The sequence below is a fragment of the Triticum aestivum genome, chromosome 1D, assembly GCF_018294505.1.
Source record: "Triticum aestivum cultivar Chinese Spring chromosome 1D, IWGSC CS RefSeq v2.1, whole genome shotgun sequence".
Lineage (NCBI taxonomy): Eukaryota > Viridiplantae > Streptophyta > Magnoliopsida > Poales > Poaceae > Triticum > Triticum aestivum.
The window spans coordinates 8,299,821-8,369,569 of NC_057796.1; the positions used below are offsets into that span (position 1 = coordinate 8,299,821).

Sequence of the window (69,749 nt, forward strand, 5' to 3'; positions counted from 1 at the left end):
ACATCAAACATCCACATCAATTGGAGCTTCACTTATTTGCAAGATAGGCAGATTACCTTATTCGATCTCCACTCGCATACTTCTCTGCATTGCAGTCCGTCCACATCTGACAATTAGTGGATCTCCTCTTTGCACTTTAAGCATAGATTAAAATCGCGGGAGAAACGATTTTGCGGCGGCCTCTCCCAGCAGCTATAGCGGCCGCCATAGCGGGCAATCGCAGCAAATAGCGGAAATTTTTCTGGTGGAAGAGATGATTTCTATGCTCATTGTTGAGCCATTTAGAGGGATTTGTGGGGGATTTTGCGGCAGCAGCCATAGCGTAGCGGCGAGGCTCCCGGCCAGCTATAGCGCAGTTATAGCGGCTATTTCGCGGGCTATTTGAATCTATGACTTTAAGTGATATCTGACGGAGCTTTTCCTGTCCAGCACAAGGTGAATGTGATCCAGGTTCACTTACTTCACTTGTGTCGTCTGCAACTCGATAAAATGGCATCGATGCATCAAACATCCACATCAATTCGAGCTTCACTTATTTCATCATCAGTATAATAACAAACTAATACGGAGTAGCTCCGAAACTGTGGGAGGGATCTAAAATCTGAGGAGTGATGTACCTCTTGTTCTTGAAATGTGTGTGTGAGAGAGAGGAACCGAATCGCGGCTGCTGCTGCTTGCTGCGGTTGCGGACTGCTGCTACCTGACCGCTGATTCAGTCACCGATGTGGAGGGCGACGGCCGGGGGTCACCTCTCTGCCGGTTGCTCTTGCTGGGTTGGGGAAACCGGCACATGCTTGCTGACGTTGGAAGCGGACGGGCGGCGGAAGTCGTGGGCGGCGGCCGGCGTCATCGTCGGCGACGGTGGGGGAAGAACCGTGGAGGCGGCTGGGACGGATGAGAATGGTGGATATAGGATCCCCGGCCAGAAAGGCAGTTTGTGACAAAGCAGTGGATAACAACAATAGTAGCTTCAGTCTCAGGACCATATATCAGCACTGCTGTTGTTCGAGAACATCAGCAGCATCCCATCTACTGTGTAACTGACAATGCTTTGAACTGTCAGCATTACTGAAATTTCCAAGCGGAACCCTCGTTGCACTGCGCACAGGTGGCATTTACAGGACGGGGTTGCACCAAGCCTATGCAGCCACCCTGCATAAGATCGAAGACTACATGCAAGAAGATCAGCCTTGGCTCTGGTTCTTGAAGGCAAATTATGTAGTTCCATGACCACCATGATTTCTTAGCTGCAAAGAAGAAGAAAAACTATATGTATCTTCGGGGTACTTGGTGGTGCGCAGTTCTGAAAGAGGGAGAATATTTGTTTAGTTTCTGCTGAGATGAGAGGCTCTGCAACAATGCAAATATTTGTTTAGTTTCTGCTGCCTAGCTAGTTTCTGTGGCATACTGAACTTTGTTCATGAGAGCATGCATGGCCATATGATGCTGGAAACTCGACCTGGATTGATGTTGTTGTAAGCCAAAACTGTAGCAAATCCACTGCAACTTACAGATTGGCGATCTGCTGCCGATTTGCTGGCTTCCAGGAGCTGAATTCCGCCGCCACCGAGACCTTGATGTCCTCCTTGAGTTCCTTGAGTAGCTACTTGAGACCAGCTTTGGTGAGGCTCCATCGCATCCCATTGTAGTCAATCTGCTCACAGCTCACTGTGGCCGTGTCTCGATGGTAGATGTCGCCATAGCGGTGCTGGTGGTGGGGGGAATTTCTGGCTCTGAATACCAAGTGTTAGCACGACAATAGTTCACTGGGTGGAATTCAGAGAACTAGAGTATTCGTTTCTGAATCACTCGATTACAAGCACACTGGTGCTGAATTGGAGAACAAGAAATAGAAGGAAAGGTTGAGAGCCAGGTAGTTGGTAGCTGCCGTTGTTGCCATGCCGTGATCGAACTTCGATGCCTGCACCTGATGCGACAGATTCTTCACTGATCCATCTTTCGAACTTTTTAGTCTGTGTATTGGCGTTGTCACTTGTAATCTGTATAAGATGCAACCATTGCTTTGCAATATTCTGCCGGCATGCATGCATGGTGGAACTTTGTTCATGAGAGGATGGCCATATGCTGCTTGAAACCCGATCTGGAATTATGTTGCTGTAAACTAAAACTGTGTTCATATTAATTTTTTGGTCTTATTTGTCGCACTGGAATCGGAATGTAAGTTAGCTTTCAGTGATTTTGATGGAATGTCCTCTGTTTTTCTAAGAAAAGGAACAAAGTTGTCCAAACAAAGATTTGTTTTTCCAGAAAGGAATATTTTCTCTTTCTCTCACCTTTCCCATCACGGTGGGAAATCCTTCCAAGGACTTGGCCTCAAGTGGTTCAAACATTTTTGTTTCTCGGTCGGAATTTGCACCTAATAGATAAGCAATTGTATAATTTACGCTTAACTGAAATTAATATATTTGTTTCCCTAATAGCTAGTTGATGGTCAGGAAGCCAGTTTCACTACTATGTTCCTCCTCCTCTACTTCTCGAGCATCTACATTAGCCAAAGGCTCTCTAGACTCGTTATTAAACAAAAACTGAATTTGTTGTGCAATATATTTACATGCATTTCCCATGCTTCTCAGTGACAATGTTCATCCATGAAATGTATGTAACTGCTAGCAGAATGAAATAAAAAAAATCTCTGAAAATGTTTCTCAACAAGAAAAAGGCGTTCTTTTGTCACCTCTCAGAAACTTATTTGTATAGAGAGTTTATTGTTCAAGCAATATTTTCCCTTATAATTTGTATCGAGAGCAATGAACAAACAAATAGATTGATGTAAGGTTTAAAACTTATTTAAAGTTGCCCTAAATAGCAAGCAAGGCAATTTGTACAAAGCATTTATACTGGGTTCGCACTGTTTTTTTTTCTTTTTTTTCGAAAAGGGGGGACTCCCCGGCCTCTGCATCAGAACGATGCATACGGCCAACTTTATTAAAAAGCAAATAGGTTCAACAAAGGTCTTAAAGTCGTAATGAAAGTAAAGAAAAGCTCACATAGAGCCTATAAAAAAAGTAACCAAAGCGCCACAACCGGCCGGCATAAACAAGATAAAGAAACTAATTGCCTATCCTATTACATGACCGCCATCCAAACCGGTTGAAAATATTCCGTGCTACCATCTCCCACCGGATAGATCCAGTAACCAAACGCTCCCTGGCCTCCGTCGGAGTGAGTAGCGACCACATATGGATCAATGCAGTGGCTCGGAAGATAACCTGCAAAAAATGAAAATTTGTTGTTCTATTAAAAACCAAGTCATTTCTGCAGTTCCAGACTGCCCACAATAAAGCACATACTCCTACGCGAATGTGTCTCGCTGTTTCGGCCTCTATCCCGTTAAGCCACGTTCCAAATAACGTGCTGACAGAATTCGGAGCAGTAATATTAAAGGCTATGTGCACCATTCGCCATAGCACTTTTGCCAGCGGGCAGTCAAGAAAAAGGTGTTTGATAGTTTCATCCCGATCACAAAAACTACACCTAGTAGGACCTGTCCAGTTGCGCTTTGCCAGATTGTCCTTGGTTAAGATGACTTGTTTATGGACAAACCACATAAACACTTTAATTTTCAAAGGAACTTTGACTCTCCAAACATGTTTGGAACTAGGAATGGAGCTAGAGTTGATAAAATCAAGACACATCGATTTAACTGTAAATTCCTCAGTCCTAGTAAGCTTCCAGCGCAACTGATCGGGTTGTTGAGATAGCTGGACCTCCATCAGTCTGCGCACTAAATGGAGCCAAACTTCCCAACGATTGCCGGCTAGCGTTCTCCTGAATTGAATATTGAGGGGGATGGACTGAAATACTGTTGCAACAGACGCGTCGCATCTTTGAACAATACTATAAAGAGTCAGGTATTGAAGCACGAGGGGTGTCTCTCCTAGCCAAGTATCCTCCCAGAAACGCGTGTTGGTGCCATTTTCGATTATAAACTTTGTCCTATTGAAAAAGGCTGATTTGACTCTCATCAACCCTTTTCAGAAAGGTGAATCCGTCGGCCTTGCTGTCATTTGGGACAAAGTTTTGGAGTGAAGATACCTATTACGGAGAATCTGCGCCCATGTGGCCTCTGTCTCTACAGATAACTTAGACAGCCACTTGCTGAGAAGACATTTGTTTTTAACTTCAAGATTTTCAATGCCAAGACCCCCCCTGATCTTTTGGTCTACAAATAATATCCCATTTGGCGAGTCTGTATCTTCTTTTTGGTTCATCACTTTGCCAGAAGAAACGGGATCGATAGAAGTCCAGCCTTTTCCTAACTACAACTGGAACCTCAAAAAAGACAAAAGAAACATAGGCATACTCGTGAGAACCGAATTGATGAGAATTAATCGGCCTCCGTATGACATGAGCTTGCCCTTCCAGCAACTCAGTTTCTTCTCAAATCGATCATCAATGCACTTCCATTCTCTGTTTGTTAGCTTACGACGGTGAATTGGTATACCTAGATACGTAAAAGGTAAAGTTCCCAATTCGCATCCAAACAATTGCCTATAAGCCTCTTGTTCCTCATTGGTTCTTCCAAAACAAAACAATTCGCTTTTATGAAAGTTAATCTTTAACCCGCTCAATTGTTCAAATAAGCATAACACCAGCTTCATATTTCTTGCTTTTGCCAAGTCATGCTCCATAAAGATGATAGTATCATCGGCGTACTATAGGATGGACACACCTCCATCCACTAGATGAGGCACCAAGCCATCCACCTGACCAGCTTCCTTAGCCCTTCCTATTAGAATTGCCAACATATCAACTACAATGTTGAACAAAATAGGAGACATCGGATCACCTTGTCTCAGGCCCTTATGTGTCTGGAAGTAATGACCTATGTCATCATTCACTTTAATTCCAACACTCCCTTTTTGCGTGAAAGATTCTACCTGTCGTCGCCAGGCTTCATCAAAACCTTTCATACGCAAGGCCTGTTGAAGGAAAGGCCATTTGACTTTGTCGTACGCTTTCTCAAAATCCACCTTGAAAACAACTCCATCTAGTTTTTGCGTGTGGATTTCATGGAGCGTTTCATGAAGAACCACAACCCCTTCTAGGATGTTTCTGTTGGCATGAAAGCAGTTTGGGAGTGCTGCACCACAGAATGTGCAATCTGTGTGAGCCTATTAGTCCCGACCTTGGTGAAAATTTTGAAACTAACGATGAGAAGACAGATCGGCCTGAACTTCTCAATTCTCACAGCCTCTGTTTTCTTAGGAAGCAAGGTTATTGTTCCAAAATTCAGGTGAAATAACTGAAGCTATCCAGAGAATAAATCATGGAACATCGGTAACAAATCCCCCTTAATAATATGCCAGCACTTTTTATAGAACTCTGCCGGAAATCCATCCGGCCCTGGAGCCTTATTATTTTTCATCTATGAAATGGCTTCAAACACCTCTTTCTCCGAAAATGGGGCAGTCAAAATATCATTCTCATCTGCAGCTAGTTGAGGAACATCCTCAATCCTAGACTCATGTAGGGATACACAATTATCCTCCGGAGGCACAAACAACTGCTTGTAGTATTCGGTTATGTATAATTTTAGGTTTTCCTGTCGTAAAATTGTTCCTTCGTCTTGTTCAAGCTGAAAGATTCTTTTCTTTCTGTGCTTGCCATTAGCGATCATGTGAAAGAATTGAGTGTTCGCGTCCCCCTGGACAACTTTGCGAACCTTAGCCCGCAGCGCCCACTTCAATTCCTCTTCACAGAGAAGCTCTTTTAATCTCATCTCCGCCTCAAGTTTAGCAGTAAGCTCCGAAGTGTGAAGGATTGTGGACTCGACTTTTAAATCTAGGGACTGAATAAGAGTAAGGAGCCTTTCCTTTTCAACCTTATAAATCCCACTAAGGTGCTTAGCCCACCCACGCAAAAACTCCTCAAGTGTCGTATCTTATTCTGCCAACGCTCAACCGAAGTTCTACCTCCTGCATCCTTAGCCCATTCCTTGGCTACCAGATCCAAGAATCCTTCTCTTTCAAACCACGCCAGTTCGAACGAAAAAGAGTTTTTGTTCCCCACGTGGGTTACCTCACCGGAGTCCACCAGTAATGGCGTGTGGTCAAAAATTCCGCGCAAAAGCGCCTGGACTGTTACCAAGGAAAAATTTTGTTCCCATTCGACGCTCGCAAGGACTCGATCCAACTTCTCAAACGTCGGGTTTGGCAAGGTATTAGCCCAGGTGAATTTTCTACCCGAAAGCTCTATCACTCTCAGATCCAAGCTTTCAATAATGGTGTTAAACATAAACGACCACCTGCCATCAAAATTAGCATTGTTCTTTTCCTCTCTCCTTCTAATAATGTTGAAATCACCCCAACCAATATTGGAAGCTGCTCAGAACCGCAAATTCGAACTAGATTAGCCAAAAACTCCGGTTTGAGTTCGGGCTGTGCAGCACCATATACCGCCACCAGTGCCCAATTGAACCCATCGGCCTTCGACCTAACCCGAAACTTAACTGTGAAATCTCCCATCACTACACTTCGCACTTCCAGCAATTCGCATCTAACTCCAAGTACGATTTCTCCTGATCTTCCTCTCGGAGGAAGGCAGTGCCAATCAAAATCAACACCTCCTAATAAGGTACTGAGAAACTGAGGTGAAAAATTATCTCGACCAGTTTCCGAGAGTGCAATAAAATCCAACTTATACTCGATGGAAGCATCTGCAAGAAACCTTCTTTTAGCCAAGTCTTTCAGACCTCTGCTATTCCAAAAGATTCCTCTCATATTTCGTCATGAAATTTTTTAGTAGTACGGATCCTAGCACTCCTGCGCACCGCCGAAGCCGGGTAAATCTTCCGCTTCCACTTGCGTTTAGGTTTGTTTTGATCCTCCACCCGTTCCTCACAACCGGGCTCCGTGGATCTAATTACTTCACCCTCAAAGTGTCATCCTCTTCCTCTGACTCGGGAAAGGATGGTGCAAGGTCTGCACAAAAATTATCAAGTACCCTAACTCCCAACGCATCTATATCGGAGTCATTCATGGGTTTGACTGCTGCTAAGTTTTGAATCATTTCTAACGCATGTTCCGCTTCCAAATCCAGTATATCATTTACAGAATTAGCGATTTCACTATCATTACTACCTAGTGAAACTCCTAATTGATTTGCATTATTAATAATCTCATTATTAGAAAAATGCAAAATGGAATAAGAGGTGTTGATCAACATACCAGTAGAGACATCAATGTCACGAAGCTTGGCCGCCCTCATGGCGCACCACTGCTACATGTCGTCAACCTCCGGAAGATCCTGGAGGCGGCAGCTCATCCGCCGCCCCACAGATACCGGATCTGAAATCCCTCCAAACGCGATGACCTCCTCCCGAGTGGCCCCGCACGAAGTAAGGCCTCCAGCCTCACCCCGAACACACTGCGGGGCTGCACCCCTCGAAGAAGCAGCAGGAGCTGTCGTAAGCAGCGGAGGGGATCTCCAAGGCCCCGTCAACGTCGGCCTCGAACTGACGCCCTGGGGCGCAGGCGCGCAAGGGGAGGGGAGTCCATGGGCCGCCTGCCCGTACTCCCCGCCCGCCCCGACCCTCTCGCTAGAAGGAGTCGCGGGCGCCACAGGTGGTTCGGCCACCCTAGCCGCTGGAGGAGAGGAAGGGGTCGAGGCCACCTGCCCAGGGCCCCCTCCCCTAGGCTGAACCACCGTCGTCGGCTCCGTCGCCCGGGCTGAGGAAACGGTCAGAGCGGGAGAAAGAGGGGCCTCCTGCCCAAGCTCCTCCTCCCCTCCATCGACCGAGGTCATCACAGAGACAATCACCTCCGAGCCCCCGAGCACGGGACCATCAGCAGCATCAAAGTCCAGCGGAGGTAGCGTACGCTCCAGTACGTCATCAGACTTCATCCGGTCACCCCATAGTCTGGGAGGAGCAGAAGCTGGCTCAAACGACCCAAATCTCAGAGCGTTCATCGGCACCGAAGGGGATGGTGTCGTCCCGTCCCCGGGCGTCTGAGAGACGGACCCCGAACCGTTGGACAACTCTCGTCCAACATCATCCACTGGCGCCTCCTTGGCACCAGAACTATCATCTCCCTCGTGCATGTCTATATCAGTCCCATTGATGGCCTCAGCAAAAAGATCGGTATCCTCAAACTCAATCTCGAGGGTGAAGATTTCGCCCCTATATGTCCACTTAACCACATCAGGCACAAACTCAATATCCAGAACACTCACCAACAATCGGGCCACCCCGTGAGCTCGGGTGAAGGCCATATCCACTCTCTCAGTTTTCCCAACCAAAATACCCAGGCTAGCAACAACCCGAGCATCCTGCATCGGCTTCGAGGAAGCCCCAGAGAAACGTAACCAAACCTGAGTAAGAGGCTTGCCATGTGGCTCAACCTTCTTCCACTCATGGAACTCCAGGATACATTCTGTGCCAGGCACTCTGCACTGCCCGAAACTCAGAAGTCTCTGCAAATCCTCAACAGAAGGGAAGTCAACCTTATACATGTTGCCCTCGAGACTGACAAGCTCCCACTGGTAGTCACCTGGAACTAACTCCATAAGCCTCTGCACAATCTGAGTCTCAAAGACATCACTTTTGGTAACTTTCACAATTTCAGTGGTCATGCTCTGGGTCTCCTCTGGGATCTCTCTCGCACTAGGAGACTCAAAGAACATCAACTCAGCACAATACACTCCATAAATAGTAATAGTCAGCATCTTATCACGCAAAATCGGGCACTCCCCCATATCATGTGCTCGCTTGAGGCAGGTATCACAAAGCTCAGTCACGCATTCCGCAATAAAGTGGCCCTTCTCGCCACAACGATAGCACATCATCTTCTCCTTCTTGCGTGCCCACTTGGACGCTCTATCAGTGTCTGCCATGTTTGCAACCTCGACCGAACCCGTCGCTGTGATCTCAGCCGTAGCCAGCGCGGTGAACACCTCCATAGCCTGACCGGACAGATCCGGCATCTGACCGGGATCGGCCGCCTCCGCGGAGTCCGTATGCTCAACGACAACAGGCGGAGGAGGTTGACGTTGCCGGTACCGGCCACCTCGGCAACCACGGCCACGATGACCACGGTAGCCACCTCGTTGCCGTTAAAAGGTCTCTCAGCTGTACCATCGCTCTGCCAAGCATAACCACGGCCGCCACCCGTCGACGACGAACCTCGGTGTTGGCCTTCACCATAAGCATTGTAACCATCGTCACCCCATTGTCCTCGGGGCGGTCCGTTAGCACCACTGTTGGCGGGGCCACGGGACAAACCCGCCCCTCCAGCACCAGACTGAGGCGGCGGTGTATGCGTCTGCGTCGGCCCAGGCCGCTTCTGCGTCGGCCTCGCGACGTGGTGCGGCGGCGGCGCAGCCCGAGGCTGATGGCCTGGCGCCTAAACAGGCACGACGGCAGGCCTAGGCTGCGGCGGCCGTGGCCCTTGCGCCGCGCCGCCCCGTCCCGCAGCCGCAACCGGACCCTGCGGCGGTGGCCGAGGCCCAAGAGCAGTCCCGCCCCGACCCGCGGCGCCCACCGCAGCCGGTCCCTGTGCCGGCGGTCTCTGCCCAAGCTGGCCTCCACCGCATCCCGCGGCGGCGAGCGCTGCACTGGCCACCACCGGAGGTCTAGGAGCAGACGGTGCCGCGGCACCACGCCCGACTCCGTCCGCCGGCAACGTCACACCAGCACAAACAATGTCGGCCGCGGCCGGCGGCTTCTTCCCCGGCGGCGCACCCGCACCTCGGCCAGCCATGGCCACGAGAGGAGGAATACGAGCAGCACGCCCCAAACCACACGACGGGAACCCCGGTTTCGCCCAGCGCCAAGGAACCCTAGCACTCCGCGATGGCGAACGGGACGAGCAGCGATCGTACTATCTCCTGCATGTGTCGGCGCCTCATACCCAGCTAACCCCAGCCCACCAAATCTCGGCGCATGCGCACTCAAAATCGGCCCATCTCGGCCAAGGTGGGAATTCAAACACAACGCACGGGCCGTCGTGATCTCGATCGCCGGTTTTCCGGGCGTGACCGCCGCGGTTGCCGCCGGCGCCGATCTAGCCACCGCTCGGCGAGCGTTCCTCCTTCTCTTAACTACGATCCACGACTCCGGCCGAATTGAATCGAAAAGGGTAAGGTTTGGAAGACTGACCTTCGGGAGAGGACCCTTCCATGGCCTGGTCGCCGTCGCCGCCGTTCTCCGATGAACCACACGACGAACCATCTCCTTCTTCTCTCCCGTGTGAAGCCCTATCCTGGCCGGATCATCAGGGGGCAAAACCTTATCGATAGTCGTCACCACTTCATCTTCGTCATAGCCGGCGTTGAAAAACTCGCAAATTTGGTCAGATGGCGTCGGCAACGGCGGAGATGCCGTAGTCGCATCCGCATCCCCGTCTGCATTGTCCTCTTCGGCGTCGGTGAGGGCCAGAACCGGCCCCCCACCCGCCGTCGATCGCCGGAGGATGGAGGCGGCGCACCCGCGGTCGCCCCGCTGATTACACCACTAACAAATAGTCCTTGAATCATATTGAACATGAGATCCTTCCATTGAAAGCTTGGCCGCCCTCATGGCGCACCACTGCTACATGTCGTCAACCTCCGGAAGATCCTGGAGGCGGCAGCTCATCCGCCGCCCCACAGATACCGGATCTGAAATCCCTCCAAACGCGATGACCTCCTCCCGAGTGGCCCCGCACGAAGTAAGGCCTCCAGCCTCACCCCGAACACACTGCGGGGTTGCACCCCTCGAAGAAGCAGCAGGAGCTGCCATAAGCAGCGGAGGGGATCTCCAAGGCCCCGTCAACGTCGGCCTCGAACTGACGCTCTGGGGCGCAGGCGCGCAAGGGGAGGGGAGTCCATGGGCCGCCTGCCCGTACTCCCCGCCCGCCCCGACCCTCTCGCTAGAAGGAGTCGCGGGCGCCACAGGTGGTTCGGCCACCCTAGCCGCTGGAGGAGAGGAAGGGGTCGAGGCCACCTGCCCAGGGCCCCCTCCCCTAGGCTGAACCACCGTCGTCGGCTCCGTCGCCCGGGCTGAGGAAACGGTCAGAGCGGGAGAAAGAGGGGCCTCCTGCCCAAGCTCCTCCTCCCCTCCATCGACCGAGGTCATCACAGAGACAATCACCTCCGAGCCCCCGAGCACGGGACCATCAGCAGCATCAAAGTCCAGCGGAGGTAGCGTACGCTCCAGTACGTCATCAGACTTCATCCGGTCACCCCATAGTCTGGGAGGAGCAGAAGCTGGCTCAAACGACCCAAATCTCAGAGCGTTCATCGGCACCGAAGGGGATGGTGTCGTCCCGTCCCCGGGCGTCTGAGAGACGGACCCCGAACCGTTGGACAACTCTCGTCCAACATCATCCACTGGCGCCTCCTTGGCACCAGAACTATCATCTCCCTCGTGCATGTCTATATCAGTCCCATTGATGGCCTCAGCAAAAAGATCGGTATCCTCAAACTCAATCTCGAGGGTGAAGATTTCGCCCCTATATGTCCACTTAACCACATCAGGCACAAACTGAATAGCCAGAACACTCACCAACAATCGGGCCACCCCGTGATCTCGGGTGAAGGCCATGTCCACTCTCTCAGTTTTCCCAACCAAAATACCCAGGCTAGCAACAACCCGAGCATCCTGCATCGGCTTCGAGGAAGCCCCAGAGAAAGGTAACCAGACCTGAGTAAGAGGCTTGCCATGTGGCTCAACCTTCTTCCACTCATGGAACTCCAGGATACATTCTGTGCCAGGCACTCTGCACTGCCCAAAACTCAGAAGTCTCTGCAAATCCTCAACAGAAGGGAAGTTAACCTTATACATGTTGCCCTCGAGACTGACAAGCTCCCACTGGTAGTCACCTGGAACTAACTCCATAAGCCTCTGCACAATCTGAGTCTCAGAGACATCACTTTTGGTAACTTTCACAATTTCAGTGGTCATGCTCTGGGGCTCCTCTGGGATCTCTCTCGCACTAGGAGACTCAAAGAACATCAACTCAGCACAATACACTCCATAAATAGTAATAGTCAGCATCTTATCACGCAAAATCGGGCACTCCCCCATATCATGTGCTAGCTTGAGGCAGGTATCACAAAGCTCAGTCACGCATTCTGCAATAAAGTGGCCCTTCTCGCCACAACGATAGCACATCATCTTCTCCTTCTTGCGTGCCCACTTGGACGCTCTATCAGTGTCTTCCATGTCTGCAACCTCGACCGAACCCGTAGCTGTGATCTCAGCCGTAGCCAGCGCGGTGACCACCTCCATAGCCTGACCGGACAGATCCGGCATCTGACCGGGATCGGCCGCCTCCGCGGAGTCCGTATGCTCAACGACAACAGACGGAGGAGGCTGACGTTGCCGGTACCGGCCACCTCGGCAACCACGGCCACGATGACCACGGTAGCCACCTCGCTGCCGTTAAAAGGTCTCTCAGCTGTACCATCGCTCTGCCAAGCATAACCACGGCCGCCACCCGTCGACGACGAACCTCGGTGTTGGCCTTCACCATAAGCATTGTAACCATCGTCACCCCATTGTCCTCGGGGCGGTCCGTTAGCACCACTATTGGCGGGGCCACGGGACAAACCCGCCCCTCCAGCACCAGACTGAGGCGGCGGTGTATGCGTCTGCGCCGGCCCAGGCCGCTTCTGCGTCGGCCTCGCGACGTGGTGCGGCGGCGGCGCAGCCCGAGGCTGATGGCCTGGCGCCTGAACAGGCACGACGGCAGGCCTAGGCTGCGGCGGCCGTGGCCCTTGCGCCGCGCCACCCCGTCCCGCAGCCGCAACCGGACCCTGCGGCGGTGGCCGAGGCCCAAGAGCAGTCCCGCCCCGACCCGCGGCGCCCACCGCAGCCGGTCCCTGTGCCGGCGGTCTCTGCCCAAGCTGGCCTCCACCGCATCCCGCGGCGGCGAGCGCTGCACTAGCCACCACCGGAGGTCTAGGAGCAGATGGTGCCGCGGCACCTCGCCCGACTCCGTCCGCCGGCAACGTCACACCAGCACGAACAATGCCGGCCGCAGTCGGCGGCTTCTTCCCCGGCGGCGCACCCGCACCTCGGCCAGCCATGGCCACGAGAGGAGGAATACGAGCAGCACGCCCCAAACCACACGACGGGAACCCCGGTTTCGCCCAGCGCCAAGGAACCCTAGCACTCCGCGATGGCGAACGGGACGAGCAGCGATCGTACTATCTCCTGCATGTGTCGGCGCCTCATACCCAGCTAACCCCAGCCCACCAAATCTCTGCGCATGCGCACTCAAAATCGGCCCATCTCGGCCAAGGTGGGAATTCAAACACAACGCACGGGCCGTCGTGATCCCGATCGCCGGTTTTCCGGGCGTGACCGCCGCGGTTGCCGCCGGCGCCGATCTAGCCATGGCCCGGCGAGCGTTCCTCCTTCTCTTAACTACGATCCACGACTCCGGCCGAATTAAATTGAAAAGGGTAAGGTTTGGAAGACTGACCTTCGGGAGAGGACCCTTCCATGGCCTGATCGCCGTCGCCGCCGTTCTCCGATGAACGACACGACGAACCATCTCCTTCTTCTCTCCCGCGTGAAGCCCTATCCTGGCCGGATCATCAGGGGGCAAAACCTTATCGATAGTCGTCACCACTTCATCTTCGTCGTAGCCGGTGTTGAAAAACTCGCAAATTTGGTCAGAAGGCGTCGGCAACGGCGGAGATGCCGGAGTCGCATCCGCATTCCCGTCCGCATCGTCCTCGTCGGCGTCGGCCTCGCGACGTGGTGCGGCGGCGGCGCAGCCCGAGGCTGATGGCCTGGCGCCTGAACAGGCACGACGGCAGGCCTAGGCTGCGGTGGCCGTGGCCCTTGCGCCGCGCCGCCCCGTCCCGCAGCCGCAACCGGACCCTGCGGTGGTGGCCGAGGCCCAAGAGCAGTCCCGCCCCGACCCGCGGCGCCCACCGCAGCCGGTCCCTGTGCCAGCGGTCTCTGCCCAAGCTAGCCTCCACCGCATCCCGCGGCGGCGAGCGCTGCACTGGCCACCACCGGAGGTCTAGGAGCAGACGGTGCCGCGGCACCACGCCCGACGCCGTCCGCCGGCAACGTCACACCAGCACGAACAATGCCGGCCGCGGCCGGCGGCTTCTTCCCCGGCGGCGCACCCGCACCTCGGCCAGCCATGGCCACGAGAGGAGGAATACGAGCAGCACGCCCCAAACCACACGACGGGAACCCCGGTTTCGCCCAGCGCCAAGGAACCCTAGCACTCCGCGATGGCGAACGGGACGAGCAGCGATCGTACTATCTCCTGCATGTGTCGGCGCCTCATACCCAGCTAACCCCAGCCCACCAAATCTCGGCGCATGCGCACTCAAAATCGGCCCATCTCGGCCAAGGAGGGAATTCAAACACAACGCATGGGCCGTCGTGATCTCGATCGCCGGTTTTCCGGGCATGACCGCCGCGGTTGCCACCGGCGCCGATCTAGCCACCGCCCGGCGAGCGTTCCTCCTTCTCTTAACTACGATCCACGACTCCGGCCGAATTAAATCGAAAAGGGTAAGGTTTGGAAGACTGGCCTTCGGGAGAGGACCCTTCCATGGCCTGATCGCCGTCGCCGCCGTTCTCCGATGAACCACACGACAAACCATTTCCTTCTTCTCTCCCGCGTGAAGCCCTATCCTGGCCGGATCATGAGGGGGCAAAACCTTATCGATAGTCGTCACCACTTCATCTTCGTCGTAGCCGGCGTTGAAAAACTCGCAAATTTGGTCAGATGGCGTCGGCAACGGCGGAGATGCCGGAGTCGCATCCGCATCCCCGTCCGCATCGTCCTCGTCGGCGTCGGCGAGGGCCCAGAACCGGCCCCCCACCCGCCGTCGATCGCCGGAGGATGGAGGCGGCGCACCCGCGGTCGCCCCGCTGGTCACCCCGTCCCCCCCACACACACACCAGTCGCCTTGACCATGCTCTCCTCACACAATTGGACAGTGTGCTGATGATAATGTGGATATTTTATTTCATGAACTTTAAAAAAAAGTCACGAAATTTTGTGGCCGCTGGTGAGGGGCGTTTGGTTGGAGCCCAACTTTTACCCCCTCTGTTCCAAAATATCAGAATTTGTGTGAACAGTGTCAAACTTAATGAGGTTTTACTAAATCAAACCTAGAGCTTCAAATATGTTGGAACAGAGTCTGTTTCAGTCCCGGCATATTATAGGACAATATGTCAGATCAGAACTTCAAACAAAAGACTTTTGCTTACTCTTCTGCCCCATCTGCTGGGTAACAACAGTGTCCACACATTCTCCAGGCATGGCCATGTCAGTGTTGCTGAAATTTCCACGCGACGCCCCAAGTTGCACGCACAAGTGACATTTGACAGGACAACACGGCACAGGTTTCCATCAAATCAACACGCACAAGCGACGCCCCAAGTTGCACGCACAAGTGACATTTGACTGCGACGATTTCTTAGCTGCAAAGAAGAAAAGCAACTACAGGTTTGCGTGATTGGCGGTGCACAGACCCAAAGAAGGGAATATGGCAGGCTATGCAAACAGTGCAAATATGTGTCTAGTTTCTGTTACCTAGCCAGTTTCTTTGGCATGCACAACTTTGTTCATGATAGATTGGTCAACCCGGAGAGATATGTTGCTTTAAACTAAAACTGTATTTCAATGAACAAGGTGATGAAATTGGGGGGCTGAGTTGTGCTTCTCTTATCCAGCCAAAAGGAAAACTTGTCTTATCCGTCGCACCGGAATCAGAATGTATGTCAATCTTTAATGTGGATGCAGGTAAGTAAATCAATGGTGTTATGGATCTATCATATGCAAAAGAAAAAATGTATGCAAGTTAGCTTCTCGGTGACAATGCTCATCCATAATGTATGGTACCGCCAGCAGAATTGAAATACAAATTTTCTCTAAAATTGTTTCCCGACAAGAAAAAAGAGGCCTTTGGTCACCTCTCACAAACTTATATGTATCAAGAATTTACTGTTTAAGCAATATTGTCCATCAGAATTTATCGAGAGTAATGAACAAACTAATAGATGGATGTAAGATTTCAAACTTATTGAAGTTGCTCTGCACTGCAAGCAAGGCAGTTTGTATAAAGCATTTATACTGTTGGTACGGCTACAAATAAATTGCATCACCCCATGATACACATATACATAATATACTAAATTATAGTACCACGCATTGTATATATACCTCACACATCGTCTTCCTCGGACACCACAGACAGTTCCTCCTCCGAGACCGCCGTCAGCTCGGAACTGAAAAGGTAAGAGTCCTCCACATGGTTGTGCCCTTCGTCGCAGAAAAACGGCCTCGAAGGCATCTGTAGGCCATCAAACCCAGCCTCCAGGATCTCAATGACCTCGCTCATCGTCGGCCGATCACGAGACCTCATCTGAATACACCATAATGCGACAACGCACAGCTTCTTCTCCAGCTCGTGCATGTTGGCAGCAACTGGAGATATCTCGCCCGCTTCTTCTTGAGTCAGCTGGTCATACACCCATGACGGGTAGTACGCCTGGCTTGAGGACCCCATGTTTGGATCAGCGTTCCTTCTCCCGCCGGCCATCTCCAGCAGCAGCATCCCGAAGCTATACACGTCGGACTTGCTGGATATGACGCCGAAGCTCCGGGATATCATCTCGGGGGCTATGTAGCCGATGGTTCCCCGCATGGCACTTAGTGGCACGAAACTGTCACCCCTCGGATACAGCTTGGCGAGCCCGAAATCGGCGACCTTTGGGATGAAATTGCTGTCGAGAAGGATGTTGTGCGGCTTGATGTCAAAGTGTAGAATCTGCATGTCGCACCCCTGATGTAAGTAGTTGATCCCCCTGGCAATGCCCCGAGCGATCTCGTTGAGCTTGTCCCATGAGAAGCTCTTCTCAGCAGAGAAGATGTACTTGTCTAGAGAGCCATTGGGCATGTACTCGTAGACTAAGGCCCTTCGCATTTCCTCCGAGCAGAACCCCACCAAACGCACCACGTTGACATGGTGGATCCTGCCGATGGTGGAGACCTCGCTGATGAAATCTTCTCCATTGCAGTTGGAGTTGCCCTCTAGCATCTTCACGGCGACATGGACATCGCCTGGGAGTAGCACGCCCTTGTACACGGTACCATAGCCCCCTTGGCCCAATTTATCTCTGAAATGGCTTGTGACTGCAACTATATCTGTGTAGGAGTACCTCGCCGGGCCAATCATTTGTTGAATCCTGAGGAACTTCTCAACTGCATCAATTATGATCCTTGTTTTCATGTACTTGTAGGCTAGGAATATCCATACAGCCAGGGGTGCCAACAAGAACCTGCACAGTACTGCACAACAAGTCGACAGATACGGACATAAGTTAAAAGAATGTAAATTATTTTTCGAAAGTAAAATGCGTATACAATTCTCACGTACCAAAAAAGAACTTGGGGATAGCAATAGCAGATACTATGGTTGCAACAATCAAAACCAACTTTGCTGTGTGGATGTGATCGTTACCATCCTGAGTCACGCATTCTAAGAAGTGCACCTCACTCCAGAAAATAGCATGAGTCCAATTAATAATGCTTGTGCCAGATATTTGCTCCTTGAAGTAGCTGCAAATCATGCAATTGTAAATAAATTATAATGCAGGCTGCCACCGTCAGGTTGGCTTAAGAGCCCCAAGTCAATCCTTCAAAAGAATAGGGAGGTGAGAAACTAAAGTCGGGAGGAAATGGAAGGGTGATCACCTGATTGAATTGTTGAGGCATAAGTTGATGTTCTTTCTTAACTGCTCAGATGCAGAAGGTTCCAAGTAAACCGGGACAGGAAACTGGACAGTAAACCCCTTAGAAATGTGCTGTGTGATTTCTGCATAACTTGCATTCTGTAGCTGTCGCCAATAAGAAGAGTACTCATCCCCAAATGGAATCTTGGCCAGGTATCCACAATAAGGTTCAAGATCTTCAACCACACATGAACCAGACACCCAGACATAAACATATGAATTGTTGGCACTCAGGCAAGCAACGGGCTTGTATCTACTATTATCTGTTACTGCTCGTGAACAATTACAAAAACATGCTTCGTAGGAACTTTGAGTGAGCAAATAACGAAAGCCAGGTGGTGAAACTGAATCAGTGTCGCCGTAATATCCAAAGTAAGGAATGTGATTCCACAATGGAAGAGGGCAGCTGCTACTGGTATTGAAGTTGGTATCCATGACCCAGAAGTAGGAACCAGTGTAGTTGATGGCAGTCACATAGTATGTTCCCGTGTTGATGTGAATTGTAGCCTTGCTACTGGTGCAACCCAGCTCGTATTCTTCAACACCACACTCATGAGGATCACCTCGCCGACGGAAAGGATATGATATGTCTCGGAGATGTCCACAGGAGAACAGTGAGCATCCATCATCTCCTCCCTGGACATGATAATCTGCTACAAAAACAGCAAGAAGGAAGAAGACAGTGAAGGATTGTAGGGTAATAGAATGATGAAATGCACCAGGGTTCCCCATGAAAGCTTCACAGATGCACTATGGACTTGATATCCTGGTTTGTTCTGTTAAGAGTACTAAGGAGGGGAAGGGATCGACAACAACTAGTTGATCATATCCAGCTGTATATACTAATATGACTTCATTGGTATATACACGACGTGTGAAAGAGGAAGATATTCTCTCGATTGTGTGGCTAGGAACAGAAGACGACCCAGTCGGAGTCTTCTGTTAAGTAGAGGAAGATATTTCTCTCCCATTGTGTAGCTAGGAACAAAAGACGACTCGAGGCTTGAAGTCTTCTGTCCCATGACAATGACAGTATCAAAGAATTTCCACGAAATGCAAAATGCCAATCAAAACATATTTATTGCTCATGCCACAAGGGACTGGACAGAAGCAAGTCTGCAATCACACTCAAACCACTAGAACATGACAGGTGTTAGCATTTGAAATCTACTCCTCAGGCATAACTATCCATAGAGCACAACTCTGACTGCCTTTTTTATTGGCTACTTGCCACATCTTCTCCCCCTCGGTTGCAGAAGCACAGAAAGATGAGTAAATTACTTGTCATAGCCCTCCTGCTGCTGCCTCTGATCAACAATGGAATCTACTTGGCCATGGCATGGGATGATCAAGATTTCTTCAAATACTGCCCACCTTCCAAGTGCAGCCAACATGGCCCAGAGGTCAGGTTTCCTTTCTGCCTTGAATCCAGCAATACATCAGCAGCAGCAGCAGCATCATGTGGATGTAGCGGCACCGGCGGATTAACCAGGATGTTAGCATGCTCTGGTCAAGACACCATCCTAGTTCACCCAGTTCTTGGCTCATACAGTGTCAGTGCCATAGATTACAGACATTCTTCGGTGAAGCTCATCCCACTTGTAGACCCCTGTTTGGTGCTACAGCAGAACCTCGTCATCTCCAGAAACTGGTCGTCTCGACAAGTTGATGTTATCGACGGCATGCAGCTGCCTGATCGTGATCGGCAATTCTCAATTTGGTCATATAGCAATGCAAACCTGGTATGCTGTTCAAGTGAGTTCACACCTGCTGCTGCACATGCCGATAGCATCGCAGGCCCAGTCTCCTGCCTTAGCAACACAACCCACTTCTTTTATTTGGTGGATGGTTATGAAGGCATGTCCATTCTTCCATTGGACTGCAAGGTTTTCCCAGTCTCAGATGGCATCGGTGGCCGCCTGATACCCATGTATAAATTTGGGGAACGGATATCAGACACATTCTTGTCATCGTCCTTTAAGGAAAGCGCAGAAAGAATGCTCAGTTTTGCTGAGATGACAGTGTATTGGTACTATTATTTGCATTGCATGCTATGTGAACTCAGTGGGCAACGCTGCGCGTTCAGCTCACAAAGGAATGAACAATTCTGCATGCCTGACCCTCATGGTATGATCAGTTATAACTGTCAAAACAATATATTAAGATTTTACTTTACAATTTACTCATTCTACAGTTCCATGTGTTCGAATGTCCACATTAGACTTTCTGTCAACTAATTTTCTTTGAAAAATTGGATCACAAATCCTGCTCGAGCAATCAAACTGAAGGACCCGGTAAACAAATGTGAGAAATAATTAACAAGGGGAAAAAATTGCTCATCTTTCAGACACTACTGGCCATAAATAATCCGGAACTGTCATCATTTATTCTAAAATTTTCTTTGCAACACTCAATTAACATGCATGCTGCTACGCTTGAGCAGCTACCACCAGCATGCCTATGCCCGTAGGGGGCGACGAGAAACTGGGATTGATGGAATTTGGGCAGGTTTAGAGGGAGCGGTGAGCTAGCTAGGCATTTTGGGGAAGTGAATCGGGGAGGCATAAATAGCATCGTGTATTTGTTCCTCATATATTAGATTATTAGGGCAATGTACTGCAGCCACGGTATACAGCACTCAATTTGTCTGTCCTAAAACTTTTTCTAAATATAATTTCTTTCTGCTTATCTCATTCTCTTTCTTGGTATTTGCAGGTTCACGTATCAAAGTCATTGCAGGTACTGCTCCAACCAAGTCTTTTTAGCTTCAAAATATAAAGGAAAAAATAAAAGCTTTCTGTTGTACAAATTCTTATTGCTGGTTACTCTGACTCTTGACATCTTCTTATCATAACAAATAGTACTAAGTAACGGCTTTTAAGTCCTGGTGCAATATGCTGATGACGTATTGTTTGCTTATTCAGCTACATCATCGGTGGCCGCATTTGTCGTTCTTTTGGTGACGGTGGCCACTGTGCTTTATTTTTCACTCAAGACAAGATATAATGCGGAGATACACATGAGGGTCGAAATGTTTCTCAAGACATATGGAGCATCGAAACCCACGAGGTACACTTTCTCTGAAGTTAAGAAGATGGCAAGACGGTTTAAGGAAAAAGTAGGGCAGGGAGGATTTGGGACTGTATACAAAGGCGAGCTGCCAAATGGAGTGCCCGTGGCAGTCAAGATGCTAGAGAACTCTACAGGAGAGGGAGAAGCATTCATCAATGAAGTTGCAACCATCGGACTTATCCATCATGCCAATATTGTCCAACTCCTCGGATTTTGTTCCGAAGGAATGAGACGGGCTCTTATTTATGAATTCATGCCTAATGAGTCATTGGAGAAATACATATTCTCTGATGACCCTAATATTTTTCAGAATCCTTCTAGTACCAGAGAAGCTCCTAGATATTGCTTTAGGCATCGCCCGAGGAATGGAATACTTGCATCAAGGGTGCAACCAGCGCATCCTCCACTTTGACATTAAGCCTCACAATATCCTGCTGGACTACAACTTCAATCCAAAGATCTCAGACTTTGGCCTGGCGAAGTTGTGTGCAAGGGACCAAAGCATCGTCACCTTAACAGCGGCAAGAGGCACAATGGGCTACATTGCACCAGAGCTATATTCTCGGAACTTTGGGGGAGTATCGTACAAGTCAGACGTGTACAGTTTCGGCATGCTGGTGCTAGAAATGGTGAGCGGGAGGAGGAATTCAGACCCAAGAATCGGGAGCCAGGACGATGTTTACCTCCCTGAGTGGATCTACGAGAAAGTGATCAATGGGGAGGAGTTGGCGCTTACTTTGGAAGCGACTGAAGAAGAGAAAGAAAAGGTGAGGCAGCTGGCTAATGTCGCACTGTGGTGTATCCAGTGGAACCCAAGAAACCGGCCGTCGATGACGAAGGTCGTTAACATGCTAACTGGGAGGCTTCAGAGTCTGCAGATGCCACCAAAGCCTTTCGTCTCATCTGAGAATGAACTTATGCCATAATTTAAAACAGAGACTACCATACTCTGTCAGCATTCAAGGTTGTACTTTGTCTACATGTGTGATGCAACCATAGCAACCAGTGTGTTTCGATGCTTTCGGTCCATTAAGTCTGAAGATTTATGAATAATCACTGGTCTCTACCATGTAATAATAGTACTCTACTACTCCCTCCGTCCCATAATACAAGAGTGTTTTTGGCACTAGACTACACTAGTGTAAAAAAACGCTCTTATATTATTGTGTGCAATTCAATACTCCGTTGATTACCTTATAATTCAACCGCCATTCCCGCATTTTCTCTGCATTGCAGTCCGTCCACATTTGACAGTTAGTGATATCTGACGCTCACGGATGAATGTAATCCTCTCCAGCACAAGGTGAATGTAATCCGCCTTTTATCTGCAAATCAGACAAATTTGCAGATAAAATGTCGCCAATGAATCAATAATGGCATCAAATGGAGCTTCTTCACTTAGTCGCAGTATATAATAACAGACTAAATCAGAAACTGTGGGAGTGATGTAGCGCAGTAATACCTATGGATCTTAGCTGCTGCTGCTGCTTGCTGCCGTCGGGATTGGGGGTGGACGGGGCGGCGGACTGCTGCTGCCTGACCGCCGATTCAGTCACCGATGTGGGGGGCGACGGCCGGGGTCAGCTCCCTGCCGGCTGCTGGTGCTGGGTTGGGAGCGGACTGGACGGTGGAAGTGGTGGGCGGCGGCCGGCGTCATCGTCGGCGGCGGTGGGCGGAGAAGCGTGGAGGCGGCTGAGACGGATGAGAATGGATAGGATCCGTGTGCGCGGCCCACCGTGGTCCGTGGCTTCTAACAAGGCCTGCTGGCCAGAGCCTATCACGTTTGCCGGCCCACGACCAAAGCTTTCCCTTCTCAGCTCCAACTTTGCTCACTTCTCATAAACATGTTTTTTTTAGCTCATTGTGTCAAATAGTCGTCGAAACACACATCCTCCCCCTACCCCGGCTTTCCCCGTATGCCCTCATCACTATTGACATCCACCTTGATCATCCATCAACCAGAACCGACTGAATTGTCGTCTCCCTCTACCAGTGGCGGGGCTAGATAGGAAATGCTGGAGGGGCAAAAGACAACTACAACAATCTTTGAGGGGGCCATACGCTATATTTTTTCTAATTAAGCACCTCAAAGTAAAATCTCTTCAGGCATTTTGTCAAAGTTGGGGGCGAGGGGCGTGGCCCCTGCAGGAGCACATGTAGCTCCGCCAGTGCCCTCTACCCATGGCTGACGTTAATGTCGGCCTGTCCTCTCAGCAGTCGACCACATGGGACTTAAATGGGTCGTGGCCACTGCGGCCCCTTCACATAGGAACATTTTCAATTTTTACTTTCTAGGAATTGTATTAAAAGTCTAAATCATAATACAAAGGAGTAAAAATATTTGTTTGTTGTAAAAATATTTAAACATAAAAATTAGTTGCTTTACAAAAAATTCACCTTTTAAATAAAACTTAATTAATGCAATTGAAACAATGTTCATGTATAATCATAACATCATGTAAATAAAAAATGTTGAGTTGTTTGAAAAAGATGTTCTTATAATCTTAACAAGTGTTCGTGTCCTTTAAAAAATGTCATGTAATTTAAAAACGTGTTCATACATTTTTTTTAAATATTCATACATTTCTATATAAAATGTGTATATTTATTTTACACAAACAATATATAGAGAAAGAAAATGGTAAACTAGAGAAGACAAACAGAAACTGAAAACCCAGTACAGGCAGCACAAAAAATGTGCCTAAGTCAATGTATGAGCGGTGGGCGGAGAACCATGGAGGCGGCTGAGAATGGTGGATAGGATCCGTGTGCGCGGCCCACCGTGGCCTACTTTCGACCTGCGTGAGGCCTACTTCTAACAAGGCCTGCTAGCGAGAGATTGACACGTTTTCCGGCGCACGACCAAAGCCTTCCCTTCTGAGCTCCAAGCCTCCAACTTTGCTCACTTCTCTTAAGCCCCCTAAAAAAATGCTCACTTCTCTTAAAAAAAAATTTTAGCTCGATGTGTCAAATGGTCGAGGAAACACACATCTCCGCCCTACCCCGGCATATAGGTGGCCAAACGGGCCGGGATAGATGGGTCGATCCGGTAGCACGGCTGGCACGGCACCGCACGTGCTAAATGGGCCAGGCCTGGCACGCCATGGGCCGCGCCTGGGCCTGAAGGCCGAGCGCGGGGGCCAGCACGGCACGGCCCAATTATCTTTTTTTATTTTTTTCCTATATGGCCCAACAGGTAAAAATAGGCTAAAACGCCTAGTGCGCCAAATAGCAGATTAGTGGGCCGGCCCGATTAGCAGATGGGCCGTGCCTGGGCTGCAGGCTGTAGCACACGGGCCAGCACGGCACGGCCCGTATAATAATCATGCCTCGACGGACCGGCCCATTTGGCCAGCTATGCCCCGGCGTTCTCGTCTGCCCTCATCACTGCCGCCATCCACCTTGATGATCCATCGAGTGGCACCGTCCAAGTCCTCATCACGCTCGACCCATGGCTGACATTGGTGTCGCGCTGTCTTCGTCGCAGTCGACCACACATGACTTAAATGGGCCGCGGCCACTACGGCACATTCACATATGTACGGTTTTCTTTCTGCTTTCTTGGAATTGTGTTAAAAATATAAATTATACTATAATCTTTAATAAAGAGGAGTAAAAATATTCAGTGGTTTTAGAAATATTTAAACATAAAAATGTTTGCTTTAAAATTTTCATCTTTTAAATAAAACTTAATGCAATTGAAACAATGTTCATGTATATTAAAAAGTATTAATATAAGTTTCAAATTTGATCATGCCTTTATTAGAGAAAAAAACATCTAATTTTTAAATGTGCTCGCACATCATGTAAATAAAAACATGTTGACCTGTTTGAAAAGGGCGTTCTTATAATTTTAACTAGTGATCATGTCCTTAAAAAATGTTCATGTGATTTAAAAACGTGTGCATGAGTATAAAAATATATTCATGCATTTCCTCAATAAATATGTATATTTCTTTTAGACAAAAATATATAGAGAAATGAAATGGAAAATGGAAGAAAAGAAGGGAAAAGAAAAAGAAAAAAATGGAAAACCCGAAGAATGTACGAAGTATTTGGATGACACGATAAAGTTAAATTAATTATGACTAGCACTGGTCCAATCTTGCCTTCCACACATTATACATGCACACACAACCACACATATATCATGCATCTACCTATCTCTTAATTGACCTCATGTCGAATCCCATGGACACGAGGTGCCCGTACATCATCTGGTTCCACGTGTCCGGCACACCCGGCAGGCACCAGTGGCTGCAATCCTCTGGGGCATCCGATGGCGTCTCGGGCTCCCGGTGCCTCGACGGGTGCCCGTCCCCCCTCATGCCCGTCATGTACGTTATGTTCAAGAAAACCGCATCTTTGTTCATTCCATGCCGTCTCCTCATGCTCTGTGCCGCACTTGAGATCATTGTGTTGATCCACAAGTGCTCATGCTGGTCACTTTCACTGGTAATCATCGTTAGCGGATCCCATTGGTCCGCGCAAGAGCCACCTGTGTCCCATGTCCCGTTGTCGTAGTGCGATGGAGAATAGCTCCTAAAGAAGATGTAGCTGCTCTTGGAGAGTCGTGGATTGGTTAGTGCCCAATCTTTCACCGTCTGGAGAGACCGTCGGAATGCTTCCTTAATGTCCGTTGTCATGTTGAACCGATCGCCCACCGTGAAATAGTTTCCACTGCGACCATGGATTGCAACTCTAGTCAAATAATTAATCATTGTCATAACAATGTAAATATGTAATGAAATAGCTAGCTAATTACTTACGATTTGATGGTCTTGTGTAGGTTCCACCAGTGGCCCGTGTTGAGGATGAGCACGTCAGCGCCAGCCCAGCGGGCGGCATGCCGCGGTAGTGCGTCAAGCCGGATGGCCCTCTTGATGGCACCATCGCTCGCCGGAGGGAGGCGATCAACCATGACAAGCATGGGTGCACGGTAGTACTCCACGGAGAGGTTGTAGTCCGCAAAGACCATGGATAGATAGCCTTTGTGCCGGCTCAGGGGCTTACCGAACTGCTCGTATATCCTCGAACCGGCAGGCACGGCGGCGGCGAGCATGCACAACATGGACTCCCACTGGTTGCGGCCAATGGAGTCACCGACGAACACGATCCGGCCGTTCCGGCTCCTCTCCAGCATATCCGTCGCATTGAACCTATAGAACATGATCATATTTCCTTAGAATTCATGGTGGCAGAGACAAGACAAGATCATTTGTTCTACAATTAGAGATGTCAACAACAATGGTTACCGACGTACTTAGGGAGGTGGCAGCTGCCGCGGCGAGGTTGCCAACGCCAGTGTCGAAAGGACGAGTCATTCCGCCCATTTTGCACGCAGCGGAAGCCGGGGTCGAGGAACGGGCAGTCCTCCCCGTATGGCATAGCATCAGTGGAGCGGCTCCTCACCCATTTCCCATCAGAGTAATCGCAGTCACAGGAGGCGGCGTCCTTGGTGCAAGCCGTAGCGCGGCCACCGCCGTCATCGCTAATCAGGCGCCGAGCCCGGAAGAAGGGCGCCTGCGTGACGACGACGGAGAGCGCCAAGAGGATGAGCAAAACGGAGGGGACTGGAACATCTCTAGCACGCATGGGGTGGGTCTATGGCTATAGGTGGGTAGTAATTGATGGGCTAAGAGGAGAAGGAGGAGCTGAGAAGTAAGAGTGAGTGGTGCTAATGCCACGCCAAGAGCACATGCAAAGCTCTCCTTGCCTGCTGTCCATCTCTGGTTTGAATATTTCTTAACAAATTAATTAGTTGCATTTACATATGACAATGACAAAAGTGCTTGGGGCTACATCCATTATCTTGTTGTCACAGCCTTTCCATCCCCTGGACGGATAGTATGTTCTTATATCCTATCATTGCATGAAAGTTGCATGATCTTTGGTTTCAGAATTATTATTTTTCATCTTCTTTATAGAATGTTCAGTTGTGAACTTGTGATCTTTCCTTACGCAAGTGTGCGTGTGCAACTCGATTGTAATCTTAGGAATTTTCTTGTTCATCCTAGTTAGCAATCATGTATGAACGAAGTTATGAATAAGACGTGCAAGCAACTTGAACACGCGGCTTTTCGTTATTACTATTGTGATGGACCCCTCCGTCTATTATTGGGATGGGCCGATAAGATCATCAACTGTAGGCGTAAGACTTAATGCCCACAATAAGCGCTGCTAGTGAAAAAGATGGCCATACCGGTCCAACATAGATCGAAGATCGTCAACGAAACATAACTGGATCTTCTCATTAACATGGGCTTATATCCGGAGACGAACCCACTGGAATTGAAGCTCCTAAGTATTACCCCATCCTTCTAGGTTTACGAAGCCCGCACGCATTTTGAACTTTGATCATCAATTAGAGCAATACGAGTTATGTACCAAAAAAGTTGTACAGTTGAAAACTTCTTTACATGCAATACAATGACATGTGTCATTAGAATATAGTTCAAAGAAAACATTCAAACTGTAACATAAAAATGTTCAATAGTTCAACTTAAATGCCTACCTTATGCTAGAAAATATGCCTATATTCCAAGAAAAATGCTCCAACCATTGAACTAAAAGTGGTCGTCTAGCATCAGAAAACATGACACTTTCCACCAGCTCAAAAAAAGAGGTTCTAAGTATTTAAAACACAACCAAAAGTGTTGTGGAAACTGTTCATGAATATTGGTAAACAAATAAGACAAAATGTCATAACAAATAAAACATCCATGGAACATAAAGAAATGTGAGTTAAGAAACAATAAAACCAAAAAAAACTAACACATTAGAAAGTACATATAGGTGAAAAGGAAAAGAAACAAAAAAATAAATAGGAGACAAAAAAGAAATAACTAAGTATAAGTCAAACAAAAAATGAGAAAAAGGACACTACCACATCATCGAGTATAATTTAAGAAAAAAGTAAAAGGACCAAATAACTAAAATAGGAAGATGGAAAACAAATAAGAAAGAAAATACAAAGTGTGCACATGACTTGAACCCATGACTTTTCATCAGAAATTGTGATGAACCGCTTCGCCTCTTGTTGAGCCCACCACTCTTATTGAACCCACCACTCTTATTGAACACACCAGACAATGATCGGTTGTGGACATGCGTAGAGTCTTAATGCTCATAATAAGCATGGTACTAGTGAAAAAAGACGGCCAGAGCATCGAACATAGATCAATGATCTTCAACAAACATAGCTCGGTTTTTTTATCAACGTGGACTTATATCTCAAGACGACATTTTCAAACCATTGCAGCTCCTAGTTACTAACTCCACCACTCCAGGTTCACAAGGCATGCACGCATTTTGAATTTTCATCATCAATAATGCCAATAAGAGTTATGTACCATAAAAAATATGCAATTGAAAACTTGTTCAAATGCAATCCAACAACGTCTGCTGTTAGAATATAGTTAGATATTCCAATTGTAATATACTTTAATCAAGTCCAACCATTGAATGAAAGTTGTCCACCTAGCGTCAGAAAGCATGCTACTAGCTCAGGAAAATGTTACTCCAAAGTCCAAACACAACCTAAAGCATTGTAGAATTTTTCATCGATGTTGGTAAACGAATACAACACATTGAAAAAACAAATCAAACATCAACATAACATATAAAGAAATGTAAGTCAAGAAACAATTAGACCAAAAATGAAAGAAAAAACATTAAACATCAAAAAGTACATATAGGTGAAAAGAGAAAAAAATAGAAGATGAAATAAATAAGTAAATATAAATCAAACCAAAAATAAATAAAAAGCACTACCACATCATCAAGTATAACTAAATTAAAAAGAAAGAGAAACCAAAATAGGGAGATGATAACCAAATAAGAAAACACAATTTTTTTTTCATGAGAGCCAAAAATGGACTGAGTTCCACTATCAAAAGATAACGAAACAAGGTTCAGAGAGTACACGACTTACCCATGAGTTATAATCAGAATTTTGATAAACCTATTTATCTCTTATTGAGCCGGCCCGATAAGGATCAACTGTTGTAAGCGGTAATCCACTTCTGAATCCAGGCTCAGCTGCACCCGCCCTGACAAAAAAAATCAAACAAATACTAAAAAAATTCAAAACATTCCAAAACTTTTTTGTGTGGTAGATAATTTGATGCGTGAGGTTCACTCCAATTTTCAAATCATTTGGACATCTAGGAAGCTCTCGGCAAAAAGACAAATTCAGGGTCTGTAAAAATGTTTATTATTCGCACACTGTTCTGACCCGATTTATCTTTTTTGCCGAGAGCTGCTCAGATGTCCGAATGATCTAAAAATTGGAGCGAAACGCCGCACTCTGCTGTAAGCATCAACTCTTGATTCCCATGCTAAGCCATATGAGTGAAAAAGATGGCCAGAGCAGTCAATTTCCATTTTCTTTTTTGATGCAAAACAGTAGGAACTTCCTACTGCACAAATTTTAAATTTCCATACAAGAGTATGTACATATGTACATAAAAGAGAAAAATGAAACACAATAAAGAAAAAAATCACTGAAATGCCGAGGCCCAGATCGATAAGGAGATATCTCTCTCTCTCTCTCTCTCTCTCTCTCTCTCTCTCTCTTGGTTCTAAAGACAAGAATTTTCAGTTCTTCCTTCAACTTCTTTCTGCATCTGCAGAAGCTAGGTTGAACTCTTTCAAAGGTGAAATCATTTCTTGTCGTCCAGATGGCCTATGAGATGAGCATGAACAACTCTAGGAAGAATGACACTGAAATCAGAGGAATTAGATGGCCATAGAGAAATTACAGGAAGCTAGATGCACATGTTTGGAGCATTTGGATGCATAACACACCACTAATCCAATGACAAAGTTGTGATATCACTAATAAAGTAATAAGGTGGGTGGAGGAAGAGAATTGTGTTTGGAACTATTGATATGCATGAGCCAGCAGCATATGATTTAAACCATGGCTCAAAGTTCTCAAAATGACTTTTCTTTGAGCTTGGTAACAAGGTGTTTCTCTTTTCATGTCTGAGAACATGATCACCGACGTTTATAACATCGGCTATTAAATATTAATAAAAATAAGCAATATTCTTCATCATTTTAAATCCCAGCACTGTGATTTATATTCTTTGTCAGGTATATTATCATGTAAAATAATAGTCAAAATTATATATATTTAAGAGCATGCTAGAATTTTAAAATGACAAGAGTATATAGGAAATCTAGCCACGTAAACACACGAGCACATGGACATATTTTTTTTATCTTGTAGCCCCATGGCCCCAGGTTGCATTACTGAAACAACGGAACAGCGGTTGCAAAAGGTATTCAGCAGCAAGCATTCAGCTGCCGGGAGGCACAAAACAACTGTTCAATAAAATAATAAAAACATTAACTTATTTATATAACAGTTTTTTTTATGCTTTCATTTACATACCTGCCACATTGATGTTGGAGAGGGTAGTTGTTCTGGACATGATCCTCCGGCATCCTCATGTTGCTCAAACACTACAAGATTGATTTGAGGAATACTGGAGAGTGATATGATCAACATGCATATGTGATTTGTTATGGTACTCATATCTCAAGTCAGCGTATAGACACCTGTAGATTGCAGCAAAATAATTAAGGGAATTGATCCCAGAGCCCGCAGGGCATGGCAGGTCTCAGCTGGCTTCCCTTTGCTTTCCTTCGCTTTGCTTGCAATTGGAGGCGATGAGATGCTTACTTTCATAGTCTAGAGTCTTTGCTTTACTTGCAGTTGGAGGCGGTGCACACGATTCTAGTGAATTGCCGAAAAGAAGAACAGTATTTCATTGTCTTGTGGCTGCTCACATTTGTTTTCCTTCTTCCATCCATTTGGCCCGAAGCTTGATTTTTCATTTGCCTTCTATTTGAACCCAACCTTCAACTAGTAATAAACACAGGAACAGTGTGGTCAGCACTAAAATTAGTGTTAAATGGTTGCTTCTGTTGTGCATTTCATTACCTCATTGGGAGAAGAAAAAATCTACTACATTCAGAAAAAAAAAAAACAAGCAGTCATCAGATTGAGTACTCTAACTGTGCGATAGAGTCTATTAATAGCTACAGCTCACATGTCTGAAATGCAGAATATCCCTTTAGTATAACAGACCTTCTTGCCAAAAGCAGAGGAACTAAATCATATGACACCTTTTTAAAGCAAGCAGAAGCACAGAGAGAAAAGGCGTGCCATCAAATCTCGGAAGTTTGCAAAGAAGCAATGAGAAAAAAACAACAGCGACATCATCAAATGGATAGACCGTGGACAAACAAATGCCAGCCTACATTTATTATCAGTCACTCTTGCCAGCATTGCTAATTTGGTCCTAAACATCACTTGCTAGCAGATAGGCAATTCGACCTTTCTGTGGGAACCATAGCTAATTTGTTGAAACAGAAAACAGCAAACCTAATGTACACATCACAGTTGTCTCATGGCTTCCATGCACATACGTATGACATATCAAACGATGGCTTGAATAGTCAGAGATCAAAGTGCGTTCAAATTACCACTTTCTAATTATAAACACTTCGGCATTCCAAATTCCTTGCATACCTTATCAGATCGTGACCAACAACCAAATCAGACCACCACTCAACTCCAGCACGAAGGTACAACCACGAGTGTTGGCCGCCATCACCATGGCCCTGAAGGGTAATATTTTTACCAGATGTACAAGGTTTCTTAGGATAACTTACAGAGAAGAATAACAGTATGAGCACAACTTATAATGCATGTACAAAAATGAGCATTAGGGCCTACGGGGCAGTTTGGCACTGCCAAGCTTTACTGTGGAACCTATTTAAATATATTTCTAAGATGGGGTTACAAATTAGTGAGTATGAATAGAAGGAAAAGAACACATAAAAGATGAACATGGAAGTCAATGCGCTATAGCAAGATACCTTTCCATGTGTCTTGATATGTCATTTTGATTTGAAATTACTTGTAAATCTTTTGCCACGTGCTGGGAATGGGCGCACATGATTATTTTCTACATCACGTGATTTGAAGGGTGCACGTAAGTTAAATCCAAAGAGAAGGCCTGAAATTCAGAGGTATTGTGATGCAACATGTACCAAAATGGAAGGATTCACCAATAAGAACCCATGATCATTTACACTACTTCTGTTTTCAAACCAGTCACTTGCAGGTATGCAAACAGAAAAGATGTTACATCATGGAAATTACAAAGTTCTACAATTAACAATATTCCAGGATAGCAATTGAACTTGATTTACAAACAATAACTAGCTCAAAGTATCAGATGAAGTTTCATTAATTTCATTTAATCAAACCAACGAAACATGTTGAATTAGATAGAATTAGCATGCCACTACTTAGTTCTGCACCATTAGACAGAAGAACACTGTAACGTGAGCTGTATTTTGAGAACTAAAAAAAATGCAATACAAACTTTGTGAAGCCATACCTTACAACAGCCTGGATGTGGGCAACTATAATCCATTGTCCACTGTCCTGTGTGAATAAGATGTCGCATCTTCAAATTTCTACAGAACAAAATTCACCATGTGTGCCACAACATGATACCTTTCCATATTGAGTTCCTGGCTGTCGGTATAAATCACCACTTGAATAAGCAGAAACGGAAATATCTAGCTACTTCAACATACAGACAAGATTAACTACCACACGGTGGAGGGCAGATATATTACATAAATGGACCATCTTAACAAAATGACCAAACAACATCAGTAAGTGTGTGTTCACATCCGCGCAATCTAATTCTACCATGATTATAACGCCCACTTAGTTTCATTCGCTGCTAGTTTTCAGCATACACCAAGCTTACTAAAAGGAAGCAGACAACCACATCTAAACAACCTAGGGCGCACGCTCCAGCAGAATGTCAGTAAACAGGAAAAAGGCGAATGTCCAGCTAGTCTTCATCTTCTTCTGTTTCCTCATAATCGGCGTTCTGGTTACCATACCTCCAGCCATCTTCTATGTTGTTACCACCAGGGTCTTCCTCGGTCTCTTCACTATCATCGTCATACATACCCTTGCCTGGCCACTGGTTCTTTGCACCACTGGTATCAACAGCCATCCTGCTGGAAACCTTGACATTGTAGGCGTTAGATGGAGGGGCCCTGTGCCCTTGGTTTGTCTTGCTCCTTTTCGGGTTTGGCGCGATGTCACCGCCGTCAGCATAGTTATACCCCGCTGCAGGTGTGGCGGACCTACCATTGTCTCCTTGATTGTGGTCAGGGTGCTGAGTCTTGAGATGGAGGTTGAGTTTGTAACCGTGGATGTAGGCTTTCCCACAGCCTTCGTAGGGGCAGACATAAGGGCGCTCACTGGAAAAGCTTGGTGGTGTGGGCGCAGAAGGCTTTGGGGTTGCTTGTATGGAAGGCTTTATGGTGCTTTGTGGTTTTTCTGCTGGCGGTGTATGCTGCACTGCAATAGGAGATCCAGTCTGCATCATGGCCACAAAAGACACAGTAAGTAAAACATAAGACTGACAAGATTCATATACACAACTGCAAACCGCGTCATGCAAGTGTGGCACCGTGGGCATTTTAATAAATGATTATGTAGTTGGGATAGTAGGACACTAATCTGATAAACTAGATCACACTCCAACTTAATGTATTTGCGTCATCCATAGTTCCAATCGGAAAACAGTTCACAAAGTTACTCAGTGGATCAAATATGTCAGGGATAAAACTGAACATGTACCACAGAACTTCATGGAATAAGCATTAATAGAAGGAAAAGATAATCCAAAAGATGAACATGGAAGTCAATGAGGTATAGCAACATACCTTTTCATGTGTCTTAATATGGCATTTTAATTTGAAGTCGCTTGTAAATCTTTTGCCACATGCTGGGAAGGGGCATATATGATAATTTTCCACAGCATGTGTTTTGAGGTGTGCACGCAAGTTAAAATCCAATGAGAAGGCCTGCAATTCAGAGGATTTGTTTGTTAGAACAGGTAAAATGTACCATAGTGAAACGATTAACCAATACGAAAGCATAAACCAACCAGACACTTGTACATATACAATTAGGAAGTTGTGCAGTTGTACAAGTAGAAACCTCTAAAATTAGCAACAGTTTAAGCCCGTAGCAATTGAATTTACATGCATTAAACTAGCTTGAGTGGTCAGGGAAAGTTTCATTAAGTTCATCAAATCGAATCAGCAAAGCATCTTCAGTTAGATAGAATCTGGCATGCCACTCAGTTTAGCATCATTAGATAGAAGAACACTGTAATTTAAAAATGTAAGTTGTATGGTGAGAATTATTAGAAGCAAAAATGAGAAAGCCTCGAATTCAGAGGATTTGTTTGTTAGAACATGTAAAACAGACCATAGTGAAATGATTCACCAATAAGAAAGCATAAAGCAACCACTCACTTGCAAAGATGCAAACAGGAAGTTGTGGCGCAGTAGAAAGTAAACCTCTAAAATTAGCAACAGATTAGGCACGTAGCAATTGAATCTACAAGCATAAAACTAGCTTGAGGGATCAGGGGAAGTTTCATTAAGTTCATCTAATCAAATCAGCGGAACATCTTCAGTTCGATAGAATTGGTGCCACTCAACTTAGTTTTGCATCACCAGATAGAAGAACACTGTAACTAGTAATGTAAGTTGTATGGTGAGAATTACAGGCAAAGAATGCTGCCATGAAATAGAAACTCTGTGACTGTGAATCCCTACCTTACCACAGCCTGGATGTGGGCAAACGAAATCCTTTTGTCCGGTGTGAGTAAGGTGGTGCCTCTTCAACTTTGAGCTATCTACAAATTTCTGCAAAACAAACAGAAAAAGGACTCATCATTTCTGCACAAAAAGAACAGTCACGTAGTTAGGAATTACATTCTCCCATCAACAGTGAGCGCACATATAACAGTTGTTTCGTTCATGAGTTACCAATGTAGGACATAAGCAAAGGTCTTTGATGTATAGTTGCACTGAAACAAATCTATTGGGCCTTAAATCCATCAATAACTATGCAAAACAGAGAAAGGTCCTAGTGGACAGAAAGTTACAAGAGCTTAAAACCATTTTGGCATATGAGCCTGAAATCACAGGGAAGTTCGTCAACGCCAGTAAATGGTAATGTTCACCACCGCTAGTATACACATTGCTGAATGGTAATGGTACCTTCCCACAGCCGGGCTCCTGGCAAACATACTGCCTCTCGCCGTGCACGTGGGCATGCTTCCTCAAGGCAGCCACGTCGACAAAGGTCTTGCCGCAGTTGTCGTAGCTGCAGAGGAAGAGGATCTCCGTGGCCGGCTCGACCTTGCGTGGCTGCGCCTCGGGCTCCTGCCCCGCGCCGCCGTTCTCCTTCAGATTCTTGTACACGTCCTCTGCACACAGGTTATGCAGAAGCCAACAGCCAATTAGTCGTCACAGGCAATAGCACAATCTGCTCAAACTACTGGCTGAGAATGACTAACTAGTAATTACCGAGGATAAGATAAAATTTGCTCTACGATTCAGGATAATATAAACCAAACTTTGCACTAGTCATCGCAGGCAAATCGCGCAGTCTGCTCAAACTACAGATACAGAGGATAAGATAAGATCAAATTTGCTGTATGATTCGTGATAAGATGAGCAACAAATGCATCACCAGTGCCGATCAGTTCGACTCCAGCATTTGATTTAGTTCAGTCTGCTTAAACTACTGGTGAGAGCCACCAACTATGGAGGATAAGGCAAAATTCGCTCTACGATTCAGGATAAGATACACTAAAATTTGCACTAGTCATCGCAGGCAATCGCACAATCTGCTCAACTACAGAGGATGAGATAAGATAGATTTTGCTGTATGATTCATGATAACATGAGCAACAAATGCATCGCCATTGCCGATCCGTTCGACTCTACTAGCATTTAGTTTTAGTTCAGTCTGCTCAAACTACTGGATGAGAGCCACCAACTATGGAGGATAAGGCAAAATTCGCTCTACGATTCAGGATAAGATAAACCAAATTTTGCATCAGTCATCGCAGGCACTCGCGCAAATCTGCTAAAACTACAGCGGGTAAGACAAAAAATTTCCTATGATTCATGATAGGATGAACAACAAATGCATCGATCACCATTGCCGATCCGTTCGGCTCTAGACTAAACACCCACCGATCCACGCGGAAAGTGAAGGGTGGGGGAGGGGAGGAGGAAGATTGAGGGAGGGCGCGCGGTACCTCTGACCCACTTGAAGAGGGCGCACTTGGAGCCGGGGGAGGCGAGATCCTGCGGGATCCTGCAAAACAAGGGCGACGGCGCCAGCCAGTCAGTCCGGCGCGGCGGCAATCTTAGAGATGGACAATAGCGAGGTGGGGAAGGAGGGGAGAGGAGCGCGCGGCGCGGACGTACCACTGCTTGACCCAGCGGGCGGCGGGGCGCGGGCGGCGGCGGAGCGTCTGCGGGGGCGGCTGCGGCTGCTGCGCGGGCGGGTAGTAGTAGTACCCCCCGGCGCCCGCCGCCGCGTACTCCATGCCGCCGGGGCGAGCTGTCCCCCCTCCCTCTCCCTCCCTCCGCGATGCGCGATGCGGCCGCCGGCGCCGTCGAGTGAGCTCTCCCCTCCCCTTCTCTCTCTCTCTCTCTAGGGTTCTTCGGCTCTCTCTCTCTCTGGGCAGGCAGGCAGGCAGGCCGCTCGCTCCCTCGCCCTTGGCCGGAAAAACGTCACATGACTCCGATTTGTATCCGAGAATAATTTTTCTGACAGGTTTTTCTCAGCATCCTATTAAGAAAATTACAAGTATTTTTCCATGAAATATTTGCGTTCAGATATACCGACTTTTTTACTTAAATGGATATACCGACTGTTAATTATATGCGATTGTTTTGTCAAAGTTGATATCTCGATCCGGTAAGATGCGCCGTACATTTCTAAGACGGAGGAGGGCGTACTGTAAATTGTGTATCGAGAACCGAGGAGATACGGCTCAATTATTTTACTTTTAGAGCACACACCATGTACCGGTTTACTTTGAAAGCACACGCGGTGTATTGATTTTTGCCGCCTCCGACACTGACGCTAGAGGGTTGCCTCTACGCATAGTTGTCTCTTAGATAAGAGGCGACCTCGAGACTTCTGTCATACTTAGTGGCAATATATTATTTCCCATCGATTAAAAAAATCACTCTCTTTATAAATAAATAAATAAACATATGACCGTTTAGATGATCTAGACGATCTATATTTCTTTACAGGGAGTACAGATAGTTTTACGTGCATGTTGTTTTCTGTAGGGTTCATCTCGGAGGTCAAATAAAACTTTATACACTATGTGATTTTGCGTCATGCTTGACACATGGACCTAGCTTGAGGTCTGACTAATGCTCTTAGGGCATGAGAGGCTTCACTTTGCAATTGCCCCATGTGAAAATAGTTTCGAGCATCTTCATTTGTAACCTTCACGGTCCACAGAGGCGAGCGACTGGCTGGGCGCCGAAGGATCATGCGCCAACATACTGACCGCCTCAACATCATCAGCCACAGGTACCATTGACACAATAGACTCGGGTGCCATCAATACAATGGACTTAGGCGGCTCCAGTTGCTCGGATGACAAAGGTGAATTTGAGTACACATGCATGCATGCATCTATTACCCTCCATTCTACCTTCTTCTACCTTTCACAGCAGGACCGCCTTCTCTCTCCTCAAGCACCCGCCTCCTGCAGAAGAGCCTCTGAAACCATCCGAGCCAATCTCTTTTAGACACATGTGGCCTGTAGGGCAGTACGTTGAGGCTATGCGTGTGCGCTAGGTCACGGGGAGAAGGTGCAAATGGAGAGGGGGTGACATGGTGTGAGGAGTGATGGGAGGAGAGTTGGCCAAAGGGTGGGGGCTAAGGCCGCCTTGCGGGAAGATAACAGTGAGGTGAATTTTTTTTCACGTGCATCAACCATGGAAAGGACATTGCTTTTTCTCCAGTAGAATTTAGGGTTCATTCTAGGGTACTTTTCTTCTCCAGTCTCAGTCTCAATAAGTTGTATAGGTACAGGGGGGCTGTTTTAGAATCTTTGGCAGAGATGCTCAAAGCTCAAACACGGATAAAATATCATGCAATTTTGCGGTTTCTCAGTTAAAAACACAGATCCAAGAAAACAACTATGGTACATACTCCTATAGTGTCAAAAACACTCTTATATTATGGGACAAGTGAGTATATGCCAAGTTCGTTCAGTCGCCCTACCAACACAACAAGAATTTTTCACAAAACCACAAATTTCAAAATCTTCAATTTTATTTTCATAAGCAAACTATCAAACACCAGTGTGATTGATACAGCTATATATACCAAACATAACAAGCACAGCATTCACTCCACATGCCCCAAACATAACAAAATGAATCTAGACACAGGAGTTGCACACAAAAGTGGAACTAGGTCTAGCTTTGCTTATTCGTTCATCACGTCCCAAGAGGCTCATCGCCGATTATTACTCCAAACAATAAATACAACAGGTGCTAGGTACGACGAGTAGATACAGGTAGCTTTGCGTTGCCGGATAGAATAAAATTACAGATGGCAGGCGTGGAAATCCCTATGATCCCAAACCACATTATGTTCCTTGATCTGTTCAGGAGCATGAACACAGAAGTAGAACCACAGCGTAATGCCAAACAAGTCTCTAAGAAGAAATAAACCCTTTCAAACAGAATACAATGATGGACCACGTATGCTCCTTGCTTGCAAGTGCTTTGTTTCTAGTCGGCACGGGATTGGCCGGCACGCGAGGAGAGGATGATGCCGACGATGAGGCCGTACAGGGCAAGGGCTTCGGCAAAGATAAGGATGAGGATCATTCCGACGAACAGCTTGGGCTGCTGCGCGTTGGCCCTGCAGAGAAGGTATAAGGACAGAATCAAATCATTAGTTAAAGAGCTTGCAAACAAAAGGTGGTTATCTATAATTCTATATAATGATCAATCTACCCCTATGTTTTCCTTTTCACCCTTATGGGTAAAACACTTAGTGAGTATAAGCGTATAACTGTATAACAAGTTCCCCCTTTTCTAGTATTTATTTATGCAATAATCTCTTTCTAGAAAAAATCAGATGGCCTGTTCTGGTGATTGCAATACTTGTAGCCGTTGTTCGGAGCAAAACAGTTATTAGTGGCACATTCTCAACTATCAAAGAGTGGTGTTCCTTAAAATGCTTCCCAAGGGTGAAGAATGGGCATACATCCTCTAAATTATATGGCCAGATATACATACCAGAGATCAATTGGATCTTGATGATACTATGCCTAGCTATTACCAGAGTTATATGCTCAAGAGATATGGAGCAGAAGGTTGAAAGCTAATAACAAAAGTACAAAACCAATACATACTGGCAACCGAAGGAATTAATAACCAATGATTCCCACTCCATTTGAATATATTTGGTGTACAAAAAAACCCAGATGCAAATCTAAGCTTAAGTTATTATAGCGGGCCAATGTAGAATCTAGTTAAATTGCTTCCACAAACATGTGCAAACCAAAGAAGTGAAATCACCATGCAAATCCAAGCTGAAGTTATTATAGCAGGCCAATGTAGAATCTAGTTAAATTGCTTCCACAAACATGTGCAAACCAAAGAAGTATTAACATGGATATGGCTCAAACAGAAGAAGCCATAATTTCAGACAATGTAAAAAGGACCCGCCAAAAATTATGAAGTGGGACTAGATGATGGACAATGAATTATGAAATCTCATATCACAGCTAAAAGACAAAGCTACTGGCGCAAAAGCATAAATAAATCCACCACTAGCAGGTTCAACCAGATTCAAATTGTTCACTAATTCATAAAAGCTATTTCCATTATGCACAAACAGCAAACTTCTATCTGCAACTCATATAATAGCAGTGTATAGTAGGCTGTCATGACTCACCGCCCCTTGGTGTTCTCTCCATACCAAACTGGTTGAGAGAAATAAGCCAATGTGTGTGGTTTAACAAGCGAGACACACAATTTCATCTGTTAATCCTAGTCAAGCATGTCCCATGGGACAACATCCTTTTTATCTTCTTATTTTCAACGATTACTCTACTAATATATACGAACCGATGGTCCAATCCCGTATCTGGCTGTAGGTAAGTTGCCAACACCTAACCCAGAACGAAGTAGCATGACTCCCTGCTGTAACTGACTCACCCATCAGAATTTAGACTACTTTACCAACTAGCACAAGATTTACACTCACGGCCACCACGATCTACACAGCAATAATACACTTTTGTTCACAGGCCGCACAACCATGGAAGAAGGCACAGGCAGCATACATTAGCAGCTACCACCATTTGCATCCTCCAAGCACATCACATTCGAAAGGCTTCATATGTAATCGCAATGGTCAAGCATGTCCCAAGTAACAGCCCAGAACCAAGTAGCATGGTTGATTCCCCGCTGTAACTCATCCTCATCTGATTTATACTAGTAGTTTTCAGTACCAACTACCACAAGATTTACATCAAATACTCCCACACATTGGACAAATCTCTTCAGGTCGCGTGTGTGCGTGCATCAGGAAGAGGGGGATATGCATAGGTATACCTGACGCCGGCGTCGCCGACGATGCCGATGGCCATGCCGGCGGCGAGCCCCGCGAGGCCGCAGGCGAGGCCGGAGGAGAGGTGCGCGTAGCCGTCGAAGAGGAAGTAGGGCTTGGCCTTGGGGTTGATCCCGGTGGAGATGATGACGGCGATGATGAGGCCGTAGATCCCGAGCACCCCCGCCATGACCACGGGCACGATGGACTTCATCACCAGCTCCGGCCGCATCACCCCCATCGACGCCACCCCCACCCCGCTCTTCGCCGTCCCGTACGCCGCCCCCATGCCTGCATCACACCACGCGCGTCAGATCCGTCGGTCAGATCGCCGATCTGGAGGAGGGGGAGGGGGCTTACAGGAGAAGACGAGGGCCGCGGCGGCGCCAAGGAAGCCGAAGAAGGGGGCGGTCTCGTCGCCGCTGAAGGTGGAGGCCATGGCTGCCGGCGGGGGAGGGGATCTCGCCGGAGATTGGACGGCGACGGCGACGTCGGGTGGAGGAGAGAGAGGGGATGGGAGAGGGAGGAGAGATATTACGGGGGACGGACGTGTGGACCAGGAGGAGGAGAGGTAAGAGCATCTCCAGCCGCTGGGGGCGTCTAAAATCGCCGCGTAGGGATGACCCGGCGAAAAAAAAATGGGCCTGGGCGAGTTGGCTCCTAGCCGCCGCCCCAGGGCCGGCCCCAGGCGCGTGGAAAAAAATTATGTAGCAAATTTACGCAAAGTTCGGCTAAAACACGTCAATTTTCGGCAAACTTGGGCTTATATTCGCGGATTTAAGTCGAGTAGTCGCCATTACATATAAAAACTAATAAAAAAAACTTGCTGAAGGCCGAGAAGTCGCCGTCGTCGCCGCCATCGTCGGCCTTCTCCTCCTTGACTCGGGCACCCCTGCTGGTGGCGGCGGCGCGTCGTCGTCGTCGTCGCTGTCGTCGATGATGACGACTCCTCCTTCGTCGCGGCCTCGGCGGCGCGCTGGCGCTCCGTCGCCATCTTGATGCAGTCCTGGCGTGCCCATTCAAGGGCCGCGTCGTCGTCGAGCTCGACCTCGCCGTGCTCCGTCTTCACCGGCGCCAGCCCCGGCTCCGTCTTCACCGGCGTGAGCCCCGGCTCCGTCTTTGGCTTGACGAAGCACGGAGGAGCCGACGAGGAGGCGCGCCGGCCGCCCTCGTTGATGACGATGCCGGGCTCGGCCTTGACGCCGGGCAGCGTCGGAGTGCCGGAGGAGTGGGAGGAGGAGCGGGAGGAGGAAGAGGAGGAGGACGCGCCGAACCTCCTTGGCGCCCATTGCCCGTCGCGTCGGCGGTGCGCCGGGGCGGCCGCCCTCGCCGGGGGGTACGCCAACGGCGGGTTGTTGCCGCCCTCGAGGTGCGTCAGCACGCCCTCAAGTGTGCGGCCGGGGGCGCCCCACCACAGGTGGCGCCCCTCGCTGTTCTTCACGCCGCCGACCACCGGCGCCCCGTTGGTGGAGGCCAGCCGCTGCTGTTGGCGGCGCTCGAAGTACGCCGCCCAAGCCGCGTGGTTGTCGGCGGCGTACTGGGGGAGGGAGAGCTCGACGTCGGTGAGGGAGGCGCGCACGATCTCGACCTCGTCGGCGAAGTAGGATGGTTTGGCCACGGCGTCGGGCAACGGGGAAATGGGCACTCCCCCATTGCTGAGCCTCCAGCCCGTCGGCCCGGCGCGCATGTCCGGCGGCGCCGGGATGTTCGCCTGGAATAGGAGCCAGGACTCCTGTTCGCGGAGCGAACGACGGCCGAAGCCGTTGGCCGCCGCCTCGTCTCCGGGGAAACGCTCGGCCATCAGGGAGATGGAGTGGCTGGGGAGAAGAGATCGGCGGCGGCGCTCGGGAGATGGAGTGGCTGGGGTAGAAGAGATCGGCGGCGGCGCTCGGGAGAGGGAGGGCTGGGGGAGAAGAGCTCGGCGGCGGCGCCCGGGAGAGGTGGAGAGGTGGCACTCATCACAGGCGAGCGAGGCATATATAGCCGCACCGCGTCCGAGGAAGGGGAGGCGTCGGTGCGCCGCCCCGTGAACGCGCCGCCCCTGAGGAATCAGTGGCAAGGCTGCTGGTCGCCTTGCCATTGATTCCCCGCGGGAAACCGAGGCGTCGGGAGAAGACGAGGCGACGGTGTCGCTGACGCGGCTGGCCCGCGGTGCTTTCGTGCCAAAAACGATTCGTCCGGCGCCCCCGAGCGCCCCCAGCGCGCCGGGTTCGGGTTGGGTCCGCCGGCGCCAATTTCGGCCCGAGCCGGCGAAAAAAGGGCCCCAGACCGATTTTTTGGCGCCGGCGGCCGAAAAATCGCCTGGGGGGCCTTGTTGAGGACGCGGCTGGAGATGCTCTAATGGGAGGCGACTACTGCGTGGGTGCGTGGGTGTCTGGTCCTGTCCATGGTGGGCCAACGGGCCGTGTGGGTCGGGCTGCTCGTGGGCTTTGGGCTAGTCATGGAGAACACCAAGTCTGGTACTGGCGGAAGAAACGGCGGTGTGATCCATGAGGTCATCATATCAGTTGCTGATTTGCGTCATGTTCCTCTATCTCCCCCCTAGGAAGGGAGTCGAATGCCCGAGGCACGTAGCCTCCCTAAACACGCTTTAGGACCGACCGAAGAACCCCCGCTTCTGGCTTCTTCAGGCATCTGATCTACATTGTATCCCTAGGAACATTGTCATCAGTTAATAATAAAGTGGAGTGTGTTTCAAAAAAGGACTAATCCCTATAGTCGTTCGGTTTTTCTTCAAAATAAGGCTACCGATCTTTGTATGGGACGCGTGCAAGTTTCAAGAAATGTTCACGGATTCGATAAGATATTTGTGAATTCAAAAACTGTTCACAAATTAAGGAAAATGTAAATGAAATTAAAGATATCCTTGGATTAAAAAATATTTGTGCATTTGAAAAAATCCCCGCAGATTCGAAAAACATTCATCGATCCGAAAAAAAGTTCTTAGATTCATCACATGTTCATGAATTACAAAAAATTGAATTTTAAAAATTGTAAGTTTACTTAGAAATTGTTCGTGGATTCGTAAAATGTTCATGAATTTGAAAGAATGTTCGCATATTCGAAAAATCTTCACGGATTCAATAAGAAATATTTAGATTTAGTAGAATCTGGGTATATCTTCCCTCACTATTTATAGGTATATAGAAGTTGACATCGCACAAACATTTGACAAAATGCGATATCAACATGCCGAGGTTAACATGGGAACCAGAGCTGGATCAATCTAGTGGCCAGTTGCTTGACGAGCGAGAATAGATGACCATCACTGTCAGTTTCTTGCATTTGTTTTACCTTTGCAAGTACCCATTCGTCTCGAGTTAAAACTTAGAAGAGGCACATTTTTCTGTCGTGGGATCCAATGAACTCGACTAAGCTATTAAAGTTGTGATGAATATTATCGTACAATGTAGGTTATAGTTGGACTCGGGGTCATACAGTGTGTGGATAGAATATGGAGTCATGTCGTAGTTGGACCTCTTATATATGAGCGGATAGACACACAATGTAACCTATGACAACACACAGGGGGAGCCGACGGCGTGTGCCGGTGTTTGGGTGGCCAGTGGGCGGTATTGTGACGGTGTCACGGAGAGGAGCACCCGAAGTCAGCCCCAGGAATGTAGTCATATTGATGAACCTCATTAACAAATTTCGATGTCGTACTTGTGTGATTGCATGTTCTTCGGATGATCAACTACGCGCCTTGGATTTATTCTAACAAGTTGTATCAGAGTCACGGATTCGTTGATTTAGAGTATGGATCGTCGTCATGTCCAACAAAGAAACGATGTGCGGAAGTGATCGTTCCGTGGAGGTTGATGGCGCTATCAACGAGAAGCAAGTCTCTCACAACGTGGCTGCCCCTCTCTTGCGAGAGGAATTCCTCCTTCCACCTCATGGACTCTAGATCGTCCTCCTTTGTCATCCATACAACAATACCAACATGACGAACCCAGCAAGAGAACCAAAGTATTACATAGGGAGCTTAATGTGGAAAGCACGGGGTTAGGGTCTTTGGGCACAAGAACCCAGGTTTCCTCGCAGTCCCTTGGGCGAGATGAGGATTCATGAGGCTTCAAAGAGTCTAGCACTAAAATATGTCTAGATACATCCATTTTAACGACAACTAATTCCAGATGGAGGTAGTATATGATTTTATAGTATGTATCAGGACTTTTTTTTAGATCAGAGTAGAGAACTACTCAGAAGGAGCACTATATTCGGGTTTCGATGGAGGCTGAAACCTTTATCTGGTTTCGATGGGTCCTAGACCTTTTGCGATTCGATAAGCACAAGAAGCAGGGAGGAGCCTAGTAGCGGTGGCGGAGAAGCACAAGATGGAGACGAACCCGAAGACATGAGCTTGATCTAGTCCTGCCTTTTCCATGGTAAGACAACATATCCGTCCGGCCTTATCGTGGTGGGGAGGCGTGAGCCAGTAGATCTGTGGCGCAAGGATGGTAAGGAAGTAGTTGGCAGTGAGGGGAGGGAATGGTCATGCTGGGAGGAGGGTAGGAGAGGATGGTGATGGCCCGGTCTAGATCTGAAGAGGAGAGTGGAAGGAATGGAAAGGCAAATTAATTGGGGTGGAGGCTGAAACCTTTATCTTGTTTCATGGGTCATGAACCTTTTGCGATTGGATGAGCACGAGCAGCGGGGATAAGCCAGGTGCCGGTGGCGAAAAAGCACGAGACAGAGGAACTCGATGACATGGGCTGGTTCTGGTTCTGCCTTTTCCATTGTAAGACAACAGATCCGTCCGGTCTCGTCGTGGTGGGGAGAACGAGCCGGCAGATCTGTGGCGCAAGGATGGTAAGGAAGTAGTTGGTAGTGAGGAGAGGAAATGGTCATGCTGGGAGGATGGTGAGGACAGGATGGTGATGGCTCGATCCAGATCTAAAGAGGAGGAGACTGAAAGGAATGGAGAGGCAAATTAATTGGGGTGGACGCTGAAACCTTTATCTGGTTTCGATGGGTCCTAGACCTTTTGCGATTCGATAAGCACAAGAAGCGGGGTGGAGCCTAGTAGCGATGGCGGAGAAGCACAAGATGGAGACGAACCCGAAGACATGAGCTTGATCTGGTCCTGCCTTTTCCATGGTAAGACAACAGATCCGTCCGGCCTCGTCGTGGTGGGGAGGTGTGATCCGCAGATCTGTGATGAAAGGATGGTAAGGAAATAGTTGGAAGTAAGGGGAGGGAATGGTCATGCTGGGAGGAGGGGAGGAGAGGATGGTGATGGCTCGATCCAGATCTGAAGAGGAGGAGAGTGGAAGGAATGAAGATGCAAATTAATTGGGGTGGAGGTTGAAACCTCTATCTGGTTTCGATGGGTCCTAGACCTTTTGCAATTCGATAAGCACAAGCAGCGGGGAGGAGCCTAGTAGCAGTGGCGGAAAAGAACAAGATGGATACGAACCCAACGACATGAGATGGATCTGGTCCTGCCTTTTCTGTGGTAAGAAAACAGATCCGTTCGGCCTCGTTGTGGTGGGGAGGCGTGAGCCGACAGATCTGTGGTGCAAGGATGGTAAGGAAGTAGTTGGCAGTGAGTGGAGGGAATGGTCATGCTGGGAGGAGGGTAGGAGAGGATGGTGATTGCTCGATGCAGATATGAAGAGGAGGAGAGTGGAAGGAATGAAGAGGAAAATTAATTGGGGTGGAGGTTGAAACCTTTATCTGGGTTCGGTAGGTCCTGAACCTTTTGCGATTCGATGAACATGAGAAGCGGGGAGGGGCCTGGTGGCGAGGGAGGAAAAGCACGAGATGGAGGAACTCGCCGACATGGGCTAGATCTGGTCCTGCCTTTCCGTGGAAAGACAATAAATCTATCCGACCTCGTCGTGGTGGGGAGGTGTGAGCCGGCAGATCTGTGGCGCAAGCATGGTACGGAAGTAGTTTGCAGTGAGGCGACAATATGGCCATGCTGGGAGGAGGAGAGGAGAGAATGATGATGGTCGATCCAGATCTGAAGAGGAGAAGAGTGAAAGGAATGGAGAGGCAAATTAATTGGGGTGGAGGCTGAAACCTCTATCTGGTTTCGATGGGTCCTGAACCTTTTGCGATTTGATGAACACGAGCAGCGGGGAGGAGACTGGTGGTGGTGGCGGAAAAGCACGAGATGGATACAAACTCGACGACATGGGCTGGATCTGGTCCTGCCTTTTTCGTGGTATGGCAACAAATCCATCTGTTCTCGTCGTGGTTGGGAGGCGTGAGCTGGCAGATCTGTGGCGCAAGTATGGTAAGGAAGTAATTGGCAGTGAGGGGAAGGAATGGTCATGCTCGGAGGAGGGGAGGAGAGGATGGTGATGGCTCGATCCAGATCTGAAGAGCGAAGAGAGTGGAAGGAATGCAAAGGCAAATTAATTGAGGTGGAGGCTGAAACCTTTAGCTGGTTTTGATGAGCACGAGCAGCGGCGTGGAGCCTGGTTGTAGTGGAGAAAAAGCACAAGATGGAGACGAACCCGACGACATGGGCTAGATTTGGTCCTGCCTTTTTATGTGGTAAGACAACAGATCCGTCCTCCTTCGTCGTGGTGAGGGGGGGTGAATTCGCAGATCTGTGGTGCAAGGATGGTAAGGAAGTAGTTGGCAAAGAGGGGAGGGAATGGTCATGCAGGGACGAGGGGAGAAGCGGGTGGTGATGGCTTGATCCAGATCTAAAGAGGAGGAGAGTGAAAGGAATGGAGAGGCAAAATAATTAGGGTGGAGGCTGACACTTTATCTGGTTTCGATGGGTCCTGGACCTTTTGCGTTTCGATGAGCATGAGCAGCGGGGAGGAGCCTCGTGGCGGTGGTGGAAAAGCACAAGATGGAGACGAACCCGATGACATGGGCTGTTTCTGGTACTGCCTTTTCCGTAGTAAGACAACAGATTCGTCCGGCGTCGTCGTGGTGGGGAGGCGTGAGACGGCAGATCTGTGGCGCAAGGATGGTAAGGAAGTAGTTGGAGTGAGGAGAGGGAATGGTCATGCTAGGAGGAGGGGAGGAGAGGGTTGTGATGGCTCGATCCAGATCTGAAGAGGAGAGTGGAAAGAATGGGAGAGGCAAATTAATTGCGATGGAGGCTTGTGACGCCTCCGATTTGACCGTACACTAATCATGCACGCAAATGTGTACGATCAAGATCAGGGACTCACGGGAAGATATCACAACACAACTCTACAACATAAATAAGTCATACAAGCATCATAATACAAGCCAGGGGCCTCGAGGGCTCGAATACAAGTGCTCGATCATAGACGAGTCAGCGGAAGCAACAATATCTGAGTACAGACATAAGTTAAACAAGTTTGCCTTAAGAAGGTTAGCACAAACTGGGATACAGATCGAAAGAGGCGCTGGCCTCCTGCCTGGGATCCTCCTAACTACTCCTGGTCGTCGTCAGCGGGCTGCACGTAGTAGTAGGCACCTCCAGTGTCGTAGGAGTCGTCGTCGACGGTGGCGTCTGGCTCCTGGACTCCAGCATCTGGTTGCGACAACCAGGTAGAAAGGAAAGGGGGAAAAGAGGGAGAGAAGCAACCGTGAGTACTCATCCAAAGTACTCGCAAGCAAGGAGCTACACTACATATGCATGGGTATATGTGTAAAGGGCCATATCAGTGGACTGAACTGCAGAATGCCAGAATAAGAGGGGGATAGCTAGTCCTGTCGAAGACTACGCTTCTGGCCATCTCCATCTTGCAGCATGTAGAAGAGAGTAGATTGAAGTCCTCCAAGTAGCATCGCATAGCATAATCCTACCCGGCGATCCCCTCCTCGTCACCCTGTTAGAGAGCGATCACCGGGTTGTATCTGGCACTTGGAAGGGTGTATTTTATTAAGTATCCGGTTCTAGTTGTCATAAGGTCAAGGTACAACTCCGGGTCGTCCTTTTACCGAGGGACACGGCTATTCGAATAGATAAACTTCCCTGCAGGGGTGCACCACATAACCCAACACGCTCGATCCCATTTGGCCGGACACACTTTTCTGGGTCATGCCCGGCCTCGGAAGATCAACACGTCGCAGCCCCACCTAGGCACAACAGAGCGGTCAGCACGCCGGTCTAAATCCTATGGCGCAGGGGTCTGGGCCCATCGCCCATTGCACACCTGCACGTTGCGAACGCGGCCGGAAGCAGACCTAGCCTAGTGGCGTTCCAGTCCAATCCGGCGCGCGCCACTCAGTCGCTGACGTCACGAAGGCTTCGGCTGATACCACGACGTCGAGTGCCCATAACTGTTCCCGCGTAGCTGGTTAGTGCGTATAGACAAAATGGCCAGACTCAGATCAAATACCAAGAACTCATTAAGCGTGTTATGTCGAAGTAACCGCGGACGCCGTCCAGGGCCAGGCCCACCTCTCGCCTAGGTGGTCTCAACCTGCCCTGTCGCTCCGCCACAAAGATCCACTTGCGGGTACTCCTACGAGCCGACCCGACTTTAGTCACCACATGTGTCATGTATATAGTATATAAGTATAAACCCGTGATCACCGCCCAAGTGATCACGGCCCGATAGTATAGCACAGCAGACGGACAAGAATGTAGGGCCACTGATGGAAAACTAGCATCCTATACTAAGCATGTAGGATTGCAGGTAAAGGTAACAACAGTAGAAGCAAGGACAGGCTATGCATCAGGATAGGATAAACGGAAAGCAGTAACATGCTACACTACACTGATGCAAGCAGTATAGAGAAGAATAGGCAATATCTGGTGATCAAGGGGGGGGGCTTGCCTGGTTGCTCTGGCAAGTAGGAGGGGTCGTCAACTCCGTAGTCGAACTGGGCAGCAGCAGCGTCGGTCTCGTAGTCTACCGGAGAGAAGAGGGGGGAAGAAACAGTAAATACAATGCAAACATAAGCATGACGATGCGTGACATGACAATGAGCGGTGCTAGGTGTGCCCTAACGCGGCAGTAGGTGGTACCGGCGAAGGGGGGGAACATCCGGGAAAGTATTCCCGATATTTCGCGTTTTCGGACAGACGGACCAGAGGGGGAAAGTTCCATGTTCGCTATGCTAGGAACGTGTGGCTGACAAACGGACTACGTATTCCGATTCGTCTCGTCGTTCTGAGCAACTTTCATGTACAAAGTTTTTCCATCCGAGCTACGGTTTATTTTATATTAAATTTTGAAGATTTAAATCATTTTTAGAATTTAATAAATTAATTTAATTCGAAATTTAATTAATGCATCAGCATGACGTCAGCATGACGTCAGCAGTTGACCGTTGACCTGGTCAACCTCACAGGTGGGTCCCACCTATCAGGGGCTGTTAGCTAATTAACAGTAGTTAATTAGGTTAATTAGTTATTAAGTTAATTAATCTTAATTAGTTAATATTAACAGGATTAATTAAGTTAATTAATTATCTTTATTATTTATTTATTTATTTTTATTAACAAATTTTTCTAAAATAAATTTTTTTATTACGTTCTGGGCGCGGGGGCCCACCTGTCTGTGGCCCATAGGGGGTTCGGGCCCAGGGGCAGTGGCTCAGGGGCGCGGGGCCCCACCTGGCAGTGGCCCAGGGGCCACAGGCGGGCGCGGGCGCGGCGCGCGTGTGCGGCGCGGGCGCGGGCGCACGAGCGTGGGCGTGGGCGACGGGCGCCCGTAGCCTGCCCGGGGCAGGGCGGGGCGTGGCCATGGCGGGGGGCTGCCACAGCGGGGCACGAGGGGCACGACAGGCGGGGGCGGGGCGAGCGGCGAGCGCCGTGCAGGGCGGAGGAAGTGGCCGAGCGCGGCCACGGCGGGCACGCGTGGTCGCAGGGTGAGCCGGGGAGGGGGGTGCGCCGGCCGCAGCGACGGCACCGCGCGGTGAGCGCGGACGGGACGAGGGAGCAGCGGGACGGTGCGGCGACGAGCATGGTTGTGGCCGCGACGGCGCGCGCGTGCACGACTGCGCGAGGAGCTGACGCGGGCAGGGGGAGAGAGGAGGAGAGGCCGGGGCCTCACCGGCGGTCGTGGGGACAAGGCAGTGGGGCGCGAGGGAGAGACGGGGACGACGGCGTCGGTGGTGAAGCAGGCCGGCGGGGGAGCGCTCCGGCGACGGCGTCCAGGCGCGTGGCGCGGCTCGATCCGTCGGCTTCGGGGTCGGTGACGAGGCGAGGCGCCGGCGTCAAGGAGTGGGGCGGCGCGGTCGCTGGGGAGAGGTGGCGGGGTCGGGACGAGGCCGACGGGGGGGGGGGCGGGGCGTCGGGGGCGAGCGGGGCGACGGGGTCGTCGGGGCGGCGTCGCCCCGATTGGATCGGGGGAGTGGGGGGGGAAGAGAGAGCGAGAGGGGGATCGAGGGGGAGTGGGGTGCGGTAGGTGGCTAGGGTTTGCTGGGGGGTGGATAAGGGGAGAGTGGGGGTAGGCCGGCCGGCTGGGCCTTTGCCCAGTTGGGCTGGCCAGCTGGGCCACAGTTGGCCCAGTGGGGGGGGCTTCTCTTTCTTTTCTTCTGTTTTCTGTTTTGCATTTTTTTATTTATTTCTCTTTTCTGTTTTATTTATTTTAAATTATCTAGGCATTTTATAAAAATGTGTTTATTACACCATATTTACTTATCCAAAATATGGCACCTCCCGAACATTTTTGTTTTAAATTTTGAAAAACTTTTATCGTTGACATTAATTTGAATTTGAATTTTTAAACGGTTTGACCTAACGGTAGATTAGCAAAGTAACCATGGTGACGTGGCATCATTAGCGTGGGATTACTGTAGCATGATTATCCGGGCGTTACAAAGCTCCTCCAATACAAGAAATCTCGTCCCGAGATTTAGGAGGTAGAAGGAAAAAGGGCGGGGTATTCATCACGCAGGCGATCCTCGCGTTCCCAAGTGGCTTCATCTTCAGAATGGTGCGACCACTGGACTTTGAGGAACTTGATCGCCTTCTGACGTGTGCGGCGTTCAGCTTGGTCGAGAATGCGGACCGGATGCTCCTTATAGGAGAGGTCCTGCTGCAATTCGAGCACTTCATGATCCACTGCTCGGATTGGGTCCTTGAAGCAACGGCGGAGCTGTGACACATGGAACACATCGTGAACCTGAGAAAGGTTCGGCGGAAGCTCCAGTTGGTATGCCACTTTTCCACGCCTTTCGAGAATAGTGAATGGGCCAATATATCGAGGAGCTAGTTTGCCCTTGATTCCAAAGCGGTGAGCACCCTTCATTGGTGTGACTCGAAGATAAGCCTTTTCGCCAGGTTGATAGACCATGTCTTTATGATGACGGTCATACTGACTCTTCTGACGTGACTGAGCAGTCTTGAGATTCTCACGAATAATGCGGACTTGTTCTTCGGCATGTTGGATAATATCCGGACCGAAGAGTGGACGTTCCCCAGTTTCTGACCAGTTCAGAGGGGTTCGGCACTTTCGTCCATATAACACTTCGAAGGGGGCCATCTTCAGACTAGCTTGATAGCTATTATTATAAGAGAACTCAGCATACGGGAGAGATTCCTCCCATTTCTTGCCGAAGGAAATAACACAAGCTCGAAGCATGTCTTCGAGAACTTGGTTGACGCGTTCAACTTGCCCTTGCGACTGAGGATGAAACGCAGTACTGAATGACAGATGAGTTCCCATAGCTTCTTGGAAACTTGCCCAGAATCTTGAAGTGAATAAGCTGCCACGGTCTGAGCTGATAACCAATGGAATACCGTGGAGTGAAACAATCCTGGACATATAGAGCGTTGCCAACTGACTAGCAGTGATCGTTTCTTTGACCGCCAGAAATGTGCAACTTTGGAAAGCCGGTCAATGACGACAAGAATAGCATCATTACCTTTCTGTGATTTGGGAAATCCAGTGACGAAGTCCATCTCAACATGGTCCCATTTCCATTCAGGAATAGAGATAGGTTGCAGAGTTCCAGCAGGCCTTTGATGTTCTGCTTTGATACGACGGCAAACGTCACACTCAGCAACATAACGAGCAATGTCTTGCTTCATATTAGACCACCAGAATCTCTGACGGATGTCTTGGTACATCTTTGTACTACCAGGATGGATACATAGAGGCGTATCATGAGCTTCTTTCATAACTTCCTGTGTCATATCCAGGTTTTTCTCTGCACATGGCACCACTAGGCGGCCCTTGAAGTACAAAGTGCCATCTTCAGCAATAGTGAAGAATGAGGGCTTTCCTTCTGCAAGGTAGCGCTTAATCTTGTGGGCTTCAGAGTCATATCCCTGTATTCTCTTGATGGAGTCCAAGAGATCTGGTTCGACGGCCAGGGTATTGAGGGAACCCTGGGAAACAACACGGAGGTTCATCTTGCGAAACTCCTTAGGAGGGGGAGCGAGTGCACCCGGAGGAACAATATGGAGGTTCAGCTTCCTGAATTCTTCAACAAGCGAGGGCTGAACTTTGTGAACCTGGAGGTGGTTGCAGTAAGACTTGCGGCTCAAGGCATCAGCCATTACATTAGCCTTGCCTGGCGTATAGGAAATACCCAAGTCAAAGTCTGCAACAAGCTCCATCCATCTCTGCTGACGGAGGTTCAGGTCTGGCTGAGTAAACAGATACTTCAGACTTTGGTGGTCAGTGAAGATCTCGCAACGATTACCGAGAAGGTAATGTCGCCACTGCTTCAGCGCATGAATGACAGCAGCAAGTTCGAGGTCGTGAACTGGGTAGTTCTCTTCGTGAGGGCGCAATTGCCGAGAGGCATAAGCAATCACTTTGCGGTCTTGCATTAGGACACAGCCTAATCCTTGACGGGAAGCGTCGCAGTAAATGACGAAGTCCTTCTTAGTATCAGGTGGAGCTAGAACTGGGGCAGAAGTCAACTTGTCTTTGAGTGCCTGGAAACTTTCCTGACATTTGTCTGTCCATTGGAACTTGACGCCCTTATGCAACAGGTTAGTCAGAGGCCTGGCGATCTTGGAGAAGTTCTCGACGAATCGACGGCAATAGCTGGCGAGACCGAGAAAACTTCTGACTTGCTTAACGTTCTTGGGAGGAGTCCAATCAAGGATAGCCTGGACTCGTTCAGGGTTGACGGCAATACCATCCTTAGAGATGACATGCCCAAGATAGGTTACTTCGGGTAGCCAGAATTCACATTTAGAGAACTTGGCATATAGTTGATGCTCTCGTAGCTTTTCCAGCACAAGACGAAGATGTTCAGCATGTTCCTCTTCGTTCTTGGAAAATACCAGGATATCATCCAGATAAACCACGACGAACTTGTCGAGGTAATCCATGAATATATAGTTCATCAGACGAGAGAAGGTGGCTGGAGCATTGGTTAAACCGAAAGACATGACGGTGTACTCGTATGAACCATATCGAGTCACGAAGGCGGTCTTTGGGATATCCTCTTCGCGAACACGGATCTGGTGGTAACCCAACCTCAAGTCGAGCTTAGAGAACACTGATGAACCCGCCAGTTGATCATACAGATCATTGATCCGAGGAAGAGGGTATTTATTCTGAATGGTAGCTTGGTTTATAGGACGGTAGTCTTGAACTAATCGGTTTGTCCCATCCTTCTTCTTGACAAAGAGAGAAGGTGCTCCCCAAGGAGAGCAACTTGGGCGAATGAATCCTTTGCGAAGAGATTTGTCGATTTCCTCCTTAAGCTCAAGGAGTTCATGCGGCGGCATCTTGTAGGGTCGCTTGGCTATAGGAGTGGTGCCTGGTTTCAAGTCGATGATGAATTCGACAGCTCTAGCAGGGGGAATCCCTGGAAGTTCTTCAGGGAAGACGTCGAGGAATTCACGCACGACGGGAATGTTTTCAATGCCCTCGAGTGGTGCAGCGTTCAATGCATTCAATGCATAGAGCCTTGCCTCGGCATTTTGCACCAGAAGAGCTTGGTAAGTAACTATTTCATCTGGAGGGTGTAGCAGATGGACGGTCTTAGTGGCGCAAACGATGGAAGAAGTATGCACTTTTAACCAATTCATTCCCAGAATGAGATCAATGCTACAGGACTTCAGTACGATGGGAAAGACAAGAAATTCCAGGCCTTCAATTTCAACGGGGACGTCGTGACTAACCATAGAGGTTTGACATTGGCCCGCAGGGGTGTGTACCACTAGCGGAGTGTTCATCTCTTCGTATTTAATGCCATGCATGAATGCAAAATCTTCTGACATGAATGAATGTGATGCACCTGTATCAAATAAAACGGATGCTGGTACTGAATTTACGAGGAGTGTACCCATCACAGTAGCAGGCTGGTCTTGAGCTACGTTGAGATCAACGTGGTTGGCATGAACACGACCATAAGACTTGGCCTTGTTGCTGCGGGGCTGGTTGCTTCCATGGCCAGTTGCTGGAAGGGCCAGTTGATTCTGGTTCTGGTTGCATTCTCTAGCACGGTGTCCTGGTTGACCACACCTGAAGCACAAACCATTATTGGGAGTGGGAACAGGAGCTTGGGATGGTGGAGCTGGAAGTCTTGACTGCCTAGATGGTGGTGGAGGCAGACGAGGTGCAGCATAGGTCTGCCTTGGGGCAGATGCATTTGGACGGTACATGCTGTTCGGGATCCATATCTTACGCTTCTGTGAGGGCGGGCCCGAAGATGAGCCCGTGTCACGGTTGCGCCTGTGAGAGCTCTGGTATTCCTGCAGACCAGTTTCGACATTGATGGCCTTGTTCACCAAGGTGGCGAAATCAGCAAAGTCATGCACTAGAAGTGCGAGCTTGATGTCAGCTTGAAGGCCATCACGGAACTTCTCCTGTCTGCGTGCATCAGTTGCAATGTCCTCTTCAGCATAGCGAGACAAGTCCAGAAACTCCCGCTGATAAGCTTCAACAGTTTTGTTGCCTTGGGTGAGGTTGCGGAACTCACGCTTCTTCCGGTCCATGACTCCCTGAGGAATGAAGCGGGCACGGAAAGCAGCTTGGAAGTCTGGCCAGGTGATGATTGTTCCAGCTGGCAGAGTACGCCTGTGGCTGTCCCACCATTGAGCTGCGGGTCCCTTCAGGAAGAAGGAAGCAAAGGTGACATAGCTGGCAGGGGCTACATCGGCAGACTCCATCTCATAGGTGATGTCACGGAGCCAGTCATCAGCATCCAGAGGCTGAGTTGAGCTGCGGTACACAGTTGGATTGAGGCGCATGAAATCCTGCAGAGTTACTGGGGTTGGTTGCTGGTCCATATTGGGGCGAGGAAACTGAGCCATCATATTTTCCATGAATTGGCGGTTCAGTTCGAACTGTTGGATCATACCAGCCATGTACTCAGGTGGTGGTGGGGCATTGCCACCACTACCACGACCACCTGGTCTAACCATCCTGCTAATATATAACAGGGGTAGTTCAGCATTGAGAAATTTGCAAAGACAAGAATCATTCATGATGAAACATGCATAATGAAAGGAGCACGATAGCTACTACATAGTAGTCGGCATAACTTACAAAAGGGGTCATGCATAGAGTTCAGTACACAGAGTTCAGTACATAGACTAAAACAACATAGGCGGCACACAGGCTCGCGGCGAATGCATCTAACACTAACAAGCAAGCCTACATCAGTCCCAAGAGGTACTGTGGAGGTAGGTGTAGCCTGAAAGCTGGTAGTGTCGCATCGGGAACTCCACGTCAGCAACCTGGGGTCCGCGAATACTCTGGTGCAGAACCTGACGCTCAGGTGGCAGAAGAGGTCCAAGTGCGGGAGAGTGGCCTCCCACATCTGGCCAGCCGACACCCTGGGGCATCACAGTCCTGGCTGGGTAGATCGCAGAACGGGGCAGCTCCCTAGATCGGACAAAGGGGTGCAACAGCGTCAGAGCACGGTAAAGGTGCTGACGGGTGGTGTACAACTCGTGGCGAAGAGCTCGGTTAGCTCGATCCAGCCCATCAGCATGCAGAACCAGGTTCTGATGGTAGAAGGGCTCTCGGGTGACAGTGGAGTAGGCAGCAGTATAGTATCCCTCCGCACCAACATCAGATGCGATAGCAATGTGCCTGAAAGGGGAGGTGTCCAACTCCCGATACTCTCCACGAAGACGTGTCAGAGCAGCATAAGCAGCATCGTGGACAGCCATATCGATGGTCACTCCAACACCATGAGCGGTGTGCAGCACAGTAGTGGAGTCATACTCCCGCGAGTAGAGGTGGACGATGGCACGGTACTGCTCCTGGTTAAAGTCCTGGTACTCCTCGTAGACGGTGTACTCAGGGTGCCAGCGATAACCCAGATAGGTCATCATCTCAGCTAGCACAGCAGGTGATCCCGAGGCACCAATGGCCGTCGTGTGGCGCACGACCTGCCTCGTGGGTTCCATCTGAAAGCAAAGATGTTTCAAAGGAGTCAAATGACAGTGTGTGAATTGTTCAAAATACTATTCTAAGAAATAACTATGGCTTATCCAACTTTGGGGTGAATGCGGTCACGGGATCCTAGTGTTAGAGTTAGTAAATTCGTTTAACCCGAGTAGAAGAGAGTTCAGAGTCCCAGAGTAAAGGTCGAGGAGTAAAAGATCCTAGTACCACCCAATGGCGACGTGGGCCCGTAAGACACACAGCCATGTTAGTAAAAGTTTTGTAATGTCTAGACTCGACTTCGGCCAAGGAGTGTGGAAAGGGGGATTCCTACAGGCAGTCGGCTCTGATACCAACTTGTGACGCCCCCGATTTGACCGTACACTAATCATGCACGCAAATGTGTACGATCAAGATCAGGGACTCACGGGAAGATATCACAACACAACTCTAAAACATAAATAAGTCATACAAGCATCATAATACAAGCCAGGGGCCTCGAGGGCTCGAATACAAGTGCTCGATCATAGACGAGTCAGCGGAAGCAACAATATCTGAGTACAGACATAAGTTAAACAAGTTTGCCTTAAGAAGGCTAGCACAAACTGGGATACAGATCGAACGAGGCGCAGGCCTCCTGCCTGGGATCCTCCTAACTACTCCTGGTCGTCGTCAGCGGGCTGCACGTAGTAGTAGGCACCTCCAGTGTCGTAGGAGTCGTCGTCGACGGTGGCGTCTGGCTCCTGGACTCCAGCATCTGGTTGCGACAACCAGGTAGAAAGGAAAGGGGGAAAAGAGGGAGAGAAGCAACCGTGAGTACTCATCCAAAGTACTCGCAAGCAAGGAGCTACACTACATATGCATGGGTATATGTGTAAAGGGCCATATCAGTGGACTGAACTGCAGAATGCCAGAATAAGAGGGGGATAGCTAGTCCTGTCGAAGACTACGCTTCTGGCCATCTCCATCTTGCAGCATGTAGAAGAGAGTAGATTGAAGTCCTCCAAGTAGCATCGCATAGCATAATCCTACCCGGCGATCCCCTCCTCGTCGCCCTGTTAGAGAGCGATCACCGGGTTGTATCTGGCACTTGGAAGGGTGTATTTTATTAAGTATCCGGTTCTAGTTGTCATAAGGTCAAGGTACAACTCCGGGTCGTCCTTTTACCGAGGGACACGGCTATTCGAATAGATAAACTTCCCTGCAGGGGTGCACCACATAACCCAACACGCTCGATCCCATTTGGCCGGACACACTTTTCTGGGTCATGCCCGGCCTCGGAAGATCAACACGTCGCAGCCCCACCTAAGCACAACAGAGAGGTCAGCACGCCGGTCTAAATCCTATGCGCGCAGGGGTCTGGGCCCATCGCCCATTGCACACCTGCACGTTGCGAACGCGGCCGGAAGCAGACCTAGCCTAGTGGCGTTCCAGTCCAATCCGGCGCGCGCCACTCAGTCGCTAACGTCACGAAGGCTTCGGCTGATACCACGACGTCGAGTGCCCATAACTGTTCCCGCGTAGCTGGTTAGTGCGTATAGACCAAATGGCCAGACTCAGATCAAATACCAAGAACTCGTTAAGCGTGTTATGTCGAAGTAACCGCGGACGCCGTCCAGGGCCAGGCCCACCTCTCGCCTAGGTGGTCTCAACCTGCCCTGTCGCTCCGCCACAAAGATCCACTTGCGGGTACTCCTACGAGCCGACCCGACTTTAGTCACCACAGGTGTCATGTATATAGTATATAAGTATATACCCGTGATCACCGCCCAAGTGATCACGGCCCGATAGTATAGCACAGCAGACGGACAAGAATGTAGGGCCACTGATGGAAAACTAGCATCCTATACTAAGCATGTAGGATTGCAGGTAAAGGTAACAACAGTAGAAGCAAGGACAGGCTATGCATCAGGATAGGATTAACGGAAAGCAGTAACATGCTACACTACTCTAATGCAAGCAGTATAGAGAAGAATAGGCGATATCTGGTGATCAAGGGGGGGGGCTTGCCTGGTTGCTCTGGCAAGTAGGAGGGGTCGTCAACTCCGTAGTCGAACTGGGCAGCAGCAGCGTCGGTCTCGTAGTCTACCGGAGAGAAGAGGGGGGAAGAAACAGTAAATACAATGCAAACATAAGCATGACGATGCGTGACATGACAATGAGCGGTGCTAGGTGTGCCCTAACGCGGCAGTAGGTGGCACCGGCGAAGGGGGGGAACATCCGGGAAAGTATTCCCGATGTTTCACGTTTTCGGACAGACGGACCGGAGGGGGAAAGTTCCATGTTCGCTATGCTAGGAACGTGTGGCTGACAAACGGACTACGTATTCGGATTCGTCTCGTCGTTCTGAGCAACTTTCATGTACAAAGTTTTTCCATCCGAGCTACGATTTATTTTATATTAAATTTTAAAGATTTAAATCATTTTTAGAATTTAATAAATTAATTTAATTCGCAATATAATTAATGCATCAGCGTGACGTCAGTATGATGTCAGCAGTCAGCGTTGACTTGGTCAACCTGACACGTTGGTCCCACCTGTCAGGGGCTGTTAGCTAATTAACAGTAGTTAATTAGTTATTAAGTTAATTAATCTTAATTAGTTAATATTAACAGGATTAATTAAGTTAATTAATTATAATAATTTTTTTTGAATAAATTTTTTTACGTTCTGGGCGCGGGGGCCCACCTGTCTGTGGCCCATAGGGGGTTCGGGCCCAGGGGCAGTGGCTCAGGGGCGCGGGGCCCCACCTGGCAGTGGCCCAGGGTCCACAGGCGGGCGCGGGCGCGCCGCGCGTGTGCGGCGCAGGCGCGGGCGCACGAGCGTGGGCGTGGGCGACGGGCGCCCGTGAGCCTGCCCGGGGCAGGGCGGGGCCGTGGCCATGGCGGGGGGCTGCCGCAGCGGGGCACGAGGGCCACGGCAGGCGGAGGCGGGGCGAGCGGCGAGCGCCGTGCGGGGCGGAGGAAGTGGCCGAGCGCGGCCACGGCGGGCGCGCGTGGTCGCAGGGGGAGCCGGGGGAGGGGGTGCGCCGCCCGCAAGCGACGGCACCGCGCGGTGAGCGCGGATGGGACGAGGGAGCAGCGGGACGGTGCGGCGACGAGTGTGGTTGTGGCTGCGCCGGCGCGCGCGTGCACGACTGTGCGAGGAGCTGACACGGGCAGGGGGAGAGAGGAGGAGAGGCCGGGGCCTCACCGGCGGTCGTGGGGACAAGGCAGTGGGGCTCGAGGGAGAGACGGGGACGACGGTGTCAGTGGTGAAGTAGGCCGGCGGGGGAGCGCTCTGGCGACGGCGTTCAGGCGCGTGGCGCGGCTCGATCCGTCGGCTTCGGGGTCGGTGACGAGGCGAGGCGCCGGCGTCAAGGAGTGGGGCGGCGCGGTCGCCGGGGAGAGGTGGCGGGGTCGGGACGAGGCCGACGGGGGGCGGGGGCGTCGGGGGCGAGCGGGCGACGGGGTCGTCGGGGCGGCGTCGCCCCGATTGGATCGGGGGAGTGGGGGGAAGAGAGAGCGAGAGGGGGATGGGGTGCGGTAGGTGGCTAGGGTTTGCTGGGGGTGGATAAGGGGAGAGTGGGGGTGGGCCGGCCGGCTGGGCCTTTGCCCAGTTGGGCTGGCCAGCTGGGCCACAGTTGGCCCAGTGGGGGGGGCTTCTCTTTTCTTTTCTTCTGTTTTCTGTTTTGCATTTCTTTTATTTATTTCTCTTTTCTGTTTTATTTTATTTTAAATTATCTAGGCATTTTATAAAAATGTGTTTATTACACCATATTTACTTATCCAAAATATGGCACCTCCCGAACATTTTTGTTTTAAATTTTGAAAAACTTTTATCGTTGACATTAATTTGAATTTGAATTTTTAAACGGTTTGACCTAACGGTAGATTAGCAAAGTAACCGTGGTGACGTGGCACCATTAGCGTGGGATTACTGTAGCATGATTATCCGGGCGTTACAAGGCTGAAACCTTTATATGGTTTCGATGGGTCCTGGACCTTTTGCAATTCGATGAGCGCGAGCTGCAGGGAGGAGCTTGATGGCGGAAAAGCACGAGATGGAGACGAACCCAGCGACATGGGCTGGATCTGGTCCTGCGTTTTCTGTCGTAAGACAGACATATCCGTTCGGCCTCGTCATGGTATGGAGGCGAGATCCTGCAGATCTGAGGCACAAGGATGGTAAGGAAGTAGTTGGCACTGAGGGGAGGGAATGGTCATGCTGGGAGGAGGGGAGGAGAGGATGGTCATGGCTCGATCCAGATCTGAAGAGGGGGAGAGTGGAAGGGATGGAGAGGCAACTTAATTGGGGTGCAGGCCAAAACTTTTAGCTAGTTTCGATGTTTCCTGGACCTTTTGCGTTTGGATGAGCACGAGGAGCGGGAAGAAGCCACGTGGCGGTGGCGGAAAAGCACCAGATGGAGACGAACCCGACGACATGGGTTGTATCTGGTCCTGCCTTTTCCGTGGTAAGACAACAGATCTATCCGCCCTCGTCGTGGTGGGAAGGCGTGAGCCGGTAGATCTGTGGCGCAAGGATGGTAAGGAAGTAGTTGGCAGTGAGAGGAGGGAATGGTCATGCTGGGAGGAGGGGAGGAGAGGATGGTCATGGCTCGATCCAGATCTGAAGAGGAGAGTGGAAGGAATGGAGAGGCAAATTAATTGGGGTGGAGGCTGAAACCTTTAGCTGGTTTCGATGGGTCCTGGACCTTTTGTGTTTCGATGAGCACGAGCACCGGGGAGGAGCATGGTGGTGGTGGCGAAAAAGCACAAGATGGAGTCGAACCCAACGACATGGGCTGGATCTGTTCCTGCGTTTTCCGTGGTAAGATAACATATCTATCTGCCCTCGTCATGGTGGGAACGCGTGAGCCGGCAGATCTGTGGCGCAAGGATGGTAAGATAGTAGTTGGTAGTGAGGAGAGGGATTTGTCATGCTGGGAGGAGGGGAGAAGAGGATGGTGATGGCTCGATCCAAATCCGAAGAGGAGAGTGGAAGGAATGGAGAGGCAAATTAATTGGGGTGGAGGCTGAAACCTTTAGCTGGTTTTGATGGGTCCGAGACCTTTTGTGTTTCAATGAGCACGAGCAACGGGGAGGAGCCTGGTGGCGGTGGCGGAAAAGCACAAGATGGAGTCGAACCCGATGACATGGGTTGGATCTGGTCCTGCCTTTTCCGTGGTAAGTCAACAGATCCGTCGGGCCTCGCCGTGGTGGGCACGCGTCAACCGATACATCTATGGCGCAAGCATGGTAAGGAAGTAGTTGGAAGTGAGGGGAGGGAATGGTCATGCTGGGAGGTGGGGAGGAGAGGATGGTGATGACTCCATCCAGATCCGAAGAGGAGAAGAGTGGAAGGAATGGAGAGGCAAATTAATTGGGGAGGAAGCTGAAACCTTTATCTGGTTTCGTTGGGTCCTAAACCTTCTGCAATTCGATGAGCACGAGTAGCGGGGAGGAGCCTGCTGGCAGTGGCGGAAAAACACGAGATGGTGACGAAGGCGACGACATGGGCTGAATCTGATCCTGCCTTTTCCATGGTAAGACAACAGATCCGTCTGGCCTCATTGTGGTGGGGTGGCGTGAGCCAGCAGATCTGTGGCGCAAGGATGGTATGGAAGTAGTTGGCAGTGAGGGGAGGGAATGGTCATGCTGGGAGGAGGGCAGGAGAGGATGGTGATGGCCCGATCCACATCTGAGTGGAAGGAATGGAAAGGCAAATTAATTGGGGTGGAGGCTGAAACCTTTATCTTGTTTCGACGGGTCCTGAACCTTTTGCGATTGGATGAACACGAGCAGCGGGGATAAGCCAGGTACCGGTGGCGGAAAAGCACGAGACGGAGGAACTCGATGACATGGGCTGGTTCTGGTTCTGCCTTTTCCGTTGTAAGACAACAGATCCGACCGATCTCGTCGTGGTGGGGAGGAGCGAGCTGGCAGATCTATGGCGCAAGGATGGTAAGGAAGTAGTTGGCAATGAGGAGAGGGAATTGTCATGCTGGGAGGATGGGGAGGACAGGATGATGATGGCTTGATCCAGATCTGAAAAGGAGGAGAGGGAAAGGAATGGAGAGGCAAATTAATTGGGGTGGAGGCTGAAACCTTTATCTGGTTTCGATGAGTCCTAAACCTTTGCGATTCGATAAGCACAAGCAGCGGGGAGGAGCCTAGTAGCGGTGGCGGGAAAGCACAAGATGGAGATGAACCCGACGACATGAGCTGGATCTGGTCCTGCCTTTTCCGTGGTAAGACAACAAATTCGTCCGGCCTTCTCGTGGTGGGGAGGTGTGATCCGCAGATCTGTGATGAAAGGATGGTAAGGAAATAGTTGGAAGTAAGGGGAGGGAATGGTCATGCTGGGAGGAGGGGAGGAGAGGCTGAAACCTTTATCTGGTTTCGATGGGTCCTAGACCTTTTGCGATTCGATAAGCACGAGCAGCGGGGAAGAGCCTGGTGGCGGTGGCGGAAAAGCACAAGATGGAGTCGAACCCGATGACATGGGCTGGATTTGGTCCTGCCTTTTCCGTGGTAAGACAACAGACCTATCCGCCCTGGTCGTGGTGGGAAGGCGTGAGCCGCCAGATCTATGGCGCAAGGATGGTAAGGAAGTAGTTGGCAGTGAGGGGAGGGAATGGTCATGCTGGGAGGAGGAGAGGAGAGGACGGTGATGGCTCGATATAGATGTGAAGAGAAGGAGAGTGGAAGGAATGGAAAGGCAAATTAATAGGGGTGAAGGCTGAAACCTTTATCTGGTAGTCCTGGACCTTTTGCGATTCGATAAGCACGAGCAGCGGGGAGGAGCCTTTTGGCGGAGACTGAGGAACTCGACGACATGGGCTGGGATATGGTACCGCCTTGCTGGCGTGAGACAACAGATCCATCTGGCCTCTGTGTGGTGTGGAGGAGAGAGCTGACAGATCTGTGACACATGGATTGTAAGGAAGTAGTTCGCAGTGGTGGGGGAGGGTATGCTCATGCTGGGAGGAGGGGAGGAGGTGATGGTGATGACTCGGTTCCAGACCTAAAGAGGAGAGTCAAATTAATTTGGTGGCTTCGAATGCTATGGTAGGTCCCGGAATCTAATAGGGATGTAGGTCTAAACTTCAAGTAGTGACCCACATGGCAGAAAAGGTATGAGCAACTAAAAGTGCCCAGAGGAAGCGAGAGAGAGTTGTTTTTAACGGATGAATTAACGCATCAGTAATTTCTGGTTTAGAAAGAAACAATAGGGCCATGATTATTGATTAGGGAGAAATTAGATCTTAACCCAGACTTTACGTTTCACTTTGATCATCCCCCCCAGATTGACGGGTGAGGCCGGGGCCACTGGTCATTCATCAAACCCCTGATAAACTGTGGCAAATTGAGATAGAGCATATTTAATATTCAGATCTGTTTTACGCACGCTACCAACAGTAGAAATACACACCGGGCATGAAACTGCGTTCAGTGTGCAATACTCTGCAACAATCTTGAACATGTAAACATCATGTTCATGGCAAGAACAAGAGGATTCAAGAAAGCATAGCATAGTACAGAGATATGCCACTAAAATAAATTAGTAGAGGAAGTGAAGTGACATGAAGTGTTTTTGTTTATGACACAAGCAGTCATTTTGACCCAAAAGTACAAGAGGATACATAGTTGCTCCCACCTGAATCAACCAATAATTTCCAAACAAGGAGCACACAAGTAGGCAGACACCATCAAGGAGCACAAACCAAGTTTGTCCCAAGGTTTTGAACAAAAAACAAAGGCCAAACACACTGCCCTGCATCAAGTTCACAAACGACGGTGAGTATGGAAATGCTAGGATGCAATCTCCAAACCGGGATCTGCAGTCGCAGCTCTCGCTTCGGCCATACAAAATAAAGACACGTCGCCAAAGTAACAGTAGCTTTGCGCGTGTAATCGGATAATCGAGGTACAGAAAAAGATACAGTTAATCAGTAACTAGCGAAGTGGTTTCTGTTTCTGTTCCGGCGTTTCCTTTTTTTCCCCGGTATGCGAAAGGTCAGAAGACTGAAGCAAGATTTACCTGCTACCAATAGCACAAGCAGCCAAAGGTCCTACTTGTGTTTACACAAGTTACTCATTCTCACCCAGCATCCAGAGATTTTTTTTTAATATAAATGTTACACGAAACACAGTTTCACAGTAGAAAAAATAAACGGTCCATCAAAGATTCCAAGTTGACTAGCAAAGAACTTGAAAGACTGTGCATGTGCTACATAACTTCAGAGACATGTCCATATATATAAACAATACTATGCAGCTAGGGTTTACAAGACTGCAACCATACTAGGCCCATATTGACTTGACTCAAGGAAAATGGAGCTAGCCCAAATCAAGGTTGATAAACATCAGCTCCAGAATGGCCAGCAGTTAGAGAATCGGCTACCGAGCTACAGCTTGTCAATGCGGGGGTTGGATCCAAGACTGAAAGTATGAACGAGGGCACAATTCAATTCTCATGCCGCACGCAAAGGCGACATGGGGGCTAAAGTTTGACGAAGATCGGCATGGCATGTTGCCTGTACAAAACAGCCTCGAACCCGATCAACTGGCAACCTATGATGGCTGGAACTATGACGTTACAAAGAGCAAATTGCACAGGGAGTACATCTAGTTGCACGGAATGTTCACCTTAAATCGCCTTTTTTTGATAAAAACTGGATTTTCCAGCCCATCAACTTGCTCTAATGGATCAGTTAGCTCCTTCATAAATTTTAGTTCAAATGTGTTCCAGTTTAATCACATACAGACATTGAAGAACATGAATGCCAATTCAGTAGCCAACTCTTAAACTCATGCATAGTTCGACACTACTTATATCATCTCAATATATATTTGAAGTACTGGTTTTAGATTTTTCATGTGCATTTTAAGAGCTTTGAAAGGGTTTAATAAAAGCAGAAAACATTATATGACTTCTTCTAGCATTTGGTAGCTTATTTTTTAAAGATTTATTTGAACTTCCATACTGATACCAATTCAAAATTACTAACTGAAAGAGATAGGGCTATGTTTGGCAGCTCCATTTTTCCTTGGCAAATCTCGGAAATCTGCCCACACCAAGCAGCAAACCGATCGCTGGTCAAGTCCATCATGGTACAAAGAAACTCAACTCCTTGGGTGTCAAATGTTATGGTCTAGAATTAGATGGCCCGGGGCGTGAGAACCACAACAAAGCTATCCTCACAACCCACTCTTATGATATCTCTAAGGAAATAAATTCTGCCATGTGACAGTAAACATGCAGAAAGTATCCACTGCTAGAGTACCTAGCGTACCTGGCACAGATACCAAAGACTCCTGCTGACGAGAGACCTCGTACGTCCAAACTAAGTCAAAATACTAAGTCCAAGCAATGGTCACTAGCTGAAGATGCATGATAGTTAGGCTCTATAAGAGCGAAGCAAGCAACCTTGTGCAGTTTCAACATACTTCCCACAAGGATTGGATGGTGGAATACTATCAAATGGATACATAAGGACCTGGGCCTTCATTCAAAAGTAGGATAACAGGATCATGATGGTTAACTACCAAGTCTACCATGCAGAAAGAGTCCAGACAGCAGGGCTTAAACGGGAGGGAGTCTATGAGAAACAGGGGACAAAGCGAGGTGATTTCCTTATTTTATCTCAACTTTTATATTAATGAAAAGGAAGAAAAATCACTCCTTACATATTAGGAGCTCCTAAAGTAGAAGCAAAACAAGCCAAACAAAAGACAGAATATCAATAAATGACTAATAATTAAGCCACAAACTAGAGACAAGACTTACCACACTTATGACATGTGAATATGGGAAGCATGTGGGCGATAAAGTTATGTACCTACTTGACCAGACGAACATGAATACAGCAACGGTTCAAGCTACGAAGCAAACTCTGGCTTTTACTATTTAAATGTTATAAGCATTTAAAATATGAGAGATGTCCAACAAGATAGTGCATCATAATGCACAAGCAAGCTAAAACAGTAAGACGTAAGAAACCAGGGCAGGGTAAAAGAGTTAACGGCACAACACAATAACAGAATGAAGAAATGGGGCAAGATGGTACGTACAATCCCCATGATCGCAACCATAAGAAAGCATGCTCTAACATTAATATTAGGCAAAAAAGAGATTACCTTGATTCACAGCAGGATACAATCATGTAGAACAAAGCAAAATACCCAAGGCAAACATAACATTTCTGCTGCCATGTGTTTGTAATCAAGGCAATTCACTACTAACTGGAAATGTGACAAAATAACTAGTCCCCAAACAAGTCATCATCACTATCATCAGCTGAATTTGCACCCACGTCCCTGCTAGACTTCTTTTCATCAACAACTTTGACTTGCTCTGGCTGGCCATCTGATTTATAGGCCCATGATGAGCCCAGTTTTGCTGGAACAGAGTCCCCGTAAAGGTCATCATACATACCACCTCTGGATGTGCTTTTAACTTTGTTAAGCATCTGTTGTAGCTTATCTGTTACCCCACTGTGGGAGGCACTGTCCTTTGATGAAGTTTGCTCCTTTCCTTTTGGTATGACAGTGACCTGTACAAGAGACTCGTACTTCCCAACAAGACTGCCTTCCTTCACACCAACTGGGCCTGGTTCAGTTTCAACATCTGCACCATCAGAAATCCCAACCACCTGAATAAGCTCTCCACCAACCTGATCTCTAAATGACACTCTCCGCTTTCTGCTTCTCTTTGACGGTCTACCGACTGCCTGGCTGTCATCATTTACAGCAGAAGCAGAAGCATCCCCAGAAGAGCCTTTTCTCTTCAATGGCACGTCTGACTTGCTAACACCATAGCGATTAAGTATTGTATTGTATGCAACAACGGCGTCTTCATCGTCAGAGTCTGGAGGAGACGGCAAACTCACATCTGATGGGAGACTTTGAGCGGGAAAAAAAGCAGCAGTGTTCTTTCGTAGAACATATGCTCTGGTTGATGCAGCAAAGCGAAGTGACTGTCCAACTTCAAGTTCAACAGGGTTGTCCTTGGTTAATCTCTCGTTTGCAACAAATGTACCATGAACAGATCCTAAATCGATCACATAGATGCTGAAAGGAAACAAAGGAAGCATGGAGCAGCTGTTAGTTATGCACCTAAGACACAACAAAGATAAAAGAACATTTTACAGCTATAATCCTGCCATTTCTTGGGCAGAAAATTCTGAACGAAGCATGTCTAAAAGGTCAATAGCACATAGGAGCACAATATTCCATTACAGGCACAAACCGTTGTCTATTGAGTTAAGAAAATCAAATCTATTTGATTTGATAGCACACCTAATATTCAGGTTGCTAAAAAGAAGTCTCATTAACCATCAAAAACATAAACTCATACGTCCAACTGAACGCAGGTGCATCAAACATCAGGCAGGTCTCTAACCTTCCATTTTTGTGTGGAACGACAGCAGCATGTTGGCGTGAGACAGACTGATGGTCCAAGACAATCTCGCAAGCAGGCACCTGCCTCCCAAATATATGCCTCTTCTTGTCCAGATTGATCCTATCAATGGCATTCCCATCCTTCATCACCTCAAGATAGTAAACCCCAGGGCGCGGCTCAATTGCCCAGTCCGGCGGTTGCCACGTCGACTGCCCACCACCAAACTGCGTCCCGGCGGGTCTGGGAGCCCCAGCAGCTTCTTGCCCGCCCATGCTTGAGCCAGCACTCTGCAGAGCATGCTGACTCTGGCTGGGACCAAGATGTGAGCTTTGCGGAGGCACCAATGGAGCTGGTTGCACTTTCACCGCCGCGGGCACGCCCTTTGCGCCGGAACCAGACTGCTGCACCGAGAACGGCTCCAAGGCCTGAGCTTTCTTGAAGCGGTCAAGCCCACCACGGTACATCTCCTCTAAGCTTTACCACTGCCACCTGTTCTGGACTCTATCACTGAATCACTCTTTAACAGCTGATGATGAACCCCACAGGGCTGTACTCAAGTTCTGCAAGAATCCCCTACGAATGGATTACACAAAGTCAGTACCATCAGACAAACTATCAACCAAATTATATGGCGATTGCAGGCAGAAATATTCCACTTTTTGTTGCTTCGCATCACAAATTAGGAAAAGCAGAAGCGATACTGGGCTAGATGTTGGATGATTTATCCTCTTTGACTCAAACGCGCTACTTTGATTAGTTTTCGATGATGCACACCTAAACAGATGGCCATATTGCCCCCTGTACCTCTTTGACTGAAGATGCGGCAAAAACATAACATCCCCAATGCTCTGTGATGGCTGCGCTGTAGTCCCAAAGGATTGGGAAGCTCTGATTCACAGGAGACTGACTGAATGGTAGAGCTCGCGAGTGAGCATCCTAAATCTGGCTTTGTTATATGTTTGAATTCATAGTTTCACCTGTGCTAGTTTCAACTGAATCTACTATTCTCATCAGGCTTGAGACTGGGTTCAAGCGTGACGGCGGTGGCGGCAGCGCACGAGCGCGCGGGCCCGGCGGCCGCACGAAGCAGCAGCGGCGGCACGACGGGGCGGCGGCGGCGAGCTCCTACTCCTAATCCTACCCTAGGTCGCCGCCCCGTGGGGGCATGGGGATGAGCGGGAGAGAGAGAGAGGGAAAGAGAGACTCACCAGGGGCCGCGCCGGGAGGTGCCCGACGCCGTCCAGGAGCGCGTCGGACGAGGCGCGACGCCGTCGAGGAGCGCCTCCGACGAGGCGCCGCCGCTGGGAGCGAGAGAGAGAGAGAGAGAGAGCTGGAGGAGGGGAACGATACGGGGGAGAGCGAGCTCTTTTGGTCAATCTGGCACAGGGGCACTTTCGGGATTTCGACGAGGGCACCAAAACCCCCTCCCCCATCTTCTTTCGGAAAAACTAACGCCCACACGTGTGAACGTTTGCACATCGCCCACACGCCTCCATCACCACTCATTTTGCCACGTATGGACAAATGACATCAACAGAAATCTTTAGTGCTTAAACTAAAGTTGCCATGTGGCAATTTTAGTTTGTAGATCATGGCAATTTTAGTTTTTCGATGATGGGAATTCCAGTACTTTGACAATGAAAACATTTTTTTGTATGAACCATGGCAATTTTAAGTGCATGTATCATGGTAATTTTAATTTATGGTGCATGGCAAGTCTAGTTTCTTAATTCCCCGTTTTATAACATGTCAAAATTACTTTTAAATGTAGAAAAAAATAGCTAAAACATATTATGGCAACTTCAGTGTAAACATCATGGCAATTCATGTGCAATAGACATGGCAACTTTTAACAAAA

General features: G+C 48.8%; 5 protein-coding genes and 1 pseudogene across 8 annotated transcripts; 1 reads left to right on the forward strand and 5 right to left on the reverse strand.

Annotated features, from left to right (window-relative positions):
* Positions 1-16,002: 16,002 nt before the first annotated feature.
* On the reverse strand, positions 16,003-22,518 carry LOC123179863 (rust resistance kinase Lr10-like). Of its 3 annotated transcripts, XM_044591761.1 has the most exons (5): positions 22,251-22,518; positions 21,982-22,113; positions 17,679-18,366; positions 17,362-17,543; positions 16,003-17,273 (listed from the first exon to the last, which is right to left on the reverse strand). In XM_044591761.1, the coding sequence occupies exons 3-5, from the start codon at positions 18,149-18,151 to the stop codon at positions 16,147-16,149; spliced, it is 1,782 nt and encodes a 593-aa protein (XP_044447696.1). In that variant the 5' UTR covers positions 18,152-18,366; positions 21,982-22,113; positions 22,251-22,518; the 3' UTR covers positions 16,003-16,146. The 3 variants fall into 3 exon arrangements, with proteins under 3 accessions (XP_044447696.1, XP_044447695.1, XP_044447694.1); XM_044591760.1 differs by lacking the exons at positions 21,982-22,113; positions 22,251-22,518 and having other exon boundaries at positions 17,446-17,543; positions 17,679-18,946; XM_044591759.1 differs by lacking the exons at positions 21,982-22,113; positions 22,251-22,518 and having other exon boundaries at positions 17,679-18,946.
* LOC123179864 (rust resistance kinase Lr10-like) lies at positions 18,985-21,786 on the forward strand (annotated as a pseudogene). Its single transcript, XR_006490602.1, has 3 exons — positions 18,985-19,843; positions 20,432-20,455; positions 20,641-21,786. The product of XR_006490602.1 is annotated as a rust resistance kinase Lr10-like (transcript).
* A 2,330-nt stretch (positions 22,519-24,848) lies between the features above and the next one.
* LOC123179866 (protein trichome birefringence-like 8) lies at positions 24,849-26,476 on the reverse strand. The gene is made up of 3 exons (XM_044591763.1): positions 26,052-26,476; positions 25,558-25,947; positions 24,849-25,468 (listed from the first exon to the last, which is right to left on the reverse strand). Exons 1-3 carry the CDS (start codon positions 26,381-26,383, stop codon positions 24,949-24,951), a joined length of 1,242 nt encoding a protein of 413 aa, XP_044447698.1. The 5' UTR covers positions 26,384-26,476; the 3' UTR covers positions 24,849-24,948.
* A 5,972-nt stretch (positions 26,477-32,448) lies between these two features.
* On the reverse strand, positions 32,449-36,414 carry LOC123179867 (zinc finger transcription factor YY1). Its single transcript, XM_044591764.1, has 6 exons — positions 36,134-36,414; positions 35,962-36,020; positions 34,913-35,121; positions 34,466-34,555; positions 33,563-33,703; positions 32,449-33,213 (listed from the first exon to the last, which is right to left on the reverse strand). The coding sequence occupies exons 1-6, from the start codon at positions 36,253-36,255 to the stop codon at positions 32,677-32,679; spliced, it is 1,158 nt and encodes a 385-aa protein (XP_044447699.1). The 5' UTR covers positions 36,256-36,414; the 3' UTR covers positions 32,449-32,676.
* A 1,720-nt stretch (positions 36,415-38,134) lies between these two features.
* LOC123179869 (V-type proton ATPase 16 kDa proteolipid subunit) lies at positions 38,135-40,935 on the reverse strand. The gene is made up of 3 exons (XM_044591765.1): positions 40,668-40,935; positions 40,313-40,598; positions 38,135-38,609 (listed from the first exon to the last, which is right to left on the reverse strand). Exons 1-3 carry the CDS (start codon positions 40,744-40,746, stop codon positions 38,477-38,479), a joined length of 498 nt encoding a protein of 165 aa, XP_044447700.1. The 5' UTR covers positions 40,747-40,935; the 3' UTR covers positions 38,135-38,476.
* A 25,646-nt stretch (positions 40,936-66,581) lies between these two features.
* LOC123179870 (protein phosphatase 1 regulatory inhibitor subunit PPP1R8 homolog) lies at positions 66,582-69,267 on the reverse strand. Its single transcript, XM_044591766.1, has 3 exons — positions 69,100-69,267; positions 67,892-68,464; positions 66,582-67,560 (listed from the first exon to the last, which is right to left on the reverse strand). Exons 2-3 carry the CDS (start codon positions 68,353-68,355, stop codon positions 66,753-66,755), a joined length of 1,272 nt encoding a protein of 423 aa, XP_044447701.1. The 5' UTR covers positions 68,356-68,464; positions 69,100-69,267; the 3' UTR covers positions 66,582-66,752.
* Between the last annotated feature and the right edge of the window lie 482 nt (positions 69,268-69,749).

Excerpts from the sequence above, each read along its gene's own strand:
- LOC123179867 (XM_044591764.1), bottom strand. The coding sequence starts at position 36,255 with ATGGAGTACGCGGCGGCGGGCGCCGGGGGGTACTACTACTACCCGCCC. Across the intron at positions 34,556-34,912 it reads AGGAGCCCGGCTGTGGGAAG|AAATTTGTAGATAGCTCAAA; the intron begins GTACCATTACCA and ends TTTGTTTTGCAG. Across the intron at positions 33,704-34,465 it reads CACATCCAGGCTGTGGTAAG|GCCTTCTCATTGGATTTTAA; the intron begins GTAGGGATTCAC and ends TCTGAATTGCAG.
- LOC123179870 (XM_044591766.1), bottom strand. The coding sequence starts at position 68,355 with ATGTACCGTGGTGGGCTTGACCGCTTCAAGAAAGCTCAGGCCTTGGAG. Across the intron at positions 67,561-67,891 it reads GTTCCACACAAAAATGGAAG|CATCTATGTGATCGATTTAG; the intron begins GTTAGAGACCTG and ends GTTTCCTTTCAG.
- LOC123179869 (XM_044591765.1), bottom strand. The coding sequence starts at position 40,746 with ATGGCCTCCACCTTCAGCGGCGACGAGACCGCCCCCTTCTTCGGCTTC. Across the intron at positions 40,599-40,667 it reads CGCGGCCCTCGTCTTCTCCT|GCATGGGGGCGGCGTACGGG; the intron begins GTAAGCCCCCTC and ends GGTGTGATGCAG. Across the intron at positions 38,610-40,312 it reads GTCGGCGACGCCGGCGTCAG|GGCCAACGCGCAGCAGCCCA; the intron begins GTATACCTATGC and ends CCTTCTCTGCAG.
- LOC123179866 (XM_044591763.1), bottom strand. The coding sequence starts at position 26,383 with ATGCGTGCTAGAGATGTTCCAGTCCCCTCCGTTTTGCTCATCCTCTTG. Across the intron at positions 25,948-26,051 it reads GGCAGCTGCCACCTCCCTAA|GTTCAATGCGACGGATATGC; the intron begins GTACGTCGGTAA and ends CATGTTCTATAG. Across the intron at positions 25,469-25,557 it reads CTACACAAGACCATCAAATC|TGGAAACTATTTCACGGTGG; the intron begins GTAAGTAATTAG and ends CCATGGTCGCAG.
- LOC123179863 (XM_044591759.1), bottom strand. The coding sequence starts at position 18,448 with ATGGGGAACCCTGGTGCATTTCATCATTCTATTACCCTACAATCCTTC. Across the intron at positions 17,544-17,678 it reads TGCCTCAACAATTCAATCAG|CTACTTCAAGGAGCAAATAT; the intron begins GTGATCACCCTT and ends CATGATTTGCAG. Across the intron at positions 17,274-17,361 it reads TATCCCCAAGTTCTTTTTTG|TACTGTGCAGGTTCTTGTTG; the intron begins GTACGTGAGAAT and ends CTTGTTGTGCAG.